Source organism: Ischnura elegans, chromosome 3 (assembly GCF_921293095.1).
Source record: "Ischnura elegans chromosome 3, ioIscEleg1.1, whole genome shotgun sequence".
Taxonomy (NCBI): domain Eukaryota; kingdom Metazoa; phylum Arthropoda; class Insecta; order Odonata; family Coenagrionidae; genus Ischnura; species Ischnura elegans.
Genome location: NC_060248.1, coordinates 16,518,534 through 16,590,622, shown reverse-complemented (window position 1 = coordinate 16,590,622; position 72,089 = coordinate 16,518,534). Strand labels below are relative to the sequence as shown.

General features: G+C 38.5%; 1 protein-coding gene and 1 non-coding gene across 2 annotated transcripts; both read right to left on the bottom strand.

Moving 5' to 3' along the window:
• Nucleotides 1-13,309: 13,309 nt before the first annotated feature.
• LOC124155487 (adhesion G protein-coupled receptor L4-like) lies at nt 13,310-29,193 on the bottom strand. Its single transcript, XM_046529330.1, has 6 exons — nt 28,734-29,193; nt 21,158-21,321; nt 18,903-19,846; nt 17,827-18,189; nt 16,675-16,888; nt 13,310-16,441 (listed from the first exon to the last, which is right to left on the bottom strand). Exons 2-6 carry the CDS (start codon nt 21,267-21,269, stop codon nt 15,174-15,176), a joined length of 2,901 nt encoding a protein of 966 aa, XP_046385286.1. The 5' UTR covers nt 21,270-21,321; nt 28,734-29,193; the 3' UTR covers nt 13,310-15,173.
• On the bottom strand, nt 22,995-23,067 carry Trnaa-agc. The gene has a single exon. It is a non-coding gene; the product is annotated as a tRNA-Ala (tRNA).
• Nucleotides 29,194-72,089: the final 42,896 nt, after the last annotated feature.

The window sequence follows — 72,089 nt, the reverse complement described above, 5'->3', positions numbered from 1 at the left end:
ATAATGAAAACAAGAGCTGGTAAAATGGCAGGTAACTGGAAAAGCACAAGTTTTCTCCAAACAAACTATTGCCATCAGTGTTTCAATGTTATAGAAAATCAAAATGCTGATAGCTTAAGTAAATCTATTCAGAGAAACGTCACTGAGGTAGAGACGGTGTCGGGCTTGGGCACTTGCCATTCAGATTAAATTAAACAGAACTTATTTGAAATAAGTTCTTAAGGGGGAAGAAGGCTGTAACGCCGTCATATTTGTGTTTATTTACTTGATGTTATTGATAAATTGTTGCTATATTTGTGTTTATTTACTTGATGTTATTGATAAAATGGTTGCTACGGGGAGGTTGGTGGTAGTGGTTGTTGACTGTAAAAAAGGAAGAGATTGTGTGGCGTTAAAAAGATATATGAAATAAAAGAGTGATATTAGCAAAGGTGGCGTTACATATCCCTCCTTAGATTCTTTAGCAGCTCACACGGGATATTGTCCACGTCCACTGCTTTCCTAGCCTTCATATCACGAAGGGCTCTCTCGATTTCCGCATCTAAGATGCCCGGCTCAAGATTATCCTCCTCCACTGCACTTTCCTCTTCTAAAGTCAAATTTTCTGTCCTGTTCATTCCGTCATACAGATCTTCCAGGTATTCCTTCCATCTACTCTGTACCTCTTCTCTCTCGGTTAGCATCCATCCATCTTTAGCCCTAATTTTCGACATGGCTTGCCCTCTTTTGCCGCCTAATAGCGACCTTGACGTACAACGCCCCTACCGCTCCTTCCTTCTGAAATTTTTCCATTTCCTCACACTGTATTTTCCACCAAGCCTCCCTAACTCTGTTAGTTTCACGCCGTAATCGATTATTAATTTGTATATACATTCTTTTGCGTTTTTCTGTGTCCTCGTTCTTCCACTTCCTTTTCTCCTCCATTTCTCTTATCACGTTCTCCGTTATCCACGGCTTCTTCATCCTTCTGCTGTCAAAGTAGCCAATGGATTTCTCAGCCGCATTGGCTATTCCCGTTTTACTATTATCCCATCTTTCCTCAACGGTCTTTGTACTTTCAGTCTCTAGTGTACTAATGTCCACGAGTTCCTGATATTCTCTCCTCATACTCTCCTTCAGAGCTTCTACATTCCGTTTCTTCGCCTTCTTAACTTTCATAAGCCTTTTGAGTCTATGTTGTATTTCATAAGTACTAGGTTGTGGTCTGAATCCGCATCCGCTGCAGGAAAACTGCGCGAGTTTTTCACACTATTCCTAAACTTCTGTCTTTCCATGATTTAGTATATCGGATATCTTCCAATATCCCCTGGACTTTTCATGTGTACCTTCGCCCTTTGTGATGATTAAACCAAGTGTTTGTATGAATAACTTGTTTCTCCTGCAAAATTCTGCTGATTTCTCTCCACTGTCGTTCCGAAATCCTAATCCAAATTTTCCTACTTCGTTCCTAATCCCTCCCTTCCCCGACTGAAGTGTTCCAGTCCCCCATACTCCCATTACCAGATTTTTCTTACCCGGCGTTTCTCTTATTATTTCCTCGAGCTGGTCATACACCTCATCTACTTTCTATTCCGTACGATTGCTTGTGGGCATATAGACTTGAACCACCACAAGGTTGGTGGGTGGTGCCTTAATTTCTACTACAAGAATTCTATCGCCTACATCTATACCTACCACACGCTTACCCATTTTCCCGTTTGATACGAAAGCTACCCCTGGTTGACTTTCCTCCCCACTGCTATATATAAACCTGCACCCGTCACTCCAGTAGTCCCCACTGTCCTTCCGCCTAACTTCTGATAGACCTAAGATATCTATCCTCCCCTTCTGCATTTCCCTTTATGTTTTCTAACTTCCCCGCCCTCATCATTGTCCTCACATTCCACGTCCCTACATTCATCGATGCATTTTTCTTCTCCATTCTCTTGGTCTTCTTGTCCTCCTCCTTGGATGCTGCTGCTGATGCTGATGAAGATGATGATGATATGTCTCTGCAAGGATTTCGCATGATTAGGACCCCGAGGACCTCGCCGACATCGCTGCCACCTACGACATCCGCCCTTGAAGACTGGGTCCCGTGATTCCATCCGAGGCTCGTTCGATCAAACTCCATGTTTCCAGGGAAGAGATAGTTGGTAGGGTTTCTCACCACTTGCATCTTCCCACTTCCTTTCCAACAGTGTTTTTAATGTGACTCCATCACGTGGACTACCGTTCGTCTGGCTCCTACCCTTCCACCTATCTGACGTGGGTGGCCCTACCGGGAATATTTTAGAATTAATCCCACCAGCACAGCTCTAGGGGGTCACAGGAACGCGCAAGCCTTTCCACCGCGACAAGGTTGTTGCCTAAGGGAAAGGAGAAATTCATTTATGTGAAAAATTAATGGTTTAAATTTTTCTGTTAATTATTTTCTCAAATGTATAATCTTTAACTAATTTTAAATAACAACTTACACATCTTTGTTTTATTTCATTCGAACGAGGGAGTATTTTAGGTTACAGAAAGTTATGGCTACGTACAGTATTAGATTAAATTTTCATGAGGTCGTTTCTGATAATTAGTTACGTATAAAACGAGTTATTGATAATAGGATAAAATTCACTCAGGAAAAAGATGTAGTATTAAGTATGGGGGACATATGTTTTGGCAAATACAATAAAAAATAAAAATTGTGTTGTCCATTTGTGATTCTTAAATCCATAAAAATGATTTATTCAAATAAATAAAAGATCGTAGCACTTTTCCACAAGTATTTTTAATGCGTACAACGCGTTTCGGCTCACTGAGCCATCATCTGGTACAACCTGCATACAGCAGTGCTGTATCCAATCGGATTCAGAGGGTTTTTTGGAAAGGCTTATAGAAATAATGGCTTTCAATTATAGAATATCATTCATCAAAGGAAGTAGATCGGAGTAATGTGTGATTAATATTATATTTATATTCCTGACAAGCAAAGAGATCGCGAGAGGCATGGTTGGGATTAAAATGGCGAAGTAATTTTCTGAAACTGTTAGGGATACAAAGACTAAGGGTCACGGCTTCCCTCACAGCATGGGTTCAAGAGAAAAGCGTCATTAAAAAGTCGGCGGACCAAAATTATTTAGCGCCTTCTTGCAACAGGCAATTTATGTAAATCATGATATAATACAAGGTTGATATTAAAAATACGAAAATAGGGTTAATTTCTAACTGTAATATCATTTTTTTGTTTAAAACATCAAAAAGAAAAGAATTTTGATTGGGGAAAGATAATTACATGTTCACTTTTTTTCACGCCAACTGCAGCTTTTGTTCATGTTGACTGACTATTGAACGGGCTGCTAATCGTTATTCCCATCAACGGCTGGGTGGTCGTAATTCACCCCCCCCTCCCCGCTTATCCCCTTTTTAATGAGCACCTCGATATTCAAGGGGAAAGAGAGCATTGGGAAGGAGGGTGAGTAGTCATCCACCAACTAAAACAGCTCAAGTTAAGTGGGGCAACTTACAGAGATACCTTCTTATACGTCATTCTCGCCGTGGAGATAGAAGCCGGAAAACTCGCGGATTTTACGTCTGTGACGTCAGTTTTGCTCTAAAATGGTAATTTTCGAAGCCTGCTACTAGTGGAGTGTGAGGAGGTATGCTCGTAAATGATGTCATTAGAGTTTGTTTACTTTTTTTCACGCCGACTGCAGCTTTTGTGGTTGTTGACTGCCTATGGAACGGCTTGTTAATCGTTCCTCCCCTCAACGGCTGGGTAGTCGAAATTCACCCCTTCCTCTAATCTTATTTTCTCTTAGCACCTTGAAATTCATTGGCAGGCGTAGCATTGGGAAGGAGGGTGAGTAGTGTCGTATGTTATGTCAGGAGGTTTGCTCGTAAGCGGTTCCATTAGAATTTGTTTACTTTTTTTCACGCCTACTGCAGCTTTTGTGGTAGTTGACTGCAGTTTTAAACGAATGGCTTCTCGTAATGCACCCCTCACCCTTCGTCTCCCTGTGGTTGATACCACGCCAGCCGATGGTGAACACATCATAGTGCAGTAGCAGGAGTAGTCACCCATTAATACGCTCTTAAGACGATTTTTGATGCTGGCCCGTAAATTAATCATTAGGTATTGTCGTAAATTCTATTGATGCCACTGCTGCACGGATTTATTAAGGCAGTTTTTGATCCTCTCATTTCAAAGTGGAGTATATTGGTGTTTACTTTGTCAAAATAAGTGTATTGACGCATACTTATTTGCATTTAATGTAAAGATAAAATTTAAATTTGAAGCTGTTTTCAAAGCAGCAAATCAATGAAGTTACTTATTTTTAATGTGTATGTAGCGGGTTTATTTGTCGTATTTATTGCAATTGTTTGCATTGCTTCCACATATTCCCAATTCACTTACCTACTGCCAGATTTTAATTGCTTTCTTGCCGATATTCTCATGTCCTCTGCTTTCTGCGTGGATATGTACTTCTCTTTTAAATGAAGAAAATGAGAAAAATCTCACCGATATTTTCAGACTTCACTTTGTAAGAATAAATTAATAAACTTAGTAAGTTTTGCTAATATATTTTAAAAGCACCAATGACCACAAATATATTTTTAAAAGCCCTAATATTGATAAACAACCAAGCATAGGGTGCTTTTTTTAAAATTTATTCTTACAATACTTATATTTGAATGGATCTTACAATATTTATCCTTTTATCTTCCATAAAAAAATCGATTACTGAGGAAGAGTTATCTTCAAGATTACAAGATCATCCAGCTTCAATCAAAACAGCTATGGTCTAATTTAACGGGGAGAAGAACACCGTGTTAATAGCCTTTAAAAAACCTACTCGAAGCGAAGATTAGCAGAAGAAGCAACAGAAGCGAAGATTAGACGCCGCGCCGCTGCGAACAAGGCGGGCGGACAATGATTAGATTGCTGTTCACGTCGTAGATTTCGCATGGCTGCGCAAAGATGGTTCCCCGCTGTCAGAGCGCCCGATTACTCGGGTGACCTTCCAAGTGCATCGCGTGAGATTTCGGCGCCGCGGACCTTCCACCCCTCCCTCCCCCCCTCAGCGAAAGACTCGATACGACTTTAGATTAAAAGACAACTGGGCCACTGGGCTTTCCCACGCGCACTTAACATTTTATACGTTCTCCCAAAAATGGCCACTGGGTTAGAGCGAGCGATACCCATCGTGCTGAAAGTAAACCATCGATGTGGACGTGAGGCTTCCATCACCTTGAAGTTATGAGGGCGCATTAATCTTCTCTAACGGTTGCATTATTTAGGGATAACCATTGCTCAGTAGCTCTCGTGAGGTTAACATGTGAGCGAAGTGTCTACATCTACATCCCTGCTAGTCACCTCTGGCGTATTATACAATCACCAGCATGCAAGACAATCCGCGCATGCGCAACAACACGCGAATACACATATTAACAAAAAATCATGCAAAAATTGCCAGCCGTTGAAATTTCCACTGGAGGCTTCCGCAGCGCTGGATTGCATTTCTCTTAATTGTTTTTCGGGTTAGCTGCGTCGAAGTTATTTCTGATGACGTTTCGTAGCTTAAGCTGGTCACATCTTCAGATCAGGTCTGAGTGCCGATAGATGGAAATGGCCCGCTATATAACCTTCAATTGAGATGACGGACACACCCTAAATACTTTCCACGGCATAACCGCGCCGGAGGCGCGAATAGAAGCTGTACCGGTGAGCATCTAACGATTTGATCGTTGGATCATTTTTTCCTCATAGAATGGTCCTCCAAGATCGTTAGAACATTAATTGCGTAAGCTTGGTTTCGCTGATGGTAGGACCCGCCCGCCTTTGTGACGGTGCGGGATTCCTCGTCCCCTCCCTTCCTTCCCTATCCCCTCCCAGGAGGCGTCGTCGGGCTCCTATCGCGGCGGCGCCTCCTTCCTTGTTCCTTCCAGTCCTCCCCCTTCTGTGGTGCAGAGGTGATAAGCTTCAAGCTTCAGACCTCGGCCCAGGAGTGTAACCTCGCGAGCCCGCCCTAGGGTTTCGTATCCACTGTACCGGTGAGCATTGGCTCACCCCAACCATCCTGTTTACAATAATATTTACAATAACGCACGTGTTCTGTTGTAGGTGTATAATGCTGCTTGTGAGAAAGAGAAACTTAAATCTAGAATTAAAATTCAAGATAGCATCAGGTACATTAATTTTTTCCATCAATTAGAATAATTATTTTCATAACATTTGTTTATTATGATTTTTTTCCTTTTTTATTTTGTCATTTTTTTTTTACCTGGAATTGACTTATACGCAAAACAGAACGCCAAATATCGAGGTCCTCGACGCTGATTGGTCGAGCCACCGGAAGGCAACCCAGAGGATGGTATATATAGCGGGCCATTGCCATCTATCGACTTTCAGACGTGATCTGAAGATGTGACCAGCATAGGCCACGAAACGTCATCAGAACTCAACTTCGATGCAGCTAACCCGAAAAGCCATGGAGAGAAATTGCCAACCGTTAATTATTCCTATAATATATACATGCAAGATTATCTGAAATGTATTGTAAATTCACTATTTTATTTTTCTCTATTGTTAACTTGCCATATAAAAAATCAAAAAATATAAATAAAAAAATCAATGCATTGGCAAGTGTTAGAACGTAGGTTTTCGCGGCGATGGTTTGATCTCTGCATTTCTTCCGGGTTTCCTTCCCCGTCAGCTTGTTTGTAGGCAACAGGCATTGGCAAGTGCCTATCGTGTTAAGAAACAATACATTAAAAATAACAAAAAAGATTATTATCAATTGTTATCACAAAAAATGTTCAAAAGAATATGCAAAAAAATGATAAGATACAAATAAAAATTGATATTAAAAAATAACACAAACAAATAAAAAAAGGAATTCAATTTATTGTATTAATCTCTCTTTGTCAGTTTATTATTTTAGTTTTTAACTTTCCTCTTCGCACAAACAACACTTCAAACAACAACAGAACATATTCGCACGACACCTGTAAAATTGTAAATCCGTCTGACTGGTTATTGTGAGGTTGGCTCACCGGTACAGTGTTTATCGACGTTTATCTTCGGCGCCGACAATAAGTGTGACCGTTTTAGAACAATGGAAAAATAGAAAAATCCAAAGAGTTATCCTAACGAGTGACGCCATTTGTTTTATTAATCGAGAAACTGTTACTATCCTACCCTAACAATAAGAGGAAAGAATGAAATATAAAATCTCACTGTTTTGCTTTCTATATTCTTTATGTATTTCCCTCACATGATCTCGTCTACCGTGGTATACGACGGGAAACGAAGGATATCGTTCACGTCGTCTGAGAAAAAAAATTCTCTGAATTTACTAACATATGTAAATTTAGCCTCTACTTTGCTCTATGCTTCCGCAAATAATTCCATTCTAACTCAGCACGTTGCGAATGTTGCACTTTCTTTCATAACAACTCATCACGAATATGGCCGCCCTGTACAGTACTCTTTTGATTTCAACCATCAGTACGACTTCATAAGGGTCCCACACGCTAATAGCATACTCCAAGTGAGTCCTTACTTAAGTCAAGTTGCTTATCTCCTTCAGTGGCGCAGCGAGGGGGGTTTTGGGGGATAAAAACCCCCCAGAGCTCAGAGAATTTTTTTGAGTTTAATCCATTTTAATTAATCGAATTGATATTACTAATAGAATAGTGTAAGGATGAATAAAGTATACCTTAGAAAGCCATAAAACTCACTATTTTGAACCATATATGTTTAAAACTCCGCAATTTATTAATCTCACACCTACCGCTTATCCTGGTGGGTAATCCATACCCCCACACACCCCGGTATTAGTTGTACCTAAACCCCACCCCCCAGCCTTAATTCCTAGCTGTGCCCCTGATCTCCTTAACCTTTCTAAGGATTTTACCGAGAATTAAAAGTTAAACTTCTCCCGACAAATGGCTAACGTAAAAAGTTCTCGGGTTTCCATCCGGGTTAGATCCTCCATCACCATCCTTAGCGACGTTTCGATGGAAGACTCATTTATCGTCATCAGGGCCGTTTATGCTAGTTCTCAAGTGTCCAGGTTTATGAAATGAGAACTGACCTCACCTTGACGTATATACGTATGTTATAAATGAAATAGAAAACCCTCAATAACTTTGAGTAGAAAAGTTGGCATGGAAAAAACAATAATGGGTTGTTGTAGATTTTTACGAAAAATAGAGAACTCGGAAGTTTCATAATGTTTGCAAGGCAGAACGTTCCTTAGAGCAAAGTGTTCCAACATAGACATTGACATCCCTGGATTAATTATTAACGATTTGATCAGCGATGTGATCCTTGGCCATGACTTCTTAACTAAATATGGAACTGTTTTTTCCTCAAAATCATTTGGCGTAGAGAAATTATGAAAATTCCGTGTTCTCTATTTTTCATCAAAATCAGCAACAACCAATTATTGTTTTTTCCATGATAACTTTGATACTCATTGAGGGTTTTCTATATCACTTATAACATACGTACATGCGTTAAGGTGAGGTGAGTTCACACTAAATCAACCTGGACACTCGAGAACCGGCACGATGGCGATGAATAAGCCATTTCATCGAAACGTTGGCAAGGATTGAGATGGAGGATGTAACCCGGATGGATACCCGAGAAGTTTTTACGTTACCGAGATTTATTTTTAGAAATCCCAATGTACGGTTGGCTTTCTCGCACACTTTTATAATTTCACTCTCGACCTTGAGCACAGCGCTGATGGAAGAGCTTGAGGAGGTGTCTGAATAATTTGAATAGCTATTGGTACCCTACGTATGTGAAGAAAAAGAAAAGTAAGGTTTCCTACTAAGATTGAAAGAGAGTTTCCTTACCATGAATATTCCACGTAGTAAAATTTCAATTTCATTTTGCGCCGAAAGGTTTATTTCCTATTTTTGCAGTTAGTGGATATGTAAATACGAGGGGCATATGTAAAGTAAGGTCTCCTATTTTTTTCATAGTTCCCGAGATTTTTGCCAATGCATATTGCATGGATAGAAACCTAGAGCGTTCAGCTATTTTTCTATGAAGTCGTCCTTGCGCTTGATGACTTTCCGCATCTATGAGACGAACTTTTGTACTCCCTCCACAAATCAGCTTCCCGCCGCTTCCCGTAGGTGGGCAAGAATCGCTTCTTGAACGTCATCGTCGTTCGCAAATTGTCGCCCTTTCAAGTCTTTTTTTAAGGCTGGAATGAGATTATATTCACAGGGAGAGATATTCGGACTGTAAGGCGGGCGATCAGTCACCATCCATCCAAATTGCTCAATGAAAAGGCCTGTTTACACGGTACATTAACACGTACGGGTTAATGTCTAAATGTATGAACGCGAGAATGAACGCCAAAATGCACCGTGTAACCACCCAACTTGTGCGAATGCATGCACAGAAAATAGAGCCTGTTCTAATTTGGTTCATGCATTCCTACATGTTCCATTCCGGTCCACAAAAATTATTCACGCAAACGTACATTAACTCGCACGTGTTAATGTATCGTGTAAACAGGCCAAAAGGCGTTATTTTGTGTGCAACATCCTTGTCCCTTGCGGGCGTCACGCCTCGTCCTACAGGAAATCGTACAATTGTTACAATTAATTATCACTTATTACGTATTAATTATTACTGTGCAATTATTATTATAAGTGCTGCATTGGTGCAATCGAACGCCTTTTGTCAACCTCCCGCGTCTTTTGTTCTGGATAGCCTTTTGAGGTTTGCGTTGGTAGGTAGGCTTCGCGTGGTTAATTTTTGTATCTTTAAGCATGAAATCGACGAGAAGGACACATTTTCTGTCCCAGAAGACGTTAGCCATAATATTGCCAGCCGATTTTGAGAATTCCACTCCTCGTCATGGACGTTGAGGCGGCGAGCAGTAAATTTTCTGCACCACCTCCGCACATTTTTCAAGTCTATGCACTTCAAACAAAACATTTCTTCCAATAGGGTAGTTTCCTTCATCAAAGAAAACGAAAGGCATTAATTGCGATTCGTTAACCACCATTAGTGTATTCATAATATACAAATTATTTGGTTTTAGAAATCCCATTTTAGACGAATGGCCACGGTCAATTTTAACCGCATTTGAAAAAGGCCAGATTGGCGCCCTTGCGATGCCACTCCACGTGACGTCACAGGGACCTAGTTTCTATACGAGAAGATAGCAGTTTTACATCGTCTAAGGTTACCAATGCATGCATGAGGCACAGAGCTCAGGGAAACATCCCTTAATAATCACCTATTAAAACTACCTACGGTCGGAAAGTTTCCTTCGTTTGATAAGGTATTAATAATCCTTATATAATTATGTCAGTGTGTTTTTTTTGCAAACACAAAGCAAGTAGTTGGGCTCAGGAAGAAACTTCTATCCAGATTTATCCAATACCTTGCGAGGTTTAAGTGGATAGTGAGCTTATGGATTGGAGAGACTTTCTATGCTGGAATCCTTTTCCTTCCTTCGACCCCTGGCATTCGCTGGAGACGTGAGGGAAAACAGCAAAACCTGGCGATTTATATTTAAAAAGTGGAGGGATGATGTTGTGTCCATTGAGATGGCTTTCGTTTTCATCCTTCTTCTCCGTCCACTTCCTCGGAATTTCATACCTTCCATCACGCCTACATCCATTTCTGACAGAGTGATTGTGCTGGCATGTGCGTCTGTGTGTCACTTCATTGGGTTTTTCCATTCATCGACACACGTCAACAAAAGTCGACTTGTATCGAGGTTTTCGTGTTCCATTCTTTGTGTGTCGCCGACTGTTATGACACAAGTCAACAAACGATTAAGCGCAGGAATTGGAGAATTATAGACAGTTTCCGTGAGTCGACACTAGTCGACGCGTGAGTCACATCAATGGAAAGCACCCATTGAAACTGAATCGCACGAGCGTATTCATCACCATGGCAGCTAGAGTATTGTTGGCCATACCCTTGGCTGACAATGAGATAAACCGGGCAACTATTGTTGCCGCGCGTAACGACGAGGCGATATGCGCACTGTAACCATGACATTAGGATGCATACACTTAAGAGCTGCGAATTCATAAAATTATTCTTATAATATGCTTGTCCTTTGTTGAAACAAAACATCTTATTTACGTTACTTTTCTTCCGGGTAGTCTAAAAAAAGGCAGAGAAAAAATGTTTGACATGAAAAAATTGTGATTGGAAAATTATTTCGCACATGGTTAGTCTGAAACAAATTCGTGCCTGTATAATTTTTTAAAGTTAACATGTTTATTTTAAAGTTTTCGACCATTTTTACTTATTATTTAATAATTATTATTCGCGTTTTCGAGATACGTAATATCTTTCGTTTGATGAAATTAACATAAATGCATATTTTGCGTATGAAAGATTGTAAATAATGTAATGAAAGAATTCCCTCGCGAGGTTCTTATTCCTGTCATGACTCTGTCTTTTCCAAGAGATTATTTAATTCGATTCCGAGCAGTTCAGCTCAGAATTTACAAATTAAATGGACATAAATGAGGATATAAATGAGTGAATAATTAAGTAATAAAAATCGAATAATTAGTGATAAAATATCCCTCACGGCACAACTTCAGTTAGTTGCCGAAATCTGGTAAAGTAGCGTGATTGTCCTTTAATAATGACTTAGGTTTGCGGGAGAAGAATGTGGTATTTTCCGACCAATTGGTTTGAAAAGGGTTGCTCAGATTCTGTGCACGCACACACCCAAATATCTGGTTAGAAATTGCAAAGCTGCACTTTTAAACGTTGGTAATCATCGTTACCACAAATTTACAATTTCTCAAAAGTCCTTCCATTAATCCATCTCAATCATCATGTGTAAAAAAATGAAATTTATGCATCATCCTAATCATTCATATTTTATAAATTTGTCATTGTGTGGCGCGCATATTAATAATATATTCGAAATTATTAAGGTTAAGAGATCATAATATTATCTCTTTTGTCTGCATACAACACCGCGGCTCCCGTAAGCGCAACTAAGCCGCCTAGGCACAAAGGTTTGGTATTAGGTACTCGCGAAATTAAAGAGATATTAAAATTTGCTCGCTAATTATGTAAACAAGTTATGTAAGTAACAACTTCGGGAACCCAGTGTTTTCATTCTGAAAAATTAGTATGAAATTTAGCCTAGATGAAGTGTTTCACGAAGCCTGCTGCGACAATTAAATGAACAGATGGGTGGATCGCATGCAGATAAAAACTCCTTGTAATTGCATGCATTCATATACGAGAGTGCGATATCACTTTTTATGATACCAACAGGCCAATGTCGATCGAGCTTTCCTCCCGGCCTCCATATCTGCCTTTCTCATTATCATTCTTTCTATACTAGCAAGAAACATCGGGTCTATCAAGTGGTAAAAAATAGCATTCCTCAGACAAGTGACTTCATTGGTGCAACCTAGTCACGGAAATTATACATAAAATGACTGTGTCTTTAACTGAAATATCAATTCGATGGAAATTTTTAACTATATGCTTATGGCTTAATTTTTTAATATATAAAAATATTTTTTGTTTACACTAAATTATTGAAGCCTTCGCGGACCATTGATTAGAAATAAATTTCTGTACTCGGTAAATACCGCGTATTTTTTTCACTTCCTCTATGCTGGAGGCCTCTTCGCAGTGTAACGGTAAATTCAATCGTTTTGGTTACGGGGGTACCGTGATTTCAAAATGTACCCACACAAAACCGTTTAAATTTTGAAATCTTGTTTCCCCCGCATCTGTGGCGTAGCCGCGGGTGGCAGAGGGGACACGTCCCCCCTCCAAACAAATTAATTTCAGCAGAAAACTATTCAGCTATAAAACAAACTCATTCTACTCCGCCAATATGTTTTAGCGAAACAGCTCCCCAACGACCCATCAGTTGTGTAATTTTAAGTGCCAAAATAGCATACGCATATAATGTGATATTTTGTGAGAAAGTGTGATATATTATGCGAAACGTCAGTGAAGGTAAAACAAATACGTGAAATTTATCTTAAAAAGAAATTCATTAGAAAAATAATTGTTTTTGACTTTTGCAGATTGGAGGAACGTTTTAAATTTTCTAAAAGATGAACTGAAAAGTTTGCCAATATTTTATGCACTCATTAAAAATGCACAAGACATTTCACACAGAAGGTGCCTCGGGAATGCAGACATTTTAGGGAATTTGAGGTTTCGAAGAATGCATATCTTTTTTTCTTCTCATACTTTTTTCTTCTCAAGCGCTCATTAAGGTAATTTTTAAAGGTATTTATTGGGTTAGGGTAACACCTGTAATTACCTTCTCATTATTCTATGAACATAGGTAAATAAATAAAATTTATACTTTTCATATTTATTATGATTAGTCAATTACTACAACGGCTGGAAACAGGCCGAATTCTAAAACAAAACATTTTATTTCTCTAAAAGGTGCAGAAACCTTCCAGCACAAGTTGAAAAAAAAACACTTTCAAATATTCAGTCTTGTATCAGGTAGAATAAAGTTCTAATGTATCATCTAATCATCACCCATCATCATCTAATGTACACACAAGATGATTCAGTGTGTAAGATTAGTCATGAATTCATCAGGTCTTCGAATCACAAGGCCTCATTGCCTATTTTCGATTCATGATATTGCAACAGTTTTACTTAAAAGATATTCTCGTTTGCCCCTCAATTGTTAACTCACTTGAGCGATTATCAATTTATCACTCGTCAAGTATGAAGGAGAGAATTTCTTTCATTTTATATCGAATTGGAACTAGGAACACTCGTTTATGTGTATGATTCCACACACGAATTGGGTTTATGACAGATTAGAGTTTTGAACTAAGAGATCAAAATTCAGGCTCATTAGCCAAAGATCTTTTTCTAAATATGTATTCATAGTCAGTTGAATTCCCAATTATTATATTCCGCGGAAATGTCTTGGTAAGAAACCATTGCACTTCAACACATTATCGATCGGTATAGTATAGTACCTTATACAAAATTTACTATTCATAGGATAATATCACAGTCAATCGCTCGTTGTGGGGGGATAAAAGTAAAAAAGTACCCAATGCAACAAGTTAATTCCTAACCGTTCATTTCTGGATGAAGTTCTACCGTTTAAAGCACTTTATATCTGAAGTAACTACCTAGGCACTCCCGGCAACTATTTTCACTCCTCTTAAAAGTACCTTCAAACATGCTACATGACTTGCTATGCTACGTGTTATATGGCATGTGATTTAAAATAACTTGGTCTCAAATAATACACGTGCCAATTAATCTTATTTTACTGGTTTATCTTGTTTGATCCACGTTTTTATCCTTGTAATAATGTATATTTTCATTCAAATTTCCTTTTCTTGATTTCTTGCTACTTGGAAAATGTAGCACTCGTGAAGATCAAGGTGTATGCGAGTTATTTACGTTCCACATGAGAGAGAGCGTGATTCAGGAACTGTAGACTGGAGGTTGGAAGATGACCCGATAACGGGGCCAGAATTTGGAAGATGCCAGCGATATTTTTTCATATGTGAACATTTTCCAAAAAATCTTCTCTTTTATAGAAAATCCTCTTCTTATTCATTTACATGTTTCATCGTTCTGTTTGAAGTTTTATCGAGATATTCCTCTAGATTTCTCTCGTTTAATTGTTTCATGGACACTATTTACAAGAAAAACAAAGATATATGCATACTTAACTTAGTATGGAATATATATTAAGTTTATGAAACCATTGACTTGCGAGCCCAGAGAGTACTACTGTAGCACAGAAACTCTCTGCGTCTCTTCTTCTATTAAGGGCTTTGGAATCATGGCATGGAATTCTTCATCATACCTTCAAAATGGGATAAAGGATCGATGATATGGCATAAGTTAGAGCATATTTCCATGAATTTTCATGATGAATTTGGAGACACTAACCTTGCTTGGAACCCCTCAACCTAAACTTCAACTAAATTACCATATAAACTTTTTTTATTTCCTTTCTTGCTCTTTCAAGTGAACTTTACTTATGCTGCAGGTGTAAATCTGGTCCTTAGCGAAGCCATTGCGTAAAAGGGTATCCTCTATTGAGCAACATATGTGGCAAAGTAAAATTTGCCTTGTCTTCTCTGTATGGTGCTGCTTTCTTACGTGCACAGTCATTTCGTTCAACCTCCGCGATTGTTTTTACTGATTCTCTAAACCGCATCTAGTTCACCGATCATGGCGTTGAGGGCGTGGAGGAAAACTTGTCCGATAGGGTCGAATTGATCGACCTCATACGTCTAAACCTAGACGCCACGTCGTAACTCCTCCTCTTCAGCTTTGCCAGATCGTCGCTAATCTTCCCGCTCACCTTCCGCTCGCACCCGACGAAGAAGAAGAACAGAGATGTGCCTTGTAAGGTCGCAGTGGAGCAGAAGACGTAGGCGATGTATTGATGCGCAGTCGCACTCCACTTGAAAACCTCCAGGAGGAGTCCAACCGCCCAGTTAAGTCCCAGAAGGACAAAGAGGAACACGGTGAACAGGAAGCGCCTAAGGTGAACCCGATCCTTAGCCCCGTGGTGGATTCTCATGCCGACCTTTTCCACGCAGAACATGTACCTCATAATGACCACGAACACGACGGCGTTGACTGCAATTGCCAGCGCAACTGGAGTGAGTACCGTAGCGTAAAATACTATGCCTTGGGGGTAGCACATGGCCGTACAGGGCCGGACTGGATACGAATCGACCGCTCCCGTGGACAGATTGAACACGACGGGAATCAGAGGCATACCCCAACCGAATGCGGCTGACTTCATGACCAAATGGGTTCCGGCCCGGCTTCGCGAGTCCAGCACGCTTCTAGGGCTCAGTCTGAGAGCTTGCAGGATCGCCACGACCAACGTCCAGGAGAAGGCTGCAAGCAGGGAGTAATGAAGGATAGCTCCCATGGCCACGCAGACGGCTGTGGGGAAACCTGGCAGCACTGGTGACGGTAGAGTCGCCACGATGACGTAAGCGGCCATGAGGAGTGCCAGGGATGCCGATAGGTGGAGTTGGAGTTTCCTCCCCGCGCCACTGCGCCAGCTGGGGTATAGGGTTGCCACTAGAAATATTCCCGCCAGGAAGAAAAGGGAGACGCAGCATGATATCAGGGAGAGCAACTCGAGCGAATCGTCCAGATCGTAGATTTTTCTAGGACATTTGTGCTTGTCTTCAATTTCGGACCAAGTCGTGTGATTGAGTTGGGTCTCGACGACTTCCCACTTGAGTCCATAGTCGTCGTACCAGTCTTCCTCCGTCTGATAACCTTTGGGTTGCTCGACCTCGTCCACTACGTACGGGCCAGTCGAGATGATCATCGCGAAGTGTGTGAGATGCGTGCATAGGCAACCGCGCATTTTGTCCGGCAGCTCCGACTGTGGGAAAGGAGCGCAGCCTCCAGCACTCCATGCTCGTTCCTCCTTGTCCCAAAACGAGCAGTTCGCCTCGGTCCCGTTCTCTGGAACACAGGAATAAGGGAAAATAGGATTGAAGGAAATATATATGTTCAGTAAATAGGCAGTATAACATAGTGTGCCTAACTTTGTCTTTTTTTCTGACAGTGGGGATTTTTGATATTTTTTCTGGTCCCATATGCTTGTTGTGATTACCGACGAATACGTTAATTTCTCCAAAATATCTGGGTCCTGTGGAAATCGGCTGATGGGACTAATTGATTAATCCCCCACTCACCCAGTGTGAAGAGGACTAGGACCGTCATCGTTTCATGCGTCGGCGTTTCCTCTTCATCCACAAGCGAGAATCCAATCACGGGTCCGACCGTCTGATCTTCCTTGGCCCTGGACACGAACAACGCGTCGTTCTCAAATATGGTGGAGGCCACTCCATGCCTGCCTGAGGGGCACTCCATGAATACGACCGCTGCGGCCGGGGACATCTTCACGACCTGCAACGTAAAAATCCAGTAAAAGTTATCGGAGCCCGTGAAACCATGACATTAAAACGATGCATAACTACAGTGTTGTACTGGGCGAAGAAAAATCATGTCACGAACTTTGGACCCTGGATAGTTGATGCCAGTAGGAACCAGAATTACTATGATATTTAGGTCGTAAACGCACCATTTTTAAACAGGCAAAGCGTTCGAAGTCACGAGTTGTCTAGAACATCCGGCAACAGGACAAACTCGCGGCCAATCGGAGAGCTTGGCGCAAAGTTTCTGTAGTTTAAAAATGGTGCGTCTTCAACGTTAACATCATCAGTAATTTTGGTTCCTACCGGCATCAGCTATAACAACGTTAACATTTCGTGAAATAATTTTTCTCCACCCAATTTACATCAATATATTCATTTATATTAAATAATTATATATAAGTAAATTTATCGGAAGGCAACCCCACCATAAGTGAGCTCTTCTATTCTATTACAGCTGATGCCTTGTGTTTGCAATGAATTATGTGTTAATCTCATTAATTAACATTATTCATAGCATAAAATTAACATTAGATATAGTGGAACGCGAATTTGGCATATTTTGTATCAAACTTTTAACCCTTTCTAACCCAGAGCTGTTTCTGGAAGAAATCAAATTTCAAGATTTTTCATTTTGAAAACTTGAAAATTATACTCTCAATGATAATTATCCTGGCAGCTAAATATTTCGCCATTAAAATGTACACTACAAAATAATATTTAGTTTAGATATCTCCTAAATAGAGCCGAAATGTTATACTTAGAAGCAACATTGGGTTTTAAAGGGTTTAATATGCATAAAACCGGACGATTGGGTTGTACAAAATGGACGGCCGAGCGACCACGTGATCATAAGAAATCAGGACATATGTGGTGAAATTCGGATGCTTGGCTGCCCTGAACATTGCATACCTCTTCCACTGACGTTCCGCACGAGACGTGAATGAGTTGGGATCCGTCGGCCGAGGGGATGGCTGCGACGCCCAGGATACCCGAGCCGATGGGAGCTGTTGCCGCCGAGAAGTGCGGTCTGGAGACGTTGGTGGGCATGGTGCCCTCAGCGGCCTTGGACACCAGCACGTCGACGGCATCCAGTAGGTCCTCGGAGACGCCCGAGGCGTCGTCGGCCACCTGGATCACTTGCCTCTCCGAATCCAGGACGCGACTGACGACGTCGGTAAGGGCCGCAACGCGTTGAACCGGCGGAGTGACGTCGCTTTTGTTCCTCCTGATGCTCTCCACGAGATTTGTCAAAAAGCGGCTCACGAGGATTATCTGGAATGCGAAATTTTTTTTGGAACCATTTCGTGTTTTCTTTTCTAATATTATTTGAACTAAAATTTAAACGCTTTATCTGACAAGATATCACGATTAAATAAAACACCAGAGGATGAATCTTTGAGTGACGACCTGACGATGATTATCATAGTTTCCTCATTGGTTGGTATTATAATTTCGTAATAGTATATTATGATTGCCTTTTGGCTGAAAAATGGTACCGAAATGAAAATATGTGGAGCACTTCAGAAATATAAATACCAGAAATATTATGGAAAAAGTATTCCATAAAGTAAGAGAGTCTCTAAAATTTTATATTTTTCCGTTTTTCGTTCAGAAGCCATCAGTTTTCGGTGGCCTTGATGACTGAGAATCATTGAAATACAGATAATAGGTACGCAGTAGGGAAATTAGCAGGTCGATGTAATTTTTGTGAGATATCGACTTGAATGGTAATTTTAGCCTGAATTAACCCACTGTAGTTATGCATGCATACCCCTGGAGAGGCCTTCGGACATCCCAATCAAAAATCCTCTAAGTGCGAGGTGCCCCTGGGAATAAAACTGGCAACCCTAACATGAATTTTTAACATTCACAAGCCTGTAGTTTAGTCTGGGGTGAGCTTTACTGGGTGAATCACTGAGAGTGAGTTATACAAACTTTGGAATTTACGAAAAACCGAAGGGAGGGATATGATTAGGAAGTCTTACCTCACTGGATGCAAGAGGTGGACCCGATGCCACTTCACTTCGCAACTTCTCCATTGACCCTTCCTCGTGAGCCGAGCGAACGATATCCTGTATCACCTCCGTTCGCCCGTCTGGTTTTGGGCAAGGTTCCGTGGGCTCACTCCACGCCTCTCCCCAGTAAACGCCATGGAAGAAGTCACCCTTGCACTCCCTCTGGGGTCCCGGTACGCCGTCTGTCCCCACGCACGGATTCATGGGAACCGCCGAACGACCAGCACCAGTCCTCGGCCACGAGAACCTACCTTCCTCCAGAGGTTGACAGTAGCGCGTGCTCCTCACGTACTGCACGGTCACGTTTTTCTCCCAGACCACCGAGAGGGTGAGGTTCCTGACGGACTCCAGGACGAACCTGTCGTCGACTTCTACCTCTCCGTGTCGATACGTGATTCTGGCCACAACTTTCACCTCGCCTTTCGTCATCGACTTCGAAAGTAAATTCGCCGTTATGGTGTGATTCGATCTGTAGCTGAAATCTTCCAAGGTGTCGTAGATCTCGTTCAGGGAAGAAAGGGTTAGGCCGACCACGACGCTCGACGTGTTCTCGAACCTCAGGATCATGGTATTCGAGGTCAAGTTCATGGGAATGTAGGTGCACTGCAACAAGCCTTCAAACTCGTAGGACACCTTCACCTCGGTCCTGGTCTGTAAGCTGTCTTCAGCTAGTCCCGGAGGTCGCCATATTGAAGGGCGTGAAGGGGCGTAGAGCTTGACATCTTTCTGCTGTACCCATTCACCTCGACTGGTCATCTTCCAGGTGCCCTGAGCCACGCTGCATCGGACTGGGATGTTGTCTGGGCGGATCTCAGGAACGTTGTAGAGGTAGAGTAACGCACCTTGATCGCCTCTGGTGTGAACGAGCTGTATCCTGGGCTGTCTCAGTTCGGTGAATGGTGAAGTAGCGGAGCCTTTATGAATGAATAAAAGGTAAATCTGACTCAGTAACAAATTTTTGGGTAGTTCACGCATGATTCTGATGTGCTAATAATTTCGATTTTTGAAGTCCCCATCAATAAGGGACTTCGAAGATTAACTTCATGTCATTCCTTCCAAACTGTATGTTTATAGACCGTCGTTTTTGACAATTTCGTCGTCACCGAAGTACATTTTTTCTTAAGCCAATTTGATCATATAATCACCGTCGTTTATAGAATTTCAAAACATAGAAAAGTGAATTATATTATGCAATTGAGCCTTTCCAGAAATTTGAGTCTCAAATTAGAACACAAGAGGACTTACCAGTTTTATTTCTTCGAAGTCGTAATCTACTGGACTTAATGAAGTTATGACGAAATATTCTTTTACAATATGTTTACTGATAGTGCTTGCCTCATCAGGGGTTTATGTGAGAGGGTGTACGAAATATGATTTTTAAATACGTAGCAAAGTTAATTATCATAGCGAGCAGTCATTTCTATGATAAATGTTTCAGTTTCTCCCTTTTTTGCATAATGCCTTCAAGATGAGAAAAATATACTTCGAAAGTTTTATAAGGCTCCATATCCTATGGCGATGTCAATCCAATTAAAACTCATGTTAGAATAAAAGTTTTCATGAGATCATTTTGACCTAGGGCAGTTGTCTATATAGAGGCCAGGGATGCCGCTAGCTCTACGAACATGAGACGACCCTAAGTACCCTTTTGGCACCAGAGACCATTTGTGTTTTTTGCATGATATACCTATCAGATTATGCATAAACTCGACTCAGATTTTTCAATTATTTACTCGGAAAAAGTGAGAGATGAGGCACTTGAATTAGTAATAATATAATGCATACAAAATCATAATTATTTTTTCCCGCAATCCCAGTTTTCTATCCCAAGTCTAAAACAAAACATCCGGAATGGATTTATTAAATCTTTAACATGTATTGATTGTCTTGGTAAAAACAACCGCTGCCCAACGTGGTTATTCACTGGAAAAGAATCCTTTAACCAGACATCTGAATCATGCAAATTTTAATGGGTACAAAGGAAAAATTAAAAATTGATCCAGAAATTCGCTTTATGTGCGTGGTTCAATTTAGGATAAAATCATAACATTTTAAAGTATTTTTCAGAGCATTCTCGTAATTTATGTAAATCAATTTCATTTACAATGACCGGTACTGGTCAAATGCTCAAATTTTATCACCATCCAGATCTTAGCGCTTCTTTAGAAAATTGCATAATGTTTTCTTTTGGCTTGACACCGTTAGAGGGGCTGGATGTCACAGACCTGTCAAAAAAAGGGAGTGGGTGGAGTCAGTCACCATCGATGTCAAGGCCAAGATCACCAGCACACTTCCCGGTGCTGGGAAGCGTGCGATTCGTTGTGACCTCAATCCCATCCTTTATTCCTCGTTCAAGAAATATTCCGTTCAGGCGATGCCCGATAGAAAGCTGGAAAGGAAGGTGTAGAGTTATGTAACATAGTCGACGCAGTGTAATCTATGGCATTTAAAAGTAAAGGTTTCGAATTCAGTTCGAGTTTAAATCTATGGGGTTTTCCATTTTTATGAGACAGAAAATTACACTGACATGCGGGCTTCTAGTACATGTACTTAGGTTATGTTGTATTGGGGCAAAATTGTAATTCTCGCGCGAAGTTTTTATTGTAAAACATTTTCTGAAAAAATTAAAGAACCGGTGATTAATAACAAACCCGGTATTTAAATACTGGGTGATTTCATTTTTTCGAGAAAACGAATAACAGTATAGTTTTAAAAACACTGGAGAGCTGTCATCCCACAGTATAACTGTATTCATTCTGACTGTAGTCAGGAAATCCAAGAGCTTAGCGCAAGAGAAAATCTTAGCGCTCTGTTTTGAGGCTTAGACAAATCTACTGTGGCCTCGTGTTAATTACTTACCCTCTCTTTTGTGACCCCTAGATCAATTTGAATATTTTTACATTAGAGAAAATCCTGTGGAAGAAACTGAAGGGAATTCGGGAATCATTCGGTAGTAATGAATGATCAACCGAAATAGCCGTGTCGTGATATTATGATTATTTGCGTGTGCGATATATTTTCGACGCGTTGATGTGAGAACATCAAGTATTCAGATCTATGAGGTTTTCCATCTTTCATGCGATATTTAATAACACTGCCATGCATACTAAAACTATGTCTACTTAGGTTATGTTGTATTGGGATACTGTAATACATAACGGTAATTCTTGCGCAAGTATTTTCTATCAATCTGATATTCTGATCGTGACCATGTTCATGCGGAGGCTATAAAGGTCTCAAACCTATGGTCCCAGAGAAAAAGTAAAATTTTTAGAATAATTTAGAAAAATATAAAGAATTTTGGCTCTGACTCCCAGCCGTTTACATGTAAAAATGAAATGCTGTAAAAAAGTTCCACCGTTCCATTAATTAACGTCCTTTGATTGCTAGGTGAAAAACCAATTCCCATACTTATCTGTTCGGCGAAATATCTCTCTTAATTTATCGTTTCCGTCGGATCTGGTGATAATGTGAGGTTCTAATATATTGCTGGTGCACTAAGAACTGGTACAGTTTAAATTGAATCTGCCACAAAACTAATTGCGGATTCATGTGTTTCAGTAAAGAGGAACGCTTGTCGTCTGTAAATTCCGCGTACGACGTGGTATTTTTCATCGATTCATATGCAGCTACACTCTCTTTTTAGCAGAGCGAAATGCAACATAAGCCCTTAAAATTTTATTTTCATGTGTTGATCTCAAGATTTAAAAAACTTTAAAATGTTTCATCCGCAAGTTGATTTCCAAAATGTTTCCGGATAATGTGAGCCACTGAGACCTCCGATCAACAGAGGGCACTTGAAATATGGAATTTCTTTAACTAGATTCACAAGTAAACCTGATTTATAAAAACAGGATTATTACTAAAAATAATAATTACTTGCATAACGAGCACAAAACGTGTCATGTGGTACGCGGTGGAAACATTTCGATGGTCTGGGAATGAAACATGTTGCGCAGTACTTCACGCTTAATTACACACCAACTCACAATTTGGTTTCCCGATCAAAAGGTAAATGATAACCCAATACATTTTTCTACCACAATGAAGGAGATAAAATGTTGGAGACGCCAGGTATCGATCCTGGTACCTCTCGCATGCTAAGCGAGCGCTCTACCATGTGAGCTACGTCCCCTTTATGCATGAAGTTGATTACTTTAGAGGATGATTCTTTATTCTCTAGAAGGTGTAATTTCACAGGCATTCAAACTCGATTCCTTTTCTTAGATATGATTTGATGATTAACTTTGGCTGAAAGAAATTATATTTATCTTTGCCTGTATTTTTAGAGCAACATATTCTGACAATGTCGACAAATGAATAAAAAGTAAAAAAATATTGAAATACATGAAATCAAATAATTGTGATCTCCAGAATAACCTTAATGGCAATAACTAATCAATTGTGAAATGATAAATATTTATTTCTTTTCATAAATTCAATAACGCTTACATTTTCTTACCCGAACGCCACCGACCACCACTTTTGAGGCAATGGGAACTCTCGCCAGGCGTGCACGAGCTAAAAAAATGGACCTTTAGAAGACTCGCCAGCCATTCCGGAGATGGGATGCAATACCCAGGTGATGATGTTATGTTTTTTAGCCGAAGAGTGAGTGTGTATGCAAGACAAGGAGCCACACCTTATCTAGACGAGTTACATACGCTATTTTCCGCATTGCCTCGAACGACTCGCACAATACTTTTTGTGAATTTTTTTATATTCCTTCCCTGCTCTCTGATATCCCTGGACTTCCGTTGAGTTCTAGGACAAGTATGAGTCATCAGGCATCTCCGTCGTCAGTGAAATATGACAGAAGAAATGAGAACGCAATAGTTTGACCGTCGAGAAGGGAAAGGAGTGAGAAGTAGGAGAGGGAAAACTAGGGTTTAGGAGAACTATTGCAATAATCTATCATAATAAACTATTGTAATAATGCATTGAATGCATATGTTTGCTTGAATTTGATAAAAAAATACGCCCTCAAAATTTTGAGGTAATGGCGTAATATTTTCTCGAGTACTATATCGCGAAAAAAGACCGGTCGAGCAAGGGCGTACCCAGGATCATAACAAGGGGGGGGGCAAGCCATGGTCTAGGGGAGGGGGGCAAACCAAGTTGTGACATTAGTTTATGAGATTATTCCATTGAAAAAATAGTTTTATTTTAGTTACATATCTTACACTAATATGTATCATTTTTCGTGAGTTTAAATAAAATTTGTTGAATGCTTTCGTTTCAATTCAGTACTGATTTTGCATAAAGACTTTTGCGATTTTTGCTTCTGGGGGGGGGGGGGCAGCTGCCCCCCTGCCCCTCGCTGGGTACGCCCAGGCGGTTGAGTAGGAATGACGCGCATTATCAATAACATATATCATAGTAAGAATTGTCAGTTTCTACATTCGGCCTTTCGTCAACATTTGTTTGAGCTGTTTCAGAACTAAAGAAATCAAATCCATGCCGTGGTTTGATACCTCAGCGGATTTTATTCCACAGAATTCATTTTAAGAGTGGGGAATAGAACTTAATCTGAGCAAATGCACGGCGGTACATTTCTGGTTTAGGTCATCCAACTATCCTAATGTATATGTGTTGTGGATGAGGTCAACATAAAGACAACAGATGGAGTGAAATATGTTGAAGTTATGATAACTTCGAAACTATCGTGGGGAACGCATAGAATAAATACTTGTGGCCAAGCCCTGCGAAGAAGTCAGGAGTAGTCAAGGGTTTTGTAGGAAGATTTTTGGATGAAAAAGTAAAAGAGAGGAGCTATTTCGCACTCGTCCGGCCACACCTTCAATATGCAGCAAGCACTTAATCAGCTTAATCACTTAATCAGAAGCAACAGCGAAGGCATACTTAATTATTAATAATATAGAAAGGAAAGCTACGTGATTCCTCAAATGCTGCTACGGGCGTACAGAAAACTTTACACAGATGTCAAACGAATAAGGCTGAAAGTCTCTAGACTCGGAGACTACGCTTTAGGCTTACAATTAGATTGCTTGTGCAATTGGGAATAGATATTTTTCAGAGCGACACGGAGAGAATCGTATTAGAGTTCTAGGTCAGAGAAAAACGATAATTTAAGATAGATATTTTTCCGAACGGATAGATGTGGGAATTCATGTTTCCCAGGAACAATGTAGGACTTAATAAATGCTAGGGTGAAACTTCGTTTGAGAATTTATTTTTTATTTGTAAACGGCCGTTGTCCTAACAACCTCCGCCTATCACCTACAGAGGCGGGGGAGTATGCAGATGTAAATGATTGATCTGGGGATATTCTGATTTTGCCGGGAAGACCCTTCGCCACAGCGTCTAGCTAATTAATACTGCGAAGCCGCTCGCGGGTCCAAGTTCTTCCCGGGAAAGGACGGGACCGCACCCCGCGAGAGAAGTAATCGCCCCACGCGGGAAGATTTCGCGGACGGCGGTTAGGTGGAAGTCGCGGTCAAATTCCTCGTGGTTCCTCGGATGCGTGCGCAAAGACGCTTCCGTCAGTCTGCGCAAAACACGCCGCTGTCATCATGTCTCGCGGTTTTTCACGCTCGCTAATTACCAGGAACCAGGGACAACACAAGGTTTCGCAGTGTGCGTGACTGCGAATGACGCCAGGTGAAGAGCCAGTTTTTCATGACTAATGTTCAACTGACATCTTAAGCCTGAATCTCACCATCATTTTTCCGTCCCTAAGAATGATAGCTGTAGGAATATGTTTACAAGGACCGAAAGAGTGATCGCTCGATCTATCATTTTCTGAATCACACGGTCATTCCCACTGTCCTGTTTTCCATCGCATACACCGTCACTTTCCGTAATTACAACTGTCGTTCAATTAAATGCCAAACCTGGCGTTTCAATCGCTGTTAACGGTCGCGCGTCCTGATTGGCTGAAAGACTGTACTAGGGTGATGGAAAAAGGGATAGGGATTCCATCCCTGGAACCATCGCGGAAGCATACAGCGTGAAACAGTCATTTGTCCGCCATCAATGAAGCAATCGCTTTGAAGGGACGAAAAAAATTATCGTGTGATTCAGGCTTTAGGAGGCGACTACTCAAATCATAACAAAACCTTAATTCTATCTTTTAGTCCTTCCCGTTATTATATTGAGTTTGGGATTTGGGTTTCTATGGTGGCTCTAGTGTTCGATTATCACCCCGTGAGCCCGGTTTCAAATCCTCTCGATGGATATTTTTCAGCGATTGCCCGAACCCTACTTCACTGCTTTGTGGACGGAACTTCGACTACAATACTTTGCCCGTCGAATGGGACGTTAAGCAGTGGTCCCCATGCCGTCTTTCGTTAAGAGCAGGCTAATAAATGCGCCAGGTTTCTCTCCACCTATCCTTCCCTCATGGCGCAAATAACCTCAGCAGTCGATCGCCTCCTCCTAATGCCACACCGATATTGGTGTTTTCACATGCGGGATACATTTAATTCAACAAATGCATTTCTATATTATTACTATGCAATAGCTTGAGCAGACTGTGGTTTTCACACAACTGACGAATTCCGACTTCAGTTACCGCGATGACTTATGCGTTACTAAGGATATAATGCGCTCACATTTTATTTTTTCAATGAATCAAATATACCAAGAAAATTTGGATTGTCTTTGACTCGACGACGTAAGTATTTTTAGATACAGCCAATATATTTTCTATGCATAGAAAAACAGATTTTTAGAGGATTCTACACTCTCACTCGACCAGTCTTCATTCCCGACATAATAACTGTTTGAAACTTAACTCACATAATACAATTTCTGGGTGCATAGAGTTTACCCTCAACAATAATTACTTATATATTACAAATGAAAATTATTCCATAGTAACTTAAGTTAAATCAATATGTTGTATAATTTTTATATTCTATATCCAGGTGAGCACCGGCACGGGTGTTCTCGGTACTCCTTGAAAATTTCATCGCAATGGCTTAATTTTTTAAAGAAGTGTAAACCAGGAAAATTGGCGAAATATGGGAGGGCGGTGGAGAGTGAGAATAATTTTATGGAAATCGTTGTTAATTTTTTATAAATGCTCGCGAAGGATTTCGGTGAAGTATTTGAGAAACGCAGATGGATCAAATAAAGGACTACATTATAGATAGTGGAATTCCTTCCGCAAAAGTTACATATTGTTAAGTTTTTAATATTCATTTAAATATCCCGCCTAGGTAGGTTGCCCATATCCAATGCGTGGGTTATTATTTAATTTCCCCGTGATAAAGGCTTTAAATGCCCTCTATTCGGGGCGGTTAAGTTGATTTTTAAAAATAAAATAAAAAGTAAGTTGCTAAAAATTTGCTTCGGGGGTGGTATGGTACTATCGTGATTTCCTATGCTGATATTTCCGCACGCATCAGAAAACCAGTTGGCTACATATTCCGTTTGCACATAGCTGAAAATTACATTCATCGTCTGTTATTGGGAGGAAATTATGAAATGTCACGGTATCGAAAAATTGAGTATAAGCGGACAGATGCCTATGGTCTAGTGGTCTCCTTAGTACATGCCTCGCGGGTAGTCGCCACAAGGGAAACAATGTCGGTGGGGCCTAAACCCCCAAAGCTCTACCCCTGGCTTCGTGCCTGCGTGGGATAATAGTTCCGACCAGATTAATTCTAAAAACGAAATATATCCAGAAAACGGACTTATCGCATAAGCAAAATATCCACCAATAATGCCAGAAGACTATGTACAAGTATTTGTAGTATTTGCTCATTATGTTCGCCTTTTTGTGAAATGGGGATGAATAATGATTACTATGTAATTCAAGGAGAATATTACATATTTCTATCCTTTTTTAATTATTCCTTGAGTAACTTGATGAGTCATGCTTTTGAGACGAGCATTCATTGGCAAAGAAAAGAAAAAGTACTGGGAAGGAAGTGTAAGGAAATGTAAGTACTTACTAAAAAAAGTTTTACTCATGAGTTAGTTAGAAATTATTACCTTACATTCCTATTATTCATATTTCCCAAGTGTGTATCTTGACTTATGAACTAATGAATGAGAATGAATTTTTCAAAAAATTATGATTCTCTACGTAGACTATATCCTAAAACAAACCGCCAACGTGTAGGTAGCAATTGGACAAGTGAACATGTTAGACTTGCATAAAATAAGCTGGTAATGAACGAATTTTCTTTTTCGCAGTTTGTATAAAAATTTTATTTCGATCTCTTCAATACTGTGGTGAACTCTCAATTCTGATGGCTACGGCATAAATTATTCGCACTTCCGCATTTTCTTTTGATAGAGTTTCCACCCAATCATGCAGGCATGACTTTCAATTTTATGGGTAGCGCGGGAGATAGTCCCCGAAGAAAAATAATTCTACGGCAGTATCAATAACAAAATCACACGTACGGTTTTCGCTAGTATTGGACGGCTTGAAAAGTCACTAAAAGTCACTGTAGTGTAAAATCACTAAAATTTTTATCGTACCACTTTTTACTGCCCTCTTCTCTGGTAAATGTTGCGTATGATGGGTTAGCATTTTTGTTTAATCCACGGAAAATGTTTGAAACTTTGAAATTTTACTGACGAGCGTATCCGAGAGTTTCTTTAGCTTTGAAATTATAAAAATTGCAACACAAATGCCATTTTCCCGCATGCATGAATTAATTTGGAGCAATAATGTATCTGCCAGATGAAGCACTTTACTTAAGAAGAGTGGATATTAGAGGTTGCTTTTGACAAGCGAAAATTAATCTTCTGTAGAATCAATTATGATGACGGTTTGCAAACCACTTAAGTTTTCAGAAACAGAGCAAGGAAGGTATGACTTACTTGTCCGCCAACTATAAATTGTTTACTCGAAGATCACTTTTTATCTTGACAACAGCGATGAAAATTAAACGTCTTAGTTTCCAGAGAGATGTCGCTTGTCCTTAAGGAGCTGACAGGTGAACAGAGTGCCCCGTGATGGTTTGGGATTGGCTCTTTTTCTTTTGATGGCTTGTAGGTCACGTCACACTATCACGTTATTCCAGACGTAGTCACGTAGCGATGGTGACTACATTTTTGCATGCTGTTAATCGTTTAGAAAAGAACTTGCGAGGTTTCCGCGGGCGCTAAATTGTTGCACGAAACAAAATACTATACTTTAGGGTATCACTTGTTCACATTTCGTTTTTATGCACTCTTTAGATTTTTCAGATCAGCGAGAAGGCCTTACGGACTCCAAGAGATTTCTCTCGACACATACGAAAGCGTTTGCTTCTGGCGGAGCCGGACTCTTAACAGACGATCTGCCTACGAGTCCAAACAACAGCTTGGAGCAAAAAAAAATGCACATACGAGGGGAGATCTGCGGATGTTACACGCCACCACGTGACCGCGTCTTTCCGTGGAAGAAGGGGAAAGCATACTGAAAAAAATAAGATTTTTGTTTCCATTTTCTTCGCTCTCAGTGTAAGCTAAGAGGGTTTTGAGACGAAAAGTGTTTACGCGAAGGAGGATAAATCAACGTTTCTCAGAAAATAGGTTTGCTGATCCGGGAATGATTTCGCCAAAAGATGCCACTTGTGTGTTGTAAGTCGTTGAAGTGAGTGTCTTGTGGGTGTGTACTTTTATCGAAAAATTTGTGGGATAGTACTTTTGACCAAGCGGGCTCGCATTTTTTCCTTATCCTCAGAGTCCCTAAAATCATTGCGGATTCAGCCGCGAAATCCAATTTAAGAAATAATGGTGATAAAGGCAGTGGTGGAAATTTCATTGATTGGAATAGAAATCCAAAAAATAATGTTTTAAAATTAGCCTCAACTGCTTCGTCCAGCGTGCTCGAGGGTAAACAAGGGCGTGAAGATATTTATTAAATAACATTCATGCTAATAACGTTTTTCCTAAGACTTCATTTTTATTTCAACAGCTCCTTCTTCTTTCAAAGTTTCCTATTGATTCCAACGCGACGGAATTTGATATCTCGAGTTTATTTTATTTTCTCTATCAACTTAATAGTTGGAGGAACACAAATATTGAGAACTATAAAAAAAGCAAACAACAATTTCCGCGCACGTACGATATTATTTTGATCAATATGAAATTTATCTGATTGCGAAAAATTTACTCTGTTCTCGTGAAACAGCTGCGGCATTTTTTTAATGAGATATTTTCGATTTTTTTTGTCCCTCTCTGCATGTTAAAATCATCCACCACTGTTTACGAACACAAAAAGACATGACAGAGATGTTCCCTCTCTATTTTCTGCTCTGATTAGGAAAATACTTCATGTGCTTCGCAGATTAGAGCAGAAGTAAAATAGAAAGTAAGAGTTTATCACTCAAAAGCGAATAATTACATCAGCAATAAAAAGTCACATAAGTCGAAAACCTGGGTGCCGCGTAATAATCACTGTTAGATATTTAATCATTTTGGGTCTACTGACTCGATGGTCAGGTAAACAAAAAGTTCTCTGAGATTACTATTTCTAATGTATGTTATCACTCAGAAAAAAGTAATGTCTTTCAATAGGATCTGGTTACATGCAACTACGCTCTTTTTAAAATTAATCATACTCTACCTTTCGCCGAATATATAATTTAACACGATCGTCCAATTAACGATTGGACTGGTTAATGGCTGGGACTAGTTGGAATGGTAATAATTGTCATATATTTTTATATTAAGTCACTAGCGTATTTCCGCTGAAAAAAATTAATGAGACACCTACGCAGTTCTAACAAACTATTATATAGACTTTTAGGATGCAACAAAGGGGCGATAAATGGAATAACTTTACTAAAGATAGAGGCATGACTTGTTTAATTGTAGAATAGGGTTTCCTTCATCAAATAAAACGAAAGGCATTGATTGCGATTCGTTACCCACCATTAGTGTATTCATAATTTACAAATTATTTGGTTTTAAAATACCGGTTTAGACGAATGGCAATGGTCAATTTTATCCTCATTTGAAAAAGGCCAGATTGGGGCCCATGCGATGCCACTCCACGTTACGTCACAGGGACATAGATGCTATGAGAGTAGATAGGAGTTTTACATCGTCTGAGGTTACCCATGCATGCATGAGGCACAGAGCTCAGGGAAACATGTCTTAATAATCACCTATTGAAACTGGCTAAGGTCGGAAAGTTTTCCTCGTTTAATAAGGTATTAATAATCCTTATATAAGCCAAGCGCTACCAGCTAGCATGGTACTCTGCCACCTGCTAGCAGCCTGCATCGTAGTGGCGCACACGTCCTCGCCCCAAGGTCACCTCACACGGCGGTGGCGGGAACCAGAATGACATCACGCGGGGTTTTCCCAGCATTCATACTTAGCCGTCGCGTTTTCGCGCGCTTGAAAATTTTCTCTTTTCATTTAATCGCGAAAAATAGATATCGGCATGTAAAAATCTAAAAGCGTGAAATACGTACTCCAGGAGTAATAATCTTTCGATTTAGGCAATAAAAAAATAATAGAAAACCACCCTATTGACACATTTGGCTCATAAGCTCGGCCACTTGTGATCATGGCGAGATTTGAGCGAGGCCGTTTTCCTACTTTTAGATGGCAGGTTCATCTTGGAGAGAATGAATGCTTTCGTAAATGCTTCTGCAAATAACCCAAACGCTTTCCGTGAGCGTGTCGTCACATGGTTTCGAAGAAGGCCGTGGTTTCCTGTGTGCATATGCCAATCCTACTGCTCCTCCTACTCCCAGAAAAAAATTATTTTTTACCGCGTTCAACTAGTCATTGTTGATGGTCATCAGAGGGTTCCACCGCAAGACGAAGGAAATGTAGTAATTGGGGACATCCATAAATTAATTATGTGAGGCGTTCAGGATGGCCGATTCTCACCCGATCTCACCCGTGGGGGCGAGGGGGCGGGGGGTAACGCCATTACCAACTATGGTTTTGGCATTCTACTACCGACCTTAAATATGACACAGAATGTCGAAATTATGGTCGGTAGCGGATATCAAAGTGTGGAAATTATCACTCGTAGTTTATTTTTCACTAATCCTGACAATAATTACTTAATTTTTTCTGCAAGAAAGAGTTAAAATTGTGATCATGGTCATCTTAAATACCAGTCTTAACTACTCTTAAACAAAAATAATTGAACAAATTGTTTTTTAATAACAAATCCAACGCAATGAAGCATATATCAACGTATTTACACTGAAAATACACATATGGAATAATCTCACGTGATATTAGAAGGAGGGGGTCGAGTCAAATCTCACGATATCTCACGGAGGGGGTGGGAGGTCCGTAAATCGCCAAAATTCCCTCACGCATTTAATATACGCTCACTTTTTCACCTTACTATTGGCTATGTAGAGAAGTAATCTTCAGAGGAATACTCGCTGACCTAGTGAAGAGGCCATAAAGACGCTCTCACAATCAGCATCTTATGTCAGGGAAATAACAGATATTTAATATATAAGCTATATAGCTGTCTTATTTTATTGATTACAAATTGTTGAATTCACATTCCTATCTTCCCCATTTCTGTAAATACATGTTGCTGTCGTCAGCGTGAATAATGCAAAAGGCCACACTGTATGCAAGGGCAAAAGCATGGTGCGATATCACCCACTCCATAGCAGCTATAAAAGGATATTCGAAATTCCCCATCGAGGATTTCCTTCGCTCTTAAATGGCACGCTAGAGTGAGATATATTCGTGAGCAATTAGGCACCGAATTTACGATACAACGCAAATAATTTTCTGGAAATAGCTGGGAATAGTATTATTCGAATACTGTTTGTTATTTCGTGGATTTTTAACTGCTCAGTGTAGCCTCTCCTCATTATTTTATGTATCGAGAATTGAGTATTTTTATTTTGCTTGTCTTTTAATTTTTCAAATGATCACAGCAGTGCTGCATGAAATTTAAATGATCCCAACTTAGTTCAATACAAATGGAATACGATTTAGACAGGCTACTCATCTTTTTATGAGATTTATTTTCGAATAAAACTTCTTTTGGAAGAAAAGTTTTGCGCTTTAATCATGAACGGTCTAAGCCTCAGTTTGCCTGCTTATTGACGATTGATTAGCATTCATGAGTAGCTTTGTGTGGAGGATTTCGTTCTTCTTCACAGCTTCCACCACTTTTTTTCTGTTTCGTAAACATTTCACTATTCTAGCCCCAAATATGATTCATGGTTTTTCCTCTTTTACCGCTCGATAATGCTTTAACCTTGACGCAGAGTGCAAATACGTCCTCATCTGCGATATTGGCGTTCAGTCAATCTTTGAGTCAATGCATCGCCTAGATAGTGAAAGTTATTCAAAAGACCTCGCTTGAAGGTATCATAGTAGCATGTCATTTTATACCCTGCCTTCGTCAGCGCTGTCATCGTAGGCATATCGGGAGTGACTCAGCAGAGTTGGCACTAAACACAGGAGTACCTATAGTTCTGCTTCTCATCGTACGCTGCCTATCTATACCTTTCTTGACGGGCATCGCAACCATTCGCCTGTAACGCTCTGCATGTAATGTTTTCAAATATCTACACTTTCCAGTTCCGCTGATCCTAGCCCCAATTCAACTCTTCCCCCATTCTATTTCACTGCGTAGATAGCTAGGCGACATCATGTGGAAGACGACGTGTTGTTCGCGGCCAATCGGATCCCATTTTTACAGCGCCGAAATCTATCAATCAGGGAATTCGAAGGAAACACGTGAACCTTGCGCGCATGTCTTTACAAACTATATAATCAAGATTCCAGGCTGAGCATACGGGCGAGGTTCCAGTAGGACTTCTCGGACTGACCGAATTCATAGAGTGTGCCTTTGCGAGCAGCGGTATAAAGACTACACCACGTCTTATAAAAGCGAGTACGGTCTACTGCTTTTAGCTTAGTTTCCTCAAGATTGTACGTATGCTAGTTTTCTGCAACTCCCATTCAAAACCTGAAATTCTTGCGAACCAATTCTCAGGCTCCAAATTATTCATCGACAGTGGCAACGTTTTATTTTCTTAATGAATGTAGTTCCTTGTCGTGGAATTCAGTGATATTTCTGTTGAGGTTTTCTGAAATTTTAAATTCCTGCCGGAGTTTATCGTTAGGATCAGTGGCGTAACTATGGAGGGATGAGGGAAATAGAGCCCCCCCAAAGCCTCAGAGAAATACAAATAAATATTTTATGCTATTACCTAGTTTTGACATATAATAATTGCATCTGCTTCATGTTAAATTTTAAGTGACAAAATGATGTAAAATGAATTACCAAGCATGTCATATTTCACAAATTTTCCCGAACCCCTCGTTGGGTGGGGGTCGCCCTCCCAGCCACCCAACCCCCCTCCCAAAGCATATTCCTAGCCCACCCCCACAAAAACACATTCCTAGTTACGCCGCTGGTTAGGATGTTACAATATTTTATGTATTTCATAATTGATTCGTGGAAATCTCGAGCGAAACTAGTAGTGATTGTGTATAATCATTGCCTTATCGCGGTAAATTTCTCCATTTTTTAAACATCTCTTGCATCTCTATTGCAGTAACTGATACAGAAAAAAACTTAAGGGGGAGGACGCAAAAGATATTTTGAGCTACCTATACTTTCATCGTAATGAAAAAATAATCAAGTTACATGCAAATTTTAAGATATTTTCATTTAAACTGATCATAAGGATATACAAGACGATCTATCTTACGATATAAAAAAAGTTACAATTGTGGTTCTGCAGTGTTCAGCAATGCGGTCAGGAAAGGAATAAGAAAAGCGTTGTTTCATTTTTTCCCGGTACTTTTCCGTGATATTTTCAAGCAAGATGCAGTATCACAAGGCACAGGCAATTTCTCTGGTAGAGTATAGACAACTTTTTCCAGGCATGCAATTCCTAATGGAAGGGTAATATTTTTATGAACGTGGTCGTAGGAATCAACATATTATTATCATGAGACCGTTTTTGGGCCACAATGGCAATGGTAAATGCGAATTTCTGATCGATCCATCGTAATCCTTCATCCAGGAAGATTCAGTGGCGAGGTTTATGGGTAATAATGCATTGTGTGTCTTTGTAGGCAACAGTTTTGATGGAATTTACGGTGGCTTCTACCCAAGGTACCCAAAATTATAAAATCTATATGCACTATTAAAATATTCAGCTTTCGAACGAAAGTCCGCGTAAAAAATCGTTAAGATATGGCATTAAATTAAGATTTTGCGCATACTTTTTTTCGTTTCAGCCGCATTTGGTCCAACGTGCCATGGTCACAGAAGCAGGTGTCAAAAATTCATCTGCCGTGAAGAAATTCAGGCTTCTCCATCAGATGGAGGGCACCAGGTGCTTCCATCCTCTCTTATCTATTTTCCATCGACCTTTGTGCGATTTATCCAATTGGCGATCGATACAGAGAATCTGTGCAGATAGGAATCCATCAACTCGCCATCTAGCACGCGGATATGCAGTGCATATGCTGTGTCAGAAACTATGATGCAGCCTATTCCTCATGCAGATAAAGAGGTCAACATCCAAATTTAACTGTAGTTAAATTTAATTAATACTATTCAACGGGACTTTGTTCACATTCTTTAAAAAAATTATACCTGGATACACTTTTCTGCTCGAAAACAATCTTCGGTAGGTAAATATCCACTTTTGGATAGCATTGAATAATTTTTAAAATTACTTCTAATGCACTTATTGAATAGAAATTTTTGCCTTTTGAAGTTGATTCCCTGGAGATAAATTTTTATTATATATGGAAACCACTGTTTATAAATTAGGGCCTTTGCATCAATTAAAGCAACCTTTATTTAAGAAAAAAGTGGCGCGCATTTAAGATTATAAAAGTAATGCTTGGTGGTTAACAGATGTTTTTAACTTGGTGGTTAATAGAGATTATCCTTGCCTCAAAGCGAATGGGAATATTTTTATGCGCAGAACGTTGTTCGTTTATGATATCTGAAATGTTCTCCTTAAACCAGAGCCGGCCTTAGGGCGGGGCGACCGGGGCGAACGCCCCGGGCCCCGCGCTTCGGGGGGCCCCGCGTTCGTGAAAAAAATTAAAATATACGATAGTTTTGAAAACGCAATTTCAACTATTACTGTATTGTTAAGTCCGAGCTAGACAAAAAATAATATTATGAAAAAGGAATAATTACGGCGTAATTACGAAGTTAGAATTTGGGAGGGGAACACATACTTAGCCTGAGAGTGGTAGGGACTCCAAATGCTCAAATTTGTAGATGGGGTATAGAGTTTAATATTTTAAGTGAAGGGCCCCGCACTGAAGGGACCGCCCCTAGCCCCGCACCTGCTAGGGCCGGTCCTGCCTTAAACTTATTGTTAGTTTCTCATCAAATATATTCGAAAATTTGAATTAGTGACCGTAGGCCTTTATTTTTTCTTTTGATAAAACGTTCATTTTATAAAAATGATATTTTTATATTGCAATATTGTTATTTCCTATGGTTTCCCTACTTTTTCAGTACAAAGTTCAGATTTTTTGTGCACCTCAAGTTGCTTAGTAAAAAAAATGGGATTTTTTGGGCGCCAGTAGAAAGCAACTTCCAAATCCATTTTCAGATGAAATCACAGCTTCCGGTATTATTTGCCTCGATATTATCTGGGTAGCCTTCACCTGGTTCACTAATCTCTGCTTCTTTTCCTGAGGTTAGTTTGATGCAAGTCTTTCGGTAGTTCCTGTGTGCATTTTCGTATATTACTACTTTCAAAGAATCTGCTGAAATCCAATATATTTTTATGAACGGTAAATTTCCAATAAGCCCTGTTAATACTCTTTCCTAATATGTTTTCCAGTCATTTAACATTAGCCTTCGCCGGAGGCTGTGATGCAGTCATTAAGGTATTTTTTCTCTTCTTGTTTATTTTATTGATCTAATGCAATTTTCATAGACACAGCCACCTTTTCTTTTAAGAATGGCATCAGAGTTTCAGTTGAGTGCCTTTTTTCTTGTTGAGGACAAGGCAGTGAAGTGCAGTTACACGGTTGTTTCTAGGCAGTTTTCACACATTCAGTGGAGTTTCAACCCAGTATCAGTTCTGTTTCAAGGGAAAAAAATTTACTTGAGAATTGTTATATCGATCGTGTGTATTTAAACCTCCAAGGTCGTAGTATACACAGAATCTACAATGTTATTTTATTACACTTGAGGCCGAATGCACAGGGATTTACGCTGAGGATATAAATTGTTAATGCCATAGATCTGATTATGATTAAAAAGACCGCTGATATCCTAGTGAATGTTATTGGCCCTTTTTCACTGACATATAAGCGCTCTTTTTTATCTTCATTTGACCACATCGTCATCATCGTTCTCTTAGCCACAACATTGTGCCCAATTCTAGTTAAGTTCATTTTTTGAATGTCCATACAAATTGAAATAATAGATTCCATTGCTCGTGTAACTCTTTTGTCTTTCATTTTTCTCAGTGGCAGCAACGTTTGCAATTTCTTTTCTAATGGCGACGTTTGTCCTCTGACTACCGCGAGTATCTCTTTCTGTTATCAGAGCACAGTTTACTTGCAAGGAGGTGTTTTAAACAAATGTTTTTCACATGGTTCGCCAAAAATTGCATGTTTACTATCTCGATACGGCATTATCTTTCGCGAATATTTCCCTGTGAGTAAGAGATTTTTCCCTGAGGTCTGTGCCTCATGCATGCATTGGTAATCTCAGACCGTAGCGAATAACGTAGGCTACGCTCAGACAAAGTAAAACTCCTGACTACTCGCATCTAGGTCCCAGTCACGTGGAGTGGCGTCGCATGGGTGCAAATCTGGCCTTTTTCAAAATGAGGTTAAAATTGACCATTAACATTCGTCTAAAATGGGATTTCTAAAACAAACCCCAATGAAAATTTAGTATACAATTGTACACAGGATTTCCTGTATAAAACTGTATACAATTGTATACAAAATGTGTAAATTGTATACAAATTTGGCTTTACACAATTGCATAAAATGTTTTTTATACAATTTATACATTTTATACAATTGTATACATTTTATACAATTTTATCCAATTGTATACATTTTTATATAATTGTGTAAAGCCTAATTTGTATACAATTTACACATTTTGTGTACAATTGTATACAGTTTTATACAGGAAATCCTGTATACAATTGTATACAAAATTTTCATTGGGGTTTGTTTTAGAAATCCCATTTTAGAGAAATGTTAATGGTCAATTTTAACCTTTTTACAATTTACACATTTTGTATTCAATGTATGACATTGTATACAATGTATGAAATTGTATACAATGTATAAAATTGTATACAATGTACACAGTTTTATTTCAAACCGTCTACGTTAAAATAGCAGATCCAGATATTTTTTTGGATTGTGAGAATATGATGTGTAAAGTCCATATCCTGTATCCCAGATAGCAATGCAAGCTGGAATCAAGCTTGACTGATCAAGGCTGCAAGCTTGCAGCAACCTGGAAAAAAACAAGCCTGTTAGATTGATTCAAGCTTGAATCAAGCTAACTAGTCTCCTCCGGTCAAGGTTGTAGCAAGCTTGAAAAAAAGAGCCTGAATCAAGGGTATGACACCTTCATAGATAGCAATGCAAGCTGGAATCAAGGTTGATTGCTCTAGAACTAGCTCTCAATCTTGCCCCCTTGTGGACCACTTACTACTTCATTGACCTCTTGACTCTGAAACAATTAGGAAATATATCATCCACATAATATTAAATATAATATGGTTCTATATGCATAGACAATACCAAAGACATAAGAAAATAAAAAAATATCCAACACAAATTAAATTTATTCAAGACAAGAGTTCTTTGGACATTGATTTCCCAGCCATTTCCCAATTGCATTTAAATACAGGTCATTTTTAGATTGTGGCAGAGGGAAATCTGCGGCATGCACCTAAGGGATAAAGAATGAAATTTCCAAATAAGAACTTTGGATATTTATTTTAATGTTAACATGAAATTTAAATAGTAGTAAATATGAAAATTAAATTACTAGCCCGAGTAGCGATTATATCTGAAATACAAGTGCCCTATGCAAGCTCCCTATTCATGTTCTCAAAAGAGCGCCTCTGCCGGCCAAAGACTCAACTACGTGCGCTGACCCAGTCTTTTCACGACGTTGGACGGCCTTGCAAACGAACAAGGTATGCCTGGAAACATAAAAAAAAATGACGTCACAGCTCTGAGAATATGGCCACCTGATGATTCACCGCAATATTAATTTTGCAAATTTTAATATTTTTATATCTCACTTAAAGAGTACCTCTCTTTTCTCAGACTCGGAATTTAGCCTAATTGAGGTTTAATTTTTTAAAACCAATTCCCAAAAACGTGAAAATACTCTATTCACGAATATTGTTGAAATGACACATTGCAATATTTCCACTTATAGATTTATTTTACACTACGCGTTTCGTCGTTACAGCGACATTTTCAAGTGTGAAAAAAGTCTTAAAGATTTTCCTTATATATCATGGTGCTTGAGGGGAGGGTGGGAGTAGGATGGAGAATGGGGTTTGGGTGACGAGAAGTGACGAAGCTTATTGACGCCGTTTCGAGGCCGCACCAGACGGAAAAAAATATCGAGGCGACGCACGGTGCGCGGAAATCGGAAAAAAGCCGGACAAAATTAAAAAATGACTTTTTTTGAGTTATAAACTTGAAACTTCGCAGGTATTCTCAGAAGTGATTGAAATTTAAGGATATGTACTTCATTTGAGAAAGATCCCACCCGTTTCGCCCGCATAAAAACGCCCGTCTTCAATTTTCTCTGAAAATCTTCCAAAGTAAGTAGAAGGTAAAGTTATAGGTGAATTCTTGCAGAATAAAAAACCACATAACCTGTTGGCATGGTATTTTTTCTTTAATTTTCCGTTATCTTAAAGAATATCCTCGATAAATTCTTACCGTGTTGTTACAAAATGGCGGATACTGTTTTACGTTGAGGTAGAGTTTCAAATGGGTTTTCGGCAAAGTCACGCGGAGTTACTTATATGAGAACATTTTTTGAAGATTTCTTGGGGTGTTTGTGCAGTTATCATTGAAATAAGTTTGCGACGCCGGAAATTACATTGATTTTTCGATCGCGCGGCAGAGTTCGTCTCCGCGAGTCGGGAGTTGGATTAGCGGCGACGCGGTAAGATTATTGAAACTGTATGGGTTATAACGCTCAGCATTCACCGTTTTTATGTTTTTCTTCAAGACACCGATTCTCAAATGGTCTATAGTTTTTCAGCCGAGGTGAGTGCAGGTTTCATTGAAGTTCATTTCGTTTTCTTTGGATACGATCGAAGACCATGCTTCTATTCACAGCCTCGAAAAAGTGAGTTGTTTTCCTGGGACTCATACAAAAAGACCTTCCAAAAAGATACCAGCTAAGACCGAAAAAACGAGAATTTTGTGCTGTATTTTCATAAAGCGGAATTAGTTTACTACATTATAAAAATTCAATGGAGACCTTTACTCTCCGATCCCTGAACCCCAGGATTCTACTGCGAAAACAGTCGTTTTATGACACCTCTGGGGTCTGGTTGCTGTGATAACCACAGTTAAATATTGACATCAGTTGTAACTAACTGCTCCCTGTGTGACGATATATACAAATGCTAGTGGAGGAGTAGATTTTTCAAAGATTGCATCCTGCATGCCAGAGCATTTTCAGGAGGGCGTTTGGAAGACATCATTATGATCACAGCATAATATGACAAGCCGCCATTACAATGAATACTTACCATAAATGCTAACGTGATTGGACAACTTTGTGTTTACCTCTTAATTCTCTCTGCTGCTGCTGCTCCATCGTGGCTGATGTTTTATATTTATTTAATACTATTTTATTGCTATACATTTCATTTTCTAAAATCAAGTAAGTGATTCTGATGGGTGGTTACAAAATGCTAATGGTACAAACTATGGCATAACATAAATTATAACATTACAGTATTTTACAACAAACTTGGGCATTGCCCCAAAATTGAGCCATGAACCTCATTTAATAACTTACAAAAGATAAATACAATAGATCCTTGCTATAGTATCTATTCGTCGTCAAGTCTTGTCAATAAATTATTATTATTTAATACATTTATAAGTGACAATGTGGCAGACATAGTGAAATAAAAATCATCTGGAACTATCTTCTTCCGTGATGCCTTGTGATGTGGTATTCGTCCGAAACTTTAGGGATGCCGATATAACCCCCAAAGAGACCACCGTGTCCTCATGAGGGATGGTGAATAGATGACGAGGAGTATCCGCTGTGTTGTCTTGCGATGTGCTCTCGTTGTACTTTGCACTGTTGGTACAGCCAATTTCATGGTGATACTGCTTGTGAGGTGCTGTATTTTCATAAAGGGGAATTAGTTTACGACATTATAAAACTTCTTTATTTTTGAAAGAAACTAATCTATTTTGTCATAGCCTAACCAACAAGGTCAGGTCATTGAGATAATTTACAATATATATTTGAATTCAATGGCTGAGAACAGTTCCCACAAGTTCTCATTGCCAAAGCAATTGTTTTATGGCCACATGAGCATTTTTCAGGAAGTAAATGAACATTTATTAAGCGATTGAATTGTATATGCTCTCAACAAATAGATTTAATAATTTCAGAAGAGAGACAAGATGCTGCTGAAGAAAGGTAGAAAGTAGAGAAATAAATGGTACCTAATGGAAAGATGAAATTTAGAATGATTCAATAAAGTAGGTTTTACGCTATTTCAAATTGGAATTTCAAGTATTACGTGTTATCGTATTTTGCCTAGGTCGAGGAGATATATTCTTTCAGAAACATGTGGCAGATATTAACTTCGGCGATATTGTGAATGCTGGATTAATTTTGTCATGAGCCAGATGGCTACCTTACATGTGATTCTAATATGACTTGATGTACATTGAAGACCAATGGACATCAAGTCATATTAGAATCACATGATGACCAATGAAATATCAATTCAAACGTGTGAAAGGAAGTTACTCTAAATTTTAAGATTAAGTAGACCTCAGATAGTATGGGTGTCATGGAAGACTACCTGAAATTATAATTTGATGAAAACAAAGATTTCTCCTCATCCGTCCGCCTTCCCAACGGCCATCACCTGCTCATTCCAGGAACACGCCGACTTATCTCCGTCCCCCTATACCATCGCAAGCCGCGCTCTCCTGGACTTGGGCCACAGATGTTCTCTCGGTTGGACATGGGGAGATAACTGAAAGGTCCACTTTGGCGACCACTGTCTCGGATGCAGGATCAGGGGAAGGGAGAAAGCGATCGGTGGCTCTGCGCCCGCCAGCCCTTCCGTTCTTTTGGACGCCGAGTGCAGTTCCAATGTTCTAGTGCATGGATCGTATGAGTAATCCGGAAGGATATTGCACGCAGCGGACAACTCCACGCCCTCCTTACCACAAGCTCAGTCATCTGCGAACACAAGTAGTGAGTTTAAGACGAGTAGTAAGCCTCATTAGCAAGATCACAGCCATTGATTCTCTCCCCTAGTGATAACTGTGGAGTGGCAAGAACGAAATTTGATGAATGGGAATTGAAGTTTCTTGTCCTTTATACTGATAAAAGAGTAATACTTAAAAATCAACTGTGGCCATGGTTGAGACGGATAACATATGACAAATGACACCTGAAACTAAGTTACATCCAAAGCCTTTGAGACATAAAAAGTCACCAAGCAAACCAAGAAAATTCATGCGATCCTGAAACAATCGAAATATTATGCTACTCTGTTTTGAAACAAAATAGACGTGTTACTTTTGGATTTCATTCTGCCGGGATTAACGATAATTGCAAATGCTTGGTCGATTGCGCGGAGCCATTCAAAATAAAATAAGAGACGTGCTGAATTCTGGAAGTGTGCTGATACATGACAACGCCCGTCAATGCGCTGGTGCAAGCCAACTGTTTTTTGAGCAATTTCAATGGGGCGTGTACGATCACCCTCTGTGCAGTAATGAACTTGCGATTTTTGACTCGTATACTTCGCCGGAGTGAAAATTTGGCAAGAAGGGAAACGGTTTAAAGCGGACGATTACATTCTGGATATCGGTGAAATTCATTGAAAGACATTCGCAGCAACGATTCATGAAGAACAACCATTGCCGAGGCCATTGCGTCAAAAATGAAGCGAAAGTGTACTTAATATTATACTTACTAGCGATGAAATGATTTTTATTCTATCACCCCGTGTTTTATTCTTGAATCATAGGAGATAAAAAAACAGCCCTTGGAAATAAAAAATAAATAAAAAAATAAACAATACTCAGACAGAAAATTAAATCAGGAAGATAAATAGAAGACAGAAAATACTGAATAGAAATGAAAAATATTCAGGTCAAATATATTAGCCATTACATATTAACTATCTATAGTTGAGGTGGTTGGTTGGTCGGGGGATCAGAAAACTAAAAACCTCGTCACCTACCGCCATCGCACCAACCTCCACCCAGGTATAAAAATTATGCAATGAATGAAAGCGGTGATAGCATAAGATAAGTTACGTATTACAGTTCTGATAGCACAGTTCATGCTACGAAAATGATGTAAGATTCGGATGGAAGTTAATCCCGTGATACTTAAAAGGTGAGTTGAAACTTTAAAGATTACTATAATAATCGAATTAGGACTTGTCATGAAAAACATTCATCACGTGTTTCTTTGGTCTATAATGATTAAGAACTTCTCCTTGGTGTTCATGTTTGGTAATAGGATACATAAAAACGTGAAACAAAATGTGTAAACATAAAAACTTAAGAAGGAACCGTGTTACCATCACTAATTACGCAGGCGATTCAACAGAAAATACTGCATGATCTAATTCTTCTACATCAGCATAACACTCTGCGAGCCACTGTTTGGCAGGGGGTGATAAATCACCAACTTGCAGCATGAAAGAGGACAACCGCATGCACACCGCACGGTCATTGTAATATAACGCATAATAGCAAAATATACGTCCATATTCATGTGATTTGGTTCAAATATTCACGCTTTTACTTGTACTTGTAAATTCATTGCTTTAACACAGCTAAATTAACATAAGAGCTCACTCTGCGACTATTCGCAGTAAAACGAACCTTGCGACCAAAGTACGTGACGTCACGAGATGAATGTAGAGGGTCTCTTTTGTGGCGCCCTGACTCCCCTTTCCCCATCCCCTCTTCTTCTACTTCAATACCTCCCCTTAACAACCAGCTCTCCACCCTACGACGCGCCAACCAAACCCCTCCCGAAGGCCTTCGCGATGTACTGGGACTCGAAATCAGGCCGACAATTTTGACTCTACCTTTGGGCACTCTGTGCACGGCAACCTCCCCTAACATCCTAAGTGATTCCCCGCCCTCCATTACCTCTCAGGACTGGTAGTAATAAGCTGTGCGTAACTTTGCGTGGGCTTTCCTCCTCATTCTAACATACCTAGTGAAGTTTTAGTCTCACAGCAGTTCGGTTAGGGTAAGAAGGTGTATCCTCCGTCGCTTAAGTGTAAGGGTGAGTCCTATTCTCGTAAATAACCTTTTAATCCATGATAATCTAGAAATTTAATCATAATTGTTCATAATTTTTGATCAAGAAGGGAAAATTCTTTGGTCACAATTATTGGAGTTTTCGTACCCACATCCTTGGTTTTGACTACATATTCCTTTCGAGTATAATGATTAAGAACTCTTCCGTTCATCAGTTCCAAATTTTTAGTGCTACAGCTTAAAGCTGCTTCTTGTTCTTTTTACAGTTTACGAAAGGAGGAGTGAACAATTCAATTAATCCAGTGAATGACACTGCAATCCTATAATGAAGCTGTCAACGATCTCTTAAAGCCTTTGCCTCAACGCAAGGATAATTATAATTGGTTCTTCATCACGATAGAAGCAGTGTGCATGTCTCTTGGAATTGTGTGAAGTTTCCAAAATGTGTTACTCATCGGCTAAAGAGTGAGGTGAAAGTGTCTAGGGTTCATCAAATAATTCATTGTCAGTGTTGTGTTCACTGTGAAGTGCAGGTGAATATAAGTGTTTTGAAGGGTCGCTGTTGTAAAGCTGAGCTCTGTCGCCGATGGACCCGGTAACAAGTAAAAGGTAGGGAGTCTTCTCCTCTTGCAGTTTTATTCAACGTGGAGGCTAAACAGTTTTTGCAGAAAGTAATTTTTTAAATTGATTAATTTCCATTTTTTTCTTATGGGAAGGAAAAGTCTTGGCCCAATTCGTGGTGTCTCTTTGAGAATGAGAAATACTCTTGGAATGTTGGAGCTATCGGTTTTTGTATTATAGCGGGATTAATGAAAAAGGATTTTCAGATTAGTTCAATAGCTAGGTATAAACGCCCTAGTATTGCCTTTCGCTATCGCGTGACCTGGGCACATATTTTCACAGGTTCGATTAAGTGGATTTAAGATGTCTTGGGATGAATATTCGTTATGCTCGTATAAAACTTCGCAATGCTCTAGTACTTTAATTTTGCACCCTATAATGATACTGTACTGATGCGCCATTCCTGACAGTTTTGAATATATGTAAAGTGTCTGAAGGTGCAAGCAGTGTCGTGTAGACAAAGTTCTAAAAATAGTAGTTGTTCAGTTTAAACAGGGTCCGATAGAAAAGAACAACTGAACTCTTTGGAAGAGTGTGTAAACGTGAGAAACGTGTTTGGTTGGGAGAAGTAGATGAGCTTCTTTTCCTCTTCCCACTGCGCTGTTAACACATGAACGTGCAAATGTAAGTGATCCCTCGGATCAACTAATAATTAATTAATTAAGTGAATAATCAACTTGAATAGTTTACGGAGAAATCGAAACAGCTTGAGAGGTGAAGTAAACCACGAGACCCTTCTTGATGTACTGCCATAACTCGTGAGTTGCGAAAGAATATTCAAGGAAATCGACCGTATATTTTGTCGACTTACCTTGTGTTTAAAAGTTACGGGGCTGACGATACGTATCTCTTTAGCTTTTGTTGACTTAGACCATTATCATTTAATTACAAAATACTGATAAGTTACACATTCAAAGATAATCCCAATGCAGAAACGCGTTCATTACAATCCACAAACTCCTTTAGTATCAAATTGTCAATTGAAATTTCCCTCTAGCAAAGTTGAACAAGCTAATACCAATGAGCTTGGCTTGTGCTGAAGCTGAAATTCATTGATTATTACCGTACAGCTTCTTCTTGAAACTTGAAAGCATGTAAGTGACGAATCATTGTGGCTTCGATGACCTGTTGCGAAATCTCCTTCACTCAACCTCTCTAAACACAGAACTTCTAATAGGCATGCCTGGTGGCGCAAAGAAGTGGCGCCTAAAATCCGCAATAATTCTAATTGACAATGGTTTTATTTCGGGGAAAATTAAAGGAAAATTTGTATTAATTTAAAATATGTTTAAACCTACTAAAGAAGCCAGTTTTTATGCCTTCAATGAAGAATAAAATTTGCCATATCAATGATAATGAATTTGAGTCGTTACAAACTGATTAATTCTAACGATGTAATCATAACGACATGACTTACCTTGATTAAGATTCGACGATTAAGACCAAGAATTCTGCCTGTCTTCACGGAAAGAAATCATTTTTATGCGTCCGTCCTTATGCTCTCGTTGAAGTAATAACTGTCGCAGGAGACTTATATATTCAGTTGGTTCGTAATGAACCATTTAGCAATCTCTTTGTATAAAGAAAACGTCATCAGGTTACTCCACCCGGACATGGCTTAAGTTGATCTTTCTGTCAGGGAAACGAATCTGCGAATGGCCAGAAAAAATAAATACTACTTTCCTATTATTATATTTCAATCAGGAGCTATTAATTTGATCGGCGTGCACATGAAAGTATAATGACATAATTATTTAGGCTTAGCGACACCATTTTGAGGCCAAGAAAGGTGTGATTGCTACTTAAGCCATTATTAATGAAAAATTCTACAAAGGAGCAGGCAAGTTAGTATCTGTAGCATAGTGAAAGAAGATGATCTTAATTAGTGACATGTTAATGCTTGTGGGTAATAATGATTTAAATTACTTTCTCGGTTCACTATTTCATAAAAATTACTTGTGCTCACTTACCTCAGTCAATACCGCTGCATTTCCTCGTAGTATTTCCGTTGATATGCAGCTTGTAGTAATCGCTCTCCATCCTCGTTTCCGCATAATGAGGCGGTGACTTCAACGAACGGAAGAACCGGATGAAACAGACCAGGAAATAAAATTAACAATTTAAAAACTTTCAGAAGTGTGACACTGCCGAAAAGACGGTTGGTGAGGGTATGGGGTGCGCTTTCTTCGTAAGTAGTGGGAGGGGGTGGTACTGCTTTGGGGACCACAGTTGAATGCGGACCGTTGATGTACTGTTTTTCGTAATGCGATGACGTGTTTTTGCAAACGTACCTAATGACCTTCGCAGATGACTAGAAAATTCTAGAACATTGATCACGTGTGGTTTGACCGTTGGCCGCTTAAGAAATTCCGCGCTATTTTTGTATAACAGCGGCACCAAATGAACGAATCTCATTGGTTAATCCTATTATTGATTTTCCGCGGGATATATTTTATTATTTATAATATAGAAAATGACCGTATTTATTGATGTATTTTATTGGATAAAATTTAAAATGACCTTTACGATATCCAGCTGTTTTTTTAAATAGATTAATCGTTGCCAAAATAATAAATCGGTTCGAAATTATCGTGACGTCACAGGCACACGTCACATGGCTGACGGAGTTTCGGAACATCCCCTCCCTTTGTTTCTGGACTTCAGTTCGCGGCAAGCTGTCTTGGGGTTAAGAGGTGAGTACCTTAACTGCTTCTTTGGTGAATCCTTTTCATATTGTATACAATGCAATTTAAACTTATTATCTGAATTGTAGGATACTTCGCAAATACAATTTATCGTGATCAGAGTGGCATATATTTTGAGTGACGATATGTATTACGCCACCTGCTTTCACATACCAACTTTTATTACCACGTGTGAAATTGCCTCGAAGTTAATATTAGTGTCACAGTATTTTTTTTTAAAGAACGCTAGTGATAGGGAAGTATCCTCATCGATTAATACCGTCCTGTTTCTACTCTCTTTCTTGTGATCTAAGAATGTTTTACAGATTTTGTGAAAAGTATGTCGGCAATGGACTAAATTCCGTACTTTATTTGTTTCCAGAGCTAATATTCGATCATTGAACGCGTTGGCCCCTTGACTGAATTGATTTTTTTTCGAATGTAATAAGTGTAAATTATTAAAATTAAATTCCTTTATGAAGTGCCAACTTTTGAAATGAGTAAGTAACCTTTGAGTAGTTTTATCTTTACCTTTATCGTGTTTATTAGGAGATCAAAGATAACGACTTGATTGTAGGAATTATGATCCTAACGGCAATCCGGTAGCTTACTTCTCGTACTCAAGCAGATTAGTTCCTTTATTTACGAAGGTCAAACTGATGAATTTTATCGCTGTGACTGTAAACATTAAGTATTAAAACGACGTTAATTTGACGTGGAACTGTGTATTTCATGCTAGCAAGCTGCTTCGTTGCTGATTGTGAAAGAACCTGTAATTTCAAAATGAAGCCCCTATCCGCGATTTCTTCAGTTGCAAGTCAGGAACACTTATTTATCATTTAAAAATTTTCCCTAATTGGATCCTGAATGGCGAGTAATTCCGCATAATTAAAGTTTCTACGAGGCATTTTATAAAGTCCTTGCTATTTAAGCTTCGGAAATTGCAACCTACTTAATTCGTTAAGACATGCATCTGCCACTCCGAAACCGCTCCGCATTTATTGTTCATATGATTTTGATTTAGAGGAAAAATAACATTGGAGATCATAATTTCATTTACAGCACTTCAATTGGCCCTTTCTTTTTTCCACTTATTTCACCTTTTGGTCGTTAGTAAGATAATTTGTTATAGCACATAATTTCACCATAATCCTTAGGCTCCATGTATAGTGTAAACTTTTGTTGCGTGAATATTGCCAGCCATTAATGCGAACTTTTTTTTCAGGTCCTCGATTAAATTGGGTTATTGGATCAGTGCCGTGAAACGGTTGGGGTTGAATGGGGTTTCAACGAAGAGGAAGACAGAAGAAATATGGTGAGTCAATAACAATCACTTCAGTTGATAAGTCTTTGAATATTCCCAAACACAGATCTTCTGCTTCTCTTTTATCTATTAGTAGCTAAATAAGAACTTAATCTTGTGCGGTGCGCAAAAATTAACTTATTCTGTGTTAATTTTTAGGACGATATTTCATCATTTACTATTTTATAACAGTTTTTTATGCTAGGAATCCTCAGCTGTTAATTGGTATGAACCTCCGTGACTGTGAAGGCAACTAGGATGAATGAAAGTTGCTATAATTTTACTTAGTCCTTGTGAATTTTGAGAGGTTACATTTTAATATTTAATCATGTCACGGTGAGAGCGATGGAATATCTCAAATGCTCTTTCATTACTTCATTTCTGGTTCTTTAAATACGAAATCAGGGATCTTACTTTTCCGCTCTTAAAATCTACTGTTAAGTCGTCCGTCGAGGATTGCCTTCATCAGGCCATGAAGATCAGTTTCTTAAGTTATGTTCGATTACGATGGTGTATATTCTGCTTGAAGTATTGACTAGGCTTTCTATTCTCTCCGACTCTTCTAAGGAATCCCGTAGTCCTCACTCGATCGATCTATTTAATTGTCATATAGCCGAATACCAGTCAGTTTTTGCAGTGCTGTCATTGCCCATGATTCATTGCCATAGAGAAGATTCATTGCCATACTCGAATTGTAAGTTCTGAAAGGAGGTTTCCGAACTTCATGATAAAATTTCCTTCTTTAATAAGCAAATTGATACAATATTTTTTCTGAAAGCTTCTCTTCGCCTTGGCTATTCTACTGATTATATATCTCTTGTCCTACACCTGGTTATCCTGCTTCCGAAATATTTAAACTGGCAGACCTCTTCCATTGTTTATTTCCCTAGTTTTATACTATTCTTATATTCCTGTCGTTTGCTACACCCTAGTATTTGATGCATGATTCTCAGATGGCATTGGTCGTTGTTCTGCCCATCTTCACTAGTATGTTTTTCTATTTTACAAATATTATAAGCGTGTGATGATTTCTCCTCGTGGATATTCATCCATGTAAACTCCCAGTACTATCTTTGATATAATTGGTGCCTTTTTAGTTGTAAACTATCACAATTACATATGAAATAACTCTACCTCAGATCACTTGACTTTGCTCGTAAATATTGATCCTTCATAGGTTAGCCCTATAAAATATCACCCATACTTGTTTTTTAAAATTGAATTGTGGATCATTCACATGTCATTGTTCAACATTGTTTAATTAACTTCATTCTTCAGCTGCGTCAAATTCTTCATGGAAGAAGAAGGGTAAAGGAATTTGGTGAGAAACTGGTCGACCTCGTCCAATGTTTGTCGCCATAATTTAATGCTCTTTTTTTGCTACACTCTAATATTTAATATTCGATGTCCATTTAAATTTATTTCGTACTTAGTCACCCTCTATAAATATAAATAATATATCTCGCTCTTTGATGCGGTGAAACTTCGCCATTATCATGTGTGATGATGATGAAGTGTCGTTTTTTCACTTGGATATCAATATTCCACATTTTTCTTAGCTTTATGGTATTATTTGAATAATATAGTGGATAACTTAAAGAAGGCAGTGCTGGAAAAGGTAGGCTCTCAGACCACTTCTTGAATACTCCATGGAAACCTACCTCAATCGGTAAAATACTATAATAATAATAATAATATTGGATAACACTTGTCCTCTTGTCCTCAAGTCTTAGTATTCAAAATTACATGACTGTGGAAAATAGATTTAGGATTCATTACTATGAAGTGCAAAATTGCCACTTCATTTATTAATCACGTATTGTGATTTTTTCTGGCTGCAATTTTTTTGCCATATCGAACCTAAATTTCTACGAGTAAATATAATGAGGAGATCAAGAAGAGGTTTTACTAATAGCTTAAGGATAAGTAAAAGTCGATGATATATTTTAATCTAAATTCTTCCAGATGTAACGCCTCTGGAAGAATCACAAGCATCATAGTCATGTCGATGAAGGCTGTCAGAAAAATCTCATTTGTTAGCTAAATCTGCTTTTAGGAAAATGAAAATTCACCAGTGAAAGCAGACACTTAAGACGGAATAACGCCTTTGGGGCGTATGATGATATATTTCGATTTTCAGCGCACGTTCATTTTGCCACGAAAATTGCTGAAAAGGAATCAAGATTCCATGATGTGAGGAATGAACAAAACATTTCGTTTTGCGTTGATGTATTAGAAATGAAATGCGCATAATTCAAGAAACATCTTTAATATATAGCAATATCACCATTTCTTCAATTACAATTCGTAACCCTGATTGCATGGAATCAATTATATTTCCTAATAATCTGGGACGTCTGCCTATAGAATTCAACGTATCATGTATCATGGGCCTCTAACGCCTCTGAGCTCTTCTGTCCGTGGTAATCCCATTCCTTCGTAATTATTCCCGTTTTCGATGGGGTTAAGATCCGGTGAGTTAGAAGGCCAAGGTAAGACATTGAGGCGTGGATTTTCTTCAAAAAAATGCTTGCTTAAATTTGCTTTATGAATCGGACAATTGTCCTGCACAAAAACCACCTTCTCATCCTCAGGAACGACTTCTTCTATGTAGGGCAATAAGTAAGTTCTTAATATCTCGACATAATCCCGGGCGTTCATGCCGGCTGGGGTTTTAACTAGCGATCCTGGTTCAGCCGCAGATATTGCACCCCAGAAACTTAGACTGATGTGACCAGGATTTTTTGTTCTTATTAAATTCTCTTCATTATACCTGTAAAAAATGGCCAATATTAAAAAATGATTCTCATCATGAACTTCGGTGTAGAAAATTATGTTGGAAGTATAAGTAACAGCTGTCAATTGTAAACAGTTTGTTTATTTTTTTTGGTGTCATCGCCCATTCATCTTAATCTTATTATTTCATCTTAATACTACGCAATTCCAATAAAGTTAACATTCTATCTCAAGCTTAAAGAATCATATCCTTGTATTTCTCGGTCTCCAAAGCTCCACCTTCCCTAGTTGGTTGCTTCTGAAAGTTTTCTGGTCTGAGAATATCACGAGGTTCCAGTAAGTTTGGGGCATACCAACGTAATAGTTAGCAAATTGTAAACGGGCTTCACGTTGTATTTCGCTGGTAGAGGGTTTCTTGGCAGCCCTGAAATGCTTAATCCCACCCTCGATGATTCGACGTCTTACCGTCGCATAGCTACAACCTAAATTACCGTGAATGTTCAACCCCGCTAGACCACCAGTAGATAAGGGATTTTGACGAATCATCTCCCTCATGTCTTCGTCTTGCTGCCTGGTAGTTTTTCTTGGACGTCCGCTTTTTGCTTTAGTCTTTAATGTCTCGTCACCATCAGCTTTTCTTTTAAGCCACTTGTACGCAGTTTTTCTATCAATTCCTAATTCCGCAGATATTAGCAACACAGTTTTCCCGCTGTCAAAATATAATGAGACTATTTGTCCCCTTCGAGCTGCGCTTAAATGTGCGTTGACCCGACGATCAATTGCCTCTGTATTTTCGAGGACTCGCCACACTACTTCCCAGAGTGGAAATCACCTTATTGAGAACCTTATTCACCTTGTGCCCTCTCCTCGGTGGAATCGCGTGGAAGGTATCAGGGGATTTAGAGATGAAGGAAGAATGCAATGGAAATACCTTGTTCGCGAGTACGTCTAACGGGCCGCTTCAAGTCATGGAGCGAATAGGCAATGCCCCAAGTTCGAGGCTAGCAGAAAACGTAGTTCCTCGTGCTGGCCGTGGGGACCGACTTTTGAAAGTGACTGTACTTAAGACCTTCATTGCCTCGGAAAAATTCAATGGATACAATTGTGTGTCGTGTGTCAGGGAACAGACTCGGTGACGTGGCTCGTAATAGGGCACACACAACAACATCATAACAGTGCCAATATATCGCAGTGGGTTTTTTAGTTACACGTAACATATTTACAGCATCTCCTATAACTATAACACGCTTTTCACCCAAAAAGAAACAATATTCATGTGTGAACATTTTGTGCTAAGCTCAACCTTTATCTAAATTTTGCAACTGTAAATGCTTTAAAATGTTTCCTTAAAATGCTGGCTGCCATTTCTTTAGTTGGGGTGTACCTTTAAGGTTCAACCTTAAAATACTCTACCCCCTCTAACAAAGTGATAGCGATCATCACTGTGCTAGTGAAAAAACTTTTAAGGCTGTGTCGCTGCGTCAATTTTCGGGGGGCCCCAACATTTGCACGACGAATGCTGGTTGCTTTCTCAAGGGAATAAGTTGAAGTAGGAATTTTTTTCGTATATTTAAATAGGTATTCGGGGATGGGAGTTGGAGGTTGGAGGAGTAGGTTGTTGAATGTTTTTTTCGAATTGCGGGTTGCAACGTACGAATTATTTTTACTCCGATGTCACAGTTAAGATTATTCTTCTCCCTATTTTTTATTTCAATGGCTAGCAAATCTTTGGCCACTAATCTTGCCTTTTACCTAATCACATTACCCTCATTATCACTTTTTATCTGAAGTAACAATTAATGTTGCACTAGTTTCTTACCTGCGAGTACCCAAGTACAATTTGCCTTCAGGGAATTTTACTATTCATGATTGTCTTGCACCCACTTTCCTCTTCCCTTCGAAGGCAAAGCCTGAGACAAGAACTGGCTCCACACTTGTACTATTGAGTTTTCAATTGAATGTAGACACCCATGAGCCCCATTTAACTGATGGAGCCGCTTCGCTGAGAAATCGGAATTAATACCAGCTGATAGAATGCACTGAGAAATAGCCTTGGGAGTGTTTTCTTTCGGGCTACGTGTCGAAGTTTTTCGTCTCTTGAAGTACGTTTTTAGACTCACCGATTGTGTATAGCTAATACGTGGTTCTATGCTGATAGTGGCGATGGAGTTCAGAGAGGGTTCGAGTTAATAATCGAAGTAATCATCCTTTATTCATTTTTTAAAAGAAATCATAACATATATGAGTACCTACATACCGTTGGCTCAAGAAAAGGTTAATACTGATTTTTTGAAGTTAAATTTGTTATAATATTGGTTTGAAACGTTTTCAGAATCATTTTAAACTGAGTCAACCAAAATGGATGACCCCTTGTCTTCATAGTTCTCATTAGAATCACAAGTGATTTTTCTCTGAGGATTTTTCTGTTGTAGAATAGGTGCTTAATTAGTTAAGCCATTAAATTTATTCTATTACATAATATTGAGTAGAGTCATTCGATGTCTCTACAAAATTATGTTGACGTTTAGCCATTGATCCGACTAATTTCTCTTGTGCTGACATGTATTATACAAGTCGTAGATATGCGTTTGAATGCTAGCATCCCCGGTTGCAATATTGTCATAATTCCCAATAATTTTTTTGCATGGGGTTTAGGTCTGGTGAATGAGCCAGCATTATGTTTTTCTTACGTTTCTAGTTACGATATTAGAAGGTGACATGATACCATGCTATTTCCACATAGAAATATTTCGCTATGATTACTCGATAGTTGGTGAAATTTTGAAGTCATAAATTTATATGTATCGATAGTCGTCGTATTATTTAAGGTGAAATAATTTCTACTCTAATTTATCTCCACCTAATCTTTAGCGGTGTTAAATTTTCGAACACCCACTGGAAGGAAAGCGTTGGTATCGCGTAACTTCCCAGATTTTTTCGTGACTAAGTTTTCCTCCACCTAGTACTCCACCTAGGAATACCGTCTTCATGTCCCAATGCTCAATATCCTATCCACGGTGGGCTATTAGAGCAATGGAAACCCTGGACGTTTAGTAGCTTTTAAGTAAATCCTTTGGCCCCTTATCTAACCTTTTTCCAAATCGCATTTCATCACTATCACTTCACCTTATCCTAAGTACCCATTTATTTTGCACTGCCTTCTAACGTAGGGGTATATAATAAATAATAATTTAATTCCTGTAGGTACAGCAATTACTGTTATTCCTTAAGTAAAGTACGCTCCTGTATCTACATCTATTCTTACTATAAATATATGATGGACTTATATTGCAATGCCTAGGATTCCAAATGAAATGTTAGCAGAAATTATTCCTAATATTTTAAATGTATCATTACTACTACGAGATCCTATGTATCATTTGCCTTCAGGAAATTACTCTTCATGCCTCTTTTGCACCCAATTACCTTAATCTTAGAAGACAAAGCTTTAGACAACGACTCAGGATCCACGCTTGCACTATTGTTTTTAATTATGTGTATGTACCCAATAGCCCTATTTAACTGATCGTCGGTGAAAACTCGGAAGGTTGGCACATGAATCAACCTGCATCCTTTGCCGTCACTACACCTAGAGCCGTCAGGGACGAACGCGGACGGGACAGAGTTTCCAAAGCTGAATTCAAACTCCACGACCAAAGGCCTTATCGTAATTAATATTAGCGAATGGAATGCACTGAGTAAACTCACGTCCCCGAAGACGCTGGGCCTTCGGAGCGTTTTCTATCGTGCTCAATGGCGAACTTTTTTATCTCTTTATTTTCTTATTCGGACTCAACGTTTGTGTATTACCAATAGGTGGCCCTGTAGCAGAGTAGGTGTCTTATTCTGCGCGGTAGTAGTGGAGAATTTCTGGGAAGGTTTGAGTTCGAAATAATCATACATTTTTTCTTTTGTTTAGAGGGTGGTTTAGCATCAATATAATAGATACAGTGGGCTCAAAGAAAAGTAAATGCTGAATTATAAACGACTACGTTTATTAAAATATTGACTCCATCAAAGTTAACACAATGATTTATAATCGAAGTGACCAAAGTGCATTTGCCAATTGTCTTCCAACTTTTAATCATGCTCACATGTGATCTTTCTCTTATTATTTTTTTGGTGGAAAAAGTGCTTATTGAGAAAAACTATGAATTTCTCGGTTAATTAATATTGTGTCTCATCACTCGCAGTCTCAGCTACTTTTTGCAGACGTTTTGGCATTGACGCAACTACTGCTCACATATGTAAGGCCGAAATGCTTTCCATAAGTTCTGGACATGCTCATCTAGCACGTGTACTGATTTGGGGTCCATTGGTAGTCATGCCTTTATCATAATTCCCGATAAGTTCTCTATTAAGTTTCGTTTGAAAGTTGTTGAAGATAAAATCAGAGAGTGGGACCATAATTTTCCAAATAGTAATACTTCGGTATGACTACTCCTAATTTATTGAAGTAATGAAGAAATGGATTGTATCCTTTCGCTCATAAATTTATAATAGTTAATATCCATCTGATTATTTAGGGTGAAAGAGTACGTGTACCAATTTAAATTTACTTATTCCTCTGAGCTTAGTGAGGTTAGCACACCTACTGGAAGGAAATCATTTGTACTTTCAATCACGTAACTTCCAAACATTTTTCCTGACAAACTGCTTTTGATTACTATGAATATAGACGGAATTACAACCATTTCTGAAACTCTGGGGTAATTAAAATGAAGACTAAGAAAATGTGCGGTTATTTTTTGGGTATTGTCGATACTAAGAATAGGAATATTAATCAACAGAGATTTTGACAGTAATTATCCGCAAAGACACGATAATACAACCATTACCAATTCCCCTGTTGATTTCCTCTCATTAAATTGATCTGCTTAGAAAGAAGTGCTTGTGTTTAAGTACATGAATTCATTATTTTTCATGAAGCCAGGAGATAATCCTGTAATGACTTTTTCTTGAGTTAACTGTATTTACTTTGTTTATGTTAAAAATGTCTCTTTTTTCAAGAAAAAATGTGTACTTACTACGGATTAAAACTCGAAGAGAAATTTTATGGTTTCGCCTATTATCTGATTCACAACAAATAATACGTCTTCTTTGAACGAATCCAATGCATCTTGTTTACTCTGAAGGAAATATTCAAATACCTGTCTGGAATAGTTATTCTTTGTCGCAATTAAATACCATGCTCTTCAGAGTGACTATTCTTGCATTTTAAGCGTGAACAATTTCCAATTTCTTCTTGGTCCTCGATAAAATGTCTTCAAATGGAGCTCTCCTCATCATTCCATCATTGCAGGTAGTGCAGCTTATCTCGATAGCGCATGTAAAATTGACACCGTAAGCCAATGTCTTTTTTATTTTATATCTTTCCTGTAGAGTTATTCCAGTCTACAATGCCACAGTGTCTTTGTTTTCCCTTGTTTATGCCATGTGTTTGTACTGGTACCGTACACGTGGGCTACTGTGGCCCACATGTCATCAATTTCAAACAAGTTTCTCTATAAGAAAATAGTTTTTACTGAATTTAAGCTATGGGAACATTATGAAACTTCAATAAAATCATGCACTTTAGCTGGCGGCTACATTTTGGCTCAATTCTGTTTCTTAAATATTTTCGTAGTTTTCATTTTTGTGCCAATGTTACACTCTGGATGTGCTAACTTTGGCCCAAGATATATTTTTTCTTTAAAAAAACATCTTAAAAGAAGTACTTGGATACTTAAAAACACATGCTATTGAATGAAAATATTATATTTTTCGTTAAGTTAAACATATATACATCAGGTAAAAAAAATGTTTAGAACATCTTCAAGTTCCTTCAAGAATGATTTATTATGAATTAACCTTAAAATGAACGAACCTTAAAAATCCCTCTTTTTTCAAGCTTTGAGGCTGAATAGTTTTGACAATTTTATTCCTCTTATGAAATAGCATGTCCTTATCTTTCGGTCACTTCCGAAATTTTTTGGTCGGCGACATGAAATCCATCACTGCTCTCTCCTCTGTCCCAGAGAGCACCAAACCTGGATGTCGGAGTCCGTTCCAATGAACACTAACATATTCACCCTTTTCTACAGATTTGTTCAATTCCTCCATGCCATCTGTTGCATCTTCAGTATTTTCAGTGGGGAAGCTTGTTCTTGCTTTTCAACCGTTGCGCAATCAATCCACCCCAGCTTCGTCCAACAGTATCGCGTCCCTTTAGAGCCATTTTCAGTCCATGTGGTCCATAAATGCACTCCTTTATACATATATCGTATGGAGACAGCGAGTTTCCATTGGCATTCCTGTAGATCATTGCTCTGAGTCAGATTTTGTTGAAATCATGATATATTCAGGGTAATGGCACCCTCACCGACAAATTAGTTTTTTTTTCCTTCCATGATCATCCGACATGCAAGTTCGCTGAAGTTTTAAAGTTAGTCATGCGATACATATTTGACTGTCTCTCTATGATTGTCGATGTAGTCTGTGATTAATTTTTCATTATTCTTAGCACGATTTCTTTTAAAATTTGACGATAACTTTGCTGTCAGCTGAGGGTAGCTCTTTAAGAATGGCTTTACCCAGTCACAGCATGGAACAGTGTTATGAAAACATTGCGCAGTCTTTTCTTGCCAGGTGAGGAACAATATTAACGGCCAATCTCAAATCAAGCTGGAAATCATAATAGCAATTTTGTCGATATGACAAGTAAAAGCTAATTCTCCTTCCTGCGAAAAAACTTTAGGGTGGCTTGGGGAATTTGAAAATGCTATCTTCAACCTGTATTTAATAGTGCTTCGGGGTCTTTTACAGCCAGGTACAGGCTTTAGGTACAGCCAGGTTCACATGCTGAAGGATGGTATACATGTTGTTACTCTCGTAGTCGTATACATGTTATTACTCTCTTTGATTGTTTTTCGGAAACTAGTGTAAATTTTTGGTCCCAAGAAAAGAAAGCTGCCTTTAAAAAAATAACATTTGGTTTGGGCAATACATATGAAGTATTTGTTCGTAGATAGTATTATTGGGGCTTATCCAAGACTTTTCGACTACCTCCACCACCACGAAGGTAGAAAACATTAGCACCTAATAGATTAATCAGTGTCTACGGGGTAGTAGGTACCTGCAGTTTAACAATTATAGGAAAAGAGAGTGAAAGGTTCTCCGGCTTCGGGAGCAAGTGTGATTGCTCTTAGAGCTGTATGTGTACGTTTGAGCAAATTTTTAAATGCACTAGCCCAGCTCAATATACCATAATTTACCCTAGAATATACGAAAGCATAATAAATATTGGAAATTGCAGTTAAAGAACACCTATTACGAATCAAGTAGTGTTTCATTCTATAATGTTTCAAACTATTTTCAATATTATTTGTATAATGCTTCCATTTTAGATGCTCATCAATTGCTAAACCATGGTATTTGTATTCCTCAATTCGAAGCAGTGTGAAATTGTAAGCGAGTCATTTTAGTTCGCTTGAAAGAACGGTACACAACATTAGTCAACGGGGAAGCTGTTGTATAAATAAAAAATAATTAGTGTTTTCTCGCTTAATTTAAATTTGTTCGATGCAAACCATTGGTTGATATCGTTTATATCACATTTTATGTATTGCTGTACATCAACCCAGTTCACACTTATGTAAGAAAGGACTAGGTTATCCGCAAAGGCGATTAATTTCCCACTGAAAATTTCGATTACACGAATGATTGATTTATAATAAAAATCATATTGGACCTAACGCTGATCCTTGAGCCACTCCAGAACAGATATTTTCGGAACTACTATGGCTATCGTAGTACCTAAAAAACTTTAAGCGCGAATACAGGAAACTTTCGATATGAGTGTATAGAAATACTACGAATTTCTGCCAGAAGTGGTATATCCAAAAACATCTTGTATTTTTATTGTATCAAAGGCTTTTTTATAACTATGCATACAGCAGCGGTTTATTTATTACATTTAATGGACAGGAATATCGGGGTGATAAAGTGTTTCAAGCGTCCTGTGTACTTTTACCTATCATAATACGTAGTTCATTCTGTAAGTCCTTAAGATTTCCGAAAAATTGCTCTCTTAGTTTCCAAAATTAATGATACCTAGTCAGAAATTAGCACTTGTGACTCGTCAGCAGTTGAAGTTTGAGCTGTATCCATCCCATATTTCCTTTTTTTATACCGATTGTAGAGAACAACGTTTGCTTACAAAAAATTATAGACATGAAAGGAGACTAAAATCAAACATATATAATAATTGAACCAATACGATTTGTTTTTATACCTTTTTCTAAAGACTTATTGAACGACCCTCACACTATATTGACTGTCATAAAACTATTTCCTCTCCCGGAAAATTTAACAGTATTCTTTTTACAAGTTTTTCAAGTACGTTAGAATACATTTAGAGCAAAGAAATCGGACGATAATTGTGAATACCAAGTAGTTCAACTTTTTTGTGAACGGAAACAATAATTTCTTGCTTCAAGGATGCAGGGAACCTTACATTTGGCAAGCTTTGATTGAAGAATTGGCAGATTACATCTGCAATGTCTCATATGATAATTTTGTCATACCAGCATTATTTGATCTGGACGGGCAACTTTTTTAAAGATTGGCTATTGACAATTTTTAATACATCAGGCGTGGTGACTGGTTCCAAAAAGGAGTTCAGGCTTAGATGATTTTTACTGTTTGATGAATTATCAATCATTGAATTATTTTTTTACAAATGGATTCAATTTAGGAGACTCAAGTGTACTTACGAACTCCTTTTTGAAGTCAATATCAAAAATAACTGGGTCATTTAAGGTCCGATTTCCTTGTATTAGTTCATGCATCCAAAGTTTGTTTCGCTCCAGTTCATTCCTTGAAGATACTCCACTGTTTCTTTTTATTTCGATTTACTTTGTCCAATTGTTCCATGTAATAGGGGTTAGCCGCATTACGAACACATATACACAGTTTATTTCATAACTTTACGTATTCTTTTCTCAAGCCGTTATTGTGCGGGTGATGACGTAGTTTTTGTAAACGATTTTTTACGCGCAACTTTGCTCATCGAGGAGTCAGTGATCCAGGGCTTTAATTTTACGGCACGTTAATTCCTGACAATGCTTAAGACTCATTTACACATGTTAACAGTATGTTTGAAAATTCAGTAAAAGTTTCGGAAATTTCATGTTCTTCATTAAATACTTCCCAAGAATACAGTCGAATATTTTCATTTAATGATTTACGGCAGCAATACCATAGCAAAGTGACATAAGATGGTGTAATTTCGTTTTCTTCGCGAGCAGAAAGATTGGAGATTAGGTTGGACTGGAGAGTGATGCGTTATGCCTAAATGCATAACCTTGGTTTGGGGGTCTACGTTAAATGTGTTGTAAAACCGAGTGATTATATGATCTGAATAGGTAACTCATTGTCTAGTAATTCTTGTTCCTTCATTTATTAAGGTAGTCAAGCCACATGAACTCATGAGATTTGTAAACTGCTTGAAATCGCAGCTGGGCATTAGTAACTGAACATTCATATCACCGACCATTACTAATTTTTGAGATATGACCCTTGATTAGGGTTCAAATTCTAAAACAAATTGATCAATGGAAATTTTTTATCCCTGTAGACGACAAAGAGATCAAATATACAAAACTTGCGTGAAACATTGATCAACAGTAGGGCTTATATGACAAGGCCTCAGTACGGTTGTTATGTCATGTCTTATAAACGCTAACACACCTCTTGCTCTTTCAAAGGTATTATAATTTCCATAAGAATAATACCTACCCACTGTATATAATTTAATCAGATTATATTTATGTTTCTTTCAAAGCTATAATATCCGGTAATTGTGACACGCTATTTAAATGTGAAAATAGTAAATTAAAATTGCGCATAGCAATTCGGATATTTTGATGGAAGATCGATAGGGAATTAATTCCATTAGAGGCATTTTCAGTAATATTTACATCCATAAATTTGGCTTATAGTCTAGGTATACCTTCTATACCATTGAAGTATGAATCACAACAGCAATGATGAAAGATGTTTTACATCATCCACGATGCTAACTACAATTGTTGGCTCCTTTTCTACTTTCCTCAAATAAATTTTACCTCAACGAATCTAAAGATACTTACAGTGCTTATCATTCTGCGCCACCCCACCTTTCTACCAGCACAAATGGTCTCATTAATGTAAACAAGTATTATCGTTTTCAATAATATGCAGTCACCCACCAGTCCCATTTTATTGATGGGGCCGTGTCGGTGACCACATACTGGGTTGGCACTCAATGCAAGCTGCTTCCTTTGCCTTTACGTCGCCGACGAGGTCGGACGCGGATGAAGCGCGGACGATGTGTACCTGCTCCCGGATTTCGAGGGTACGGCCTATGTCCCCGCTTTGTTGGGTCCCGATAAGACTTCGCGTAGCTGCGACCGGCATAACAGGACAACGAAAAGGATATTTGCGGCATTCGTTCGTTTGCGCAGGAAAATATGAGACGAAAATTTGCGGCTTTCGACTTCCGTGTCAAAATCCTTCCGGGCTAATATTTAATTTGTTAGTAGTGAAAGGGTTAATTAGATGTTGCGCTCAGGAGGGGCGAGGCGGTCAAGCCGATTGTCACCCCATCTTACGTGGGGGACCAGTGGGTCCTTGCAAGTATCACGTAATTTTTCATTAAAAATGATTAAAAATTTTAAAAAAATAAATCTAACGAATGAAGGTTAAATTAACGTATTTACACTAAAAATACGCATTCAATTGTGTCGCGACAATTACGCATGGTTATGGGTCATGGTTTTAAGTTATTGAGTTTTCATTTTACCACTAAGATAATCCGTGAAATATAGATATAAGGTTCACTTGACTGTCTCCTTTGTTTCCAGTATCAATTTCAACGATTTATGCGAAGAGATAAAGAAATTTTTACATAAATAGTAGCTGACCCGGCAAACTTCGTACCGACAAACGTTCAATGAACTTATAGTTTAGTTGCACCATATATAAATAAAGAGCGGCTGTATCGTTTTAATCATATTTGATTTATTATAAATTAAATGAGAAAATATTGATGAAATAAAAATTATACGCATTCAGTTGTTGGATATTTGTGTTATTAACCGTAAAAAAATGTTTTTAGGTCCAAGTCCTTAGCGTAAACTTGGCTCGTTCACGGGGCAGGTTAACGCAACGCTAGACCAACGCTTGACTGATGCTCAAAATAGTGTAAGAAAAGCCCCTATGAAGCAGCATTAGTATCAAATGACTTTAGGCGCGCAAGTTATAGTATCTCTGTTTGGAAAAAATGCACTGCGTAAACGTGCTGCATGCGTAAACGCACCACGGTGTGCCCTACACATTCGGGTTTAATGTCTTGCGTCAAGCGCCTTCTGATAAACAACAGTTTTTGTTTTGTTATCAGGCGCAAGATAAAGCGAATGAAGCTAAATAAAAATAGCGAAGCGAAGCAGGGACGCATCGAGGGGGGGTTTTGGGGGTTAAAACCCCCCCAAAAGCTCAGAGAATGTTTTTATAAAACATTTGGTTATTAATATTAGGGGGACGGATGAGTCACAAAATATTTAACTGTTCACACAGCCGCAAGACCTACCATTTTTAACCTTTTATCCTAAAAAATGTCTGGGGAGGGCCCCCACACCTCTCGCTTTCCTTGGCGAGTTTTCTGTACCCTTCAGACCCGCCAGTATTAGCTGCGCCTATCCTTATATCCTAGCTGGGCCCTTGAAGCGAAGGAAGAAATACAGCGGATGGTTTACCGACTTGTTAACATACCACGTTTAATTGACCATGAGAAAATCATGGCTTTTCACTGACACATGAGAACAAACATCGCAAAAACTGAAAGACTGACCATGCGATTTGTTAATCGTTATCACGAATGCAACACGAATTGGAAATGGAATACGTATAAGCTCAAAAGGGCATATGAGTTGGGATCATGGAATCTTCGGATGGAGAACTTCCTCATCTTTGAATTTTCCTTTGAGTAAAGTCGCGTGAATCACATTCGTTATCAATTTTTTTAATCACCAAACGCGTTCCGTTGGATAGTTATGGTTGGTTTAGGTTTCGAAAGATCATGAACACAGAGCCTACATTTAGCTGTAAATCGTGCCTTGGTAAGCCAGGTACGTCCAAGGACTTAAAATATTTGATCCTGATTTACCTAGTTTGAGTAATCCACATCTTCGTTCTAGGCCGTCAAAATTGTTCTACTATTGAGAACTTCCTCATCTTTGAATTTTCCTTTGAGTATAGTGGCGTGAATCACTTTCATTATCAGTTTTTTAAATAACCAAACACGTTCCGTTGGATATTTTTGGTTGGTTTAGGTGTCGAAAGGTCATGAACACAGAGCCTACCTTTAGCTGTAAATCGTGCCGTGGTAAGCCAAGTGCGTCCAAGGACTTTAAATATTCAGATAGATAGTTGGTGACTTCGTCTTTGTTTATTACAAAGTTAGAAGATTTGAATTCACGTAGAGTACACGGAAATTACTGATAATCAACAATTGCTTGGAGATTTGTTTACACACACGGTAGTTATGTGTTTGTTGACAACTCAATTCGAGCTGAGCTTACCTCTAATTCAATTATTTTAATGCTATTTTAATATTACTTTAATATTTTTAACATATTTGAACATTTAAATTTTTTTGTATTGTTAAAAAGATTAATCAATACATTAGTAAAAACGAAAAAAATCTTATTTTTTTGACCGTCTTAACAATCAACTCCTAAAAACATTATTATTTTATTATTATTATAGTATTCTACCGATTATGGTAGGTATCCATGGAGTACGCAAGAAGTGATCTGGGAGCCTCCCTTTCCTTCCAGCACTGCCTTCTTTAATTCACTGTAAGGCCTACTCTCTTTCAATCCATCTAACAATCCTATTCTTTTCCTTCCCCTCCCTCGTTTCCCTAAAATTCTACCCTCTAACACCATTTTCAACATCCCCTCACCGCTAAGCACTAACTCCATCCATACCTTCTGTCTCCTCAGTATCTCATCTAAAAGCTGTCTCTCCTCGCCAACCATATCCAGCACTTCGTCATTCCTTTTCCTCTCCGTCCATTTCACCCTCTCCATTCTTCTCCATACCCACATCTCGAATGCCTCCAATCTTCTCTCGTTTTCTTTCCTCAATGTCCACGTTTCCACACCGTAGAGAGCTACACTCAAGATCAAGCTCTATACTATCCTTTTCTTTAAACTCTTACATAACGATCCTCATAGAAGCTCCTTCCTGTTCATGAACGCCTCCTTCGCTAATGCAATTCTCTTCCTGATGTCCTTACTACTGTATCCGTTTTCGTCTAACGTACTGCCTTAATAGTTGAATTGCTCAACCTGCTCAAGTTTTTCACCACCCCCCTTTATCTTGAGTCTCACATTCCTCGCTCGTGATGCTTTACAAAACCGCATAACCTTAGTTTTCTTGTGATTAATCCTCATCCCATACTCCTCGCAACGCTCGTATAACGCATTCACTAGAGCCTGAAGCCCCCTCGCTGACTGGCTAATCAGCGCCTGATCATCCGCGAATCTCACTGATTTGAGCATCATTCCTCCCACTTTTATTCCAGCTTCTAACTCATCCCACGCTTCCCTTACCATCTCTTCAGCGTACACGTACACAAAACACGCATATACGTCCTGGTCATATTCTAGGTTCCTCTCGACGAGGGATCTCATGCTATTGCATCACGAGCCATAAAACATATCTCTAAGAAAAAGTTGAATTTGTTTGTGAACTTTCCCTATTTTTAATATCCTATATGTTATCCGGGGCTTAGACGAATCCAATGAGCCTAATGTCACTAAAATCGGTGCAGCCGTTCTCGAGTTATAAGTGTTCTAACTAACACGACTTTCGACTTTCTTTTATATATATTATTATTCTTCTATTATTGATAAAAAACGAGCTTACGTTCTAATTTATCCAAAATAAACTAGATAAAGTTAAATCGTGATCTCGGTGGAACAAAGTAACTTTGAATTTCAATTAGTACAAATCCCATATAGTTAAAGAATCTTGCTCAACTTGTAATATACTAACATCGTGTGGTCAATAACTCCAATTTTTTATTTATATATTTAAATTTTTTTGTCTCCCTATATAAAAAAATAGTTGATACGATGTAATATTTCCGAAAATGTTTGTTTGCTATGTTTTTATTTGGTACTGATTTTTCTATAAATTATCTAGTGTTTCCATAATAATAATTAAAGTTATATATTTATGAGTCAGTTTACATATTTATACAAAATTTTCACTTCTAAAATCAAGTGGACCTAAGGAATTCCACATTTAAGTACAATAACTTAATCTGTTTACGAGAGATTTTAATATACCTACCCTATTAAATATCACTTTAGCAAGCTCCGTATAAAATAGCCTGTTGTTTAAAAGTCATTGAGCAAATATGTGAATTTCACGAGAATTTTTTGGTTGTCCTTCTTTTTAAATAAACAGCCTTTATTTTAGCATCCATTTCCACGATTTTTAAAGACAAACGGGTATAATAGTTTGAGTCATTCCAACTCAATTCCGAAAAGCTTGTCCCGTAGGGTCTCAGGTTTTGATGAATTCATGGTTGATAGTTTATAGTTGTCGCTGTAGGTCATACTACTATGATATAGACTACCAGTCTATGAGTAAACATCCATAAACTGGTATTAGAAATAATCAGAGAGCCGCACGGGAGAAAAAGTAAGCGTTTAAATATTTTCAAAAATATATCATTCAGGAGAGTATTTATTTAAAATTTTTGTAATTCTTAGGTAATGAATGAGCCTACATTCTAAAGAATAAATGCTTGGGCCAATTCTGAGATGGATTATTCGAGAAAAGTTGATTAACAATGTTTTAAACATTTAAATATAACAATAATAGGGAAGGGCACTTTATAAATTTCTTACTAAGAGTGTCTTCCGAAAGGACTAAGCTCTAGAATAAGCAATAAATAACGGCTCTAAGACTATTTGATAGTTAAATTATGGGATTTATATGATTTAAGGCATTTATTTGGAAAAAATTCGATAACATATTAAAACCACATTTAAAAAAATATCTCAGGATATTTAGTTTTAGATTGATGTAGACCCATAAATCATATTATCAAAATCTGAGTCTCTCAGGGACAAACGCTTGTTGAATTAAGGTGGAGTGACCAATATTTAATAATCTGACCCCCGAATTTAATTTAATTTTTTGCTCTCTCCATAGGTGCAAGCCATCCCTGGACGTGAGGGGAAGAATGTAGGGTGGAGCAGGAAGAATGAAGAAGAGAAGAAGACGATGGCCTCGCGGGACATCAAATGCTCAATCCTTTTATGTTATTCGATGAGATTTGACTGGAATTTTAATCCAAATTCTTGCCTTTTCATTTTCAGGATGAATATTGAAGAATTAGAACACCATTCATCGACTTGACTTTAAAGCTGGGAAGAGAGCAGTTTTCCTCGGACGCTGTGCATTGCCGTATATTTTCATCAGGTTTACATCAGGTTATCTCCAACGTGAAATGGTAAATTAGGGCCGACCTGAACCACACAACTGGAGTTATGAGAGACTCCTGGTGGAAAGTGAATTCACCCTCGATTATCAAAGCACGAGCTCTAGGTAAAAATGGTGCACAAAAGGTAACGGCTCGGAGGAGCAAGTTTAGAAAGGTTTCGAAACAGCGCTGAAACAAAGGTACCAGAAAGTGCACTTTAAAGTTATTTACTACGAATGAGACCGGTCCCAGGAGACAAAGAATGCATTCTCAGGCAGGATATCCATGTGGGTATTTTTGTGTGTGTAGTTTTTTAAAGATATTTGGGTGGGCTTTGTACTAACACCATTTATTGCAGGAGTGAAGAATGAAGAAAGAAGACGTAGCTGAGGCCCCGAAGATAGAAGACATCGCGGGGGGCCTCGAAGAATGAAGAGTGAAGATATGTGTGTGTATCGGGAATGAGTGGACATTGATAATCCCTCGCCTGAACTGAGTGTATTTTGTACTTAATTGTAACATGTCTGTAACTCTTTCCCTTCCAGCCATGAAGATTGAAGACATCAAATTGAGCTCGAAGAACGGCAGGAATCCGATTGCGTGTATTTTTTTTTAATCTATCGTGTGATTTCGTGTGATATTTTTCTGCGTGTGATTATTTATATTTGCGTGTGCTGCGAGTATTTTTCCGTTGCGTCGCGTTAGGGCTTGCATGTTAGTGTTATTTATTTATTTGTTTGTGCATGTACTAATCTTACCTCTTCACAGATTCAAGCCATCGCTGGACTTCAAGGAAAGAAGAGTGAAGACTGCACAAAGAGGAGGAGATTGAAGACGCGAGTATTCCCAGAAGACAGAAGAGGAGCATCGTTAGAAGACGTGTACGATATTTGCGGCTTAGTTTTGGGCCCCTCTGGCCAATAAATAAGAATTTGCGTAAGGCTAGGCGTTTTTTCCGTGCGTTAGTTTTAGTTTTTTGTGCCGTGGTTTTGCATTACGTATTCCATTGCGTCATGCAGGAATATGGCTGTGGGTAGGTAGGAAATTTCTGATTTCCTATCGATGCCATTGTCTCGTTCCTGTGTGATGCTTTGGAGTGGTGTAAATCCTCGGAAGGGTTATTTATTTGTGTATGCACTAACCCGCTCTCTCCCTAGGTCCGCAAACCATCGCTAGATGTGAAGAGAAGAATGAAGATTCATCGGAAGAAGAGAAGACAGAAGAGGATGGCATCGCGGGACTAGAAGAAGGCGGCATCTTAGCTTTGGGCCCTTCCGGCCAAAAAACATAAATTTGCGTAAGGCTAGGCGTTTTTTCCGTGCGTTAGTTTTAGTTTTTTGTGCCGTGGTTTTGCATTACGTATTCCATTGCGTCATGCAGGAATGTGGCTGTGGCTAAGTAGGATATTTCTGATTTCCTATGGATGCCATTGTCACGTTCTTGTGTGCTGCTTTGGAGTGATGCAATCCTCGGAAGGGTTATTTATTTGTGTATGCACTAACCCGCTCTCTCCCTAGGTCCGCAAGCCATCGCTGGACATGATGATAAGGAGAAAGAAGACACTTGGAAGAAGATGGGATTGTGCAGCAGATAAGGAGCGGTATGATCTCATTATATTCATTCAAATTTGGTTCATTTTTCCCATATAAATTTTTAAGTTAACGAGCTTCTTGAGAATGTTCAATTTTGCATTCATTAACGGAACTCAATTGTGCTCATGCTTATACTGAACTTCTAATTTGCCCTTAATGCCATCAAAATTAGCAAATAAACTTAATATCCTCCTGAATTTAGTCATTGACTTCTTAGTTTGCAAATTGTACATGGTACTTAGTAACTGGAAGTGATATTTCATTGACCTATATTAACTTTGAATTGAATTGAAAAGTTGTGCAATAATATTGCAAATATTTTTTTTATGCCAACATTTTTCTGGATGACTCAATTACGCGTCAACGTACTTTCTTTACTAATGTTTTTGAGTCACAATATCACCTCCCTTAACAGTGTCCGCAAAATATTTTCACATTATGAAGCAGTCAGAATAACTTTTATATTTAATTAGTTTCTAATTATCTGTTTAATCATTACAAATTTTATTCTCCATCATGATTTTTCATGCTGAAACAGAAATATTAAACTATTTTTTGTCCTGTGAAAGTTAACCCACTTCAAAATCAATTCTTAATTTTCCCTATTAAACAAAGATATAATTCCATTTGATTGAAATTATCTTATTAAAACAAGTATTATTATTTAATTGAATATTATTTTAATTTCCTCTGTATTATGGGAAAGTTTATTTTTCACTCGAAGTTTTTTATATCTAATTAAAAGGTGAGCTTATTCACTCTGTAATGTCCATGCACCATAAGAAAATTTATTGATTGATTCGGCCATGAAGCCGACTTTCGAGGACTTTGCGTTGTCTCTTTAAGAGAGTTCGTTTTTTTCAATTGCAGAGTTCGTTGGATAGTATTGCATGAGTTTGACTACTCGAGGCCTCGATGACAACACGTGCAAAGAGATCGAACGAATACAGCTCGTTGGCGCAGGCAGACGGTGAGATTTCATTCATCCCTCCTCAAAGTTTTGAGTTCAGTTCAGAACCATTATTTAGTGATCACATAGGTGCACTTTAATTTTTACCTTCACGAAACTCGGTGATAAATGTAATGTTTACGTGAAAAATAAATTAATATTTTCACTTTTCCAACGCGAAAATATTTAATTACCGAACCCAAAATTAAGATCTCGCGCTTTTTTTGTAACACTCACAAAACTTACATCCCGCGGATCCCGCGCTGAATCTCAAGGCATTGATTGGTTGACGACGATGATATGCGTTTGCTTTCGAATATATTTGATTTGAAACCTCATTTCCATTAAATTTGATAATTCGAATGAAGGACAGTTATGGGGATTTTCTGAAATCTATCATAAGTATTTACTTTGCTGTTTCATTTTCTCATTGTAATGTGGTGGTCGAGGTTTCCATAATTGGCCAAGCATTTGGTAGGTAACTCAGCATCCGTCATGCGCGCTCAAGTAATAACTTCCTCGGAGACCCTAACTGAGGGAAACGTGAGATTCCGGTCACATTTTCCACCTCTCTGAATTTTTCCGTGAATTATATATTCCGAGTATAAGTGACATATTTAAAAAAAGTCGCAACAATAATGTCACAATGATCGATACTCTTTTTTGTTTAATTTTGGGTAATTATTTCCGTTGACGCTTTTTTCCTTCCCATTAAATATTTATTATGCCAATGGTGTCGGAAAAATCAGTATATATTTTTAATTTTTTTCGGTTGCTTTGTTTCTGAAGTGATTACTTAGACCTCTGGCTCCATATTTCATGGATGGATTCCATATTTGTAACTTCTGTTTTCGTCTTTTTACATAATTTCATCGTATTGATTTTTATAATTTCATTATTGTTTTCCATTTCATAAAATAGTACATACATTAAATATATGTTGAATGGTATATTTTTGCTATCAATTGTTAGTATTACCCATGAAGTCCAAATAAAAAAAGTTATAGAAAAGTTATAGAAATAACACACTCAGCCCACTGTAATGATTTCCGGGAAAATTTTTAATATTGCCCATTGATATCTTTAAAATGTTTAAATAATAATGAAAATACATTGAAATATCGCCGATGAGATGAGCGTCAAATAATTTGGAATTACCCACTCTTGCATTTTTTTAATTTAAAAAATTTCTTGACACTTAAAAAGTTAATATTTTCTAAACATCTTCCTCGAAATGATATTTCTGAGCTGAGTGTTAACTTTTTACGTCTCCTCTTTGTTGGATTATGAGAATTTTTTTTTATATTACCACAGGTCAAGCTTGTGGACAACGACAGCGATTGCTTTTGGAGACAACTGTTCAGGTCCATGAAATGGACACGTGAAGGTTACTGCACTGACAACTAGAGGAGTGAGGATTTTATCGTGAAGAGAGGAAGAATGAAGATAGGATGAAAGAAGACACCGAGCCTGAAGATGGTTGTTTTTTTGCATTTTTTGTTGCAATTATTGTACAGGGTGTTTGTATATTTTTTATCAATGTATGTATTTTTTCCAGCTTTAGTTAGGATTTGCGGCAGGAGAGTAGGGATTTTATATTGCATCCTACCGTCGAGTAGAAATAACTCAGATTAGGCAGGTCTTCGTATACCGTGGCCACGATTCCGTATTTAGGCGTTTAATTAATTCAGGCGTATAAAGTAGTATTTAGGTAGGCAGGGCTGTATGAATGGATGAATGTGATTTGATGAATGAGTGAATGGAATGTGGTTTTTTGAATGAGAGAATGGAATGTGGGTTTATGAATGAGTGAATGGAATGTGATTTAATGAATGAGTGTGTGCTTGTAGTAGTAGTACTAATGGTAGTGTTAGTAGCAATACTGACACTAACTGTCCCTTCCTTTCACTAAAAATCCCTCCCCACCCTCCCTCCCCCTCAAAATCCAAACTGCTCCCTCTACGTGGGGAGGGGGATAAACAGAGGAAAGTCTATACCAATCAATTGTTGATTTTAATGAATCATTTATGTTATCTCCTGCTTGAATTATAGCGTTGGACTTTCCTCTGGCTAAAGCAGTATGGTATCCTAGGGCAATTTCAAATTCTGTATTTGTTCTTTGTACTTATGAGGTTTGAAGTGATAGAATGTTATCAAATTTTTGGCTCGTATAATTTTGTTCTGTTTGTAATGTTTTCATTTTTTGTTATTTGTATTCTTTTGTTTGAAATATGCTTCATGGTGACATTACTGATTTATTTTTCATTCTCTTTTTTATTATCTTAGCTGATTTTATCCACCAATTTTTTGTATTGTTTTTTTATATTTTCTCATTACTATGA

What these genes read in the sequence shown, in the direction of transcription:
- LOC124155487 (XM_046529330.1), bottom strand. Translation starts at nt 21,269, where the DNA reads ATGGGATTGAGGTCACAACGAATCGCACGCTTCCCAGCACCGGGAAGT. An exon ending in CACCTCTTGCATCCAGTGAG is followed by an intron (nt 18,190 to 18,902) that starts GTAAGACTTCCT and finishes TTCGCATTCCAG; the next exon opens with ATAATCCTCGTGAGCCGCTT. An exon ending in GCGGAACGTCAGTGGAAGAG is followed by an intron (nt 16,889 to 17,826) that starts GTATGCAATGTT and finishes TTTACGTTGCAG; the next exon opens with GTCGTGAAGATGTCCCCGGC.